Here is a 57,754-nt window from a genome sequence, read left to right on the forward strand (position 1 = left end):
ACCTTTCGCTGCAATAACAGCTTTAAGTCTTTTGGGGTAAGTATGTACCAGCTTTGCACACAGTGTCGGAGTGATTTTGGCCCATTCTTCTTGGCAGATTTGCTCCAGGTTGTTCAGGTTGGTTGGACGACGCTTGTGGACCGCAATTTTCAAATAGTGCCACAGATTCTCAATGGGATTGAGATCAGGACTTTGACTGGGCCACTGTAGGACATTCACCTTTTTGTTCTTGAGCCATTCCAATGTTGCTTTGGCCTTGTGCTTGGGATCATTGTCCTGCTGAAAGGTGAATTTCCTCCCAAGCTTCAGTTTTTTAGCGGACTGAAGCAGATTCTCTTGCAGTATTTTCCTGTATTTTGCTCCATCCATTCTTCCTTCAATTGTAACAAGATGCCCAGTCCCTGCTGATGAGAAGTATCCCCACAGCATGATGCTGCCACCACCATACTTCACTGTAGGGATGGTGTGTCTTGAAGCATGGGCAGTGTTAGGTTTGCGCCACACATAGCACTTTGAGTTTTGGCCAAAAAGCTCTATCTTGGTCTCATCTGACCACAAAACCTTTTCCCACATCGCAGCTGGGTCACTCTCATGCTTTCTGGCAAACTCCAGACGTGCTTTCAGATGGTACTTTTTGAGTAACGGCTTCTTTCTTGCCACCCTCCCATACAGGCCAGTGTTATGCAGAGCTCTTGATATGATTGACTGTTGCACCATCACTCCACTCCCAGCCACTGAACTCTGTAGCTCCTTCAAAGTGATTGTTGGCCTCTCTGTGGCTTCTCTCACAAGTCTCCTTCTTGTTTAAGTGATGAGTTTTGAGTGACGGCCTTTTCTTGGCAGCCTGGGTGGTGTGATGCAGCTTCCACTTCCTGATTATTGGTCCAACTGTGCTCACTGGGATATCCAAACACTTGGATATTATTTTGTACCCTTTCCCTAATCTATGCATTTGTATTACTTTATCTCTAACTTCTGCAGAATGCTCTTTGGTCTTCATTTTCCTTCAGATTCACAGCCTTACCAATGATCCTTCAACAGTGGGGTTTTTATCCAGAAAATGTGACAACTTTAATGGTTCACAGGTGGAGGCCAATGGTAAGGTAATTGTGTCCTCATTTGGGCAATTTCTTTCATCTGTGCAAATTGGGAGCTTCCACAGCACAGGGGTTGAATACTTATCCAAGCAAGATATTTCCGTTTTTTTATTTTTCTTAAAAATATTTCCCCACATAAAACCAGTGTCACCTTACAATAATTGATTCTTAGTTTCAGTGTTTAAAAATTATACATAACACACAACTTACTTAAATGTGCTGTCAATTCTTTGTGGTTATAAATTTTTATTAAGCAGTTGCAGCGATACTTGGCCACCACTAGGGTACCAGCAAAGGTAGCCCTAGTGCAGGAGTATATATACAAAACAGTTGTAAAGACTGATGGATATATTATTTGTTAGCAACAACCCCCTCCCCCCAATTTAGAACAGGACTTTTAATTGATATGCATGTGGGAAACAACTGGGTAATTGCCACAGAGGCAGGGGGAGCACTGTTGAATTGCCGGGTGATCGCTGCTAGGTGACCGGGACGATGCCGAGCTGGTTTTGAAGTAAGGTTGCTGTATGCAGAAGCTAGACACAGGCTCCTGGAACTCCATAGACGGACGTTCTCACACGCCCTCCAACAAACTATATTTATTTTATAAACCACCACGAAATAAACATTAATTTACAGAGGAAGGCCTCAGCCCTGCCACAGCCATACTGTAGATTGAACTCCAGCTTAAATGAAAAAGCAGAAATTCAGTGTAATTGTATTCCAGGAAACCATTTATGGCAGACTCATATCAACCAATAAAAATATTAATGCATGAATGAATGAACAAAAGAATGAAAAACTCAAAGAGCATTAACAGTAGTTGACTGCATTAAGAAGAAGCAGGTAGCTGATAAGGCCAACTACCAAGGTGTGTATCTAAACATAATGCAGTCATCTACCATGTGGTAGTGCCCTGCAAAAGACTACTTAAATTGGACCCTTCCATCTCCTAAATTGAAATGTCCAAGTGGAGTCTTAAGCCTGGGACAGACATGCACGGCCCACAAGGCATTTTGCCGGCTGTATCGCTGCCATTGCTTTCATATGGTGTTGGACAGATCAGCGTGGGAAGATACCGCTAGTCCCTCAGTGACGCTGAGCGGTACCGCTCAAATCTAATCCAGAGCAACTTTTTATATTCAAGTATATAGCCTATGGTGTGGTACTGACAACTACTGTACTCTACCATTCAATTTTTCTATATTGAAGTCATTCGCGTAGTGTCTGGGTGCAGACTAGCGGTATCACACCGTGAAAATGTCCAGCAGTTCCGCGCCGCGCCTGTCTGTCTGACTGTCTCTGGCTTTACTAAGACATCAGCAGCACACAATTTCCAAGAACAGCCTTCAATCATGCAACCAATTATGAAACTCTATATAGTATATGTAATTTAGTAATACATATCTGTGGGAAGTTTAATTAAATACATACTAGTGATATCTACAGTATGTATAGTTCTATAGTGATTATAAAAACAATTGTACATATTAAAAAAAAAAATATATATATATATATATATATATATATATATATATATATATATATATATATATATATATATATATATATATATATATATATATATATATATATTGTGGCATTATATTGTGGCAACAACAAATAAAACTAATTATATAAATGTGCTTAAAAATAAATGTTCATTATAATACACACATATTCTAATCACCCAACAACTTTGTCATTTTCAGCATGTAATAGAAAGAAGAAATACACCACTCAGGCTACAAATTAAAGGAAAAGTGGCTTTTTTTTTAAAAATCATATTCGCAATCATACTCTGATATTAAGTTGTATTAATTTCAAGGGGAAGTGCTTTGATCAGTTTTGAAAAGCCCAGGTCTTTTACAAAGTAGCTGAAACTTATCATTTATCTTGCACTTCCTAGACTATCTCCATGGTTATCGCTTTAGTCCATCATAAGAAATGAAATTAAAAAATCTACATGTGGTATAATCCTATGATGGACTAAAAGTTACTTTGTAAATATCAACTGCAATGTACAAAAATAACTGCCCTGGCCTAATTTTTTACAGGCAAACTGCAACCAATGTTTATGACCAGGTACCTCAATCCCAGTGCCACAGGGGCCCATTCTTACAGGTCAGGGAATAAAGCACAGCTTGTTAAAACCAGAAATGTCCATTACTCTCTAAGCATGCAACAAAGTGTATGCATCCAATCACAGCGAACTGCTAGGTTCCCATAACAATCACCCATGTAAGCACTACAACACAGAAATATGGCAGAGAAGACATTATGTTTTCTTTTTTTATTTCAAAAAGCTTCAAAATGTGTGTGGGAGGGAGGGGAATGCAAACTGTAAACTCTTAGCTCTCTACCACAGTAGCAGTGGCAAAACAGAAGGATGCCCTGGATAGGCACATGTGTCCCCTAATGTGCCAGCATGAACTGTTTAAAGGGGACCAGGGAACATGAGGTGAATGCTGCCCTCTGTCCCTCACTGAAAGCGGGCATACACACTCCTCTGGGGTGGTTGCTGTGGGGCTACTTGTTGAGAAGGCTGCTGCTGCTGCTGCTGCTGCTGCTGTTGTTGGTGACGCAGCTGCTGGGAGTAGGGGTCCTCCAAGGATTTGATGGCAATGGTCGATTTGGGGCCCGTCTTCCACACAATACCATTAGAGTCGGCCACAGAGGCTTCAACAGTCACGCTGTGGCTGCCGAGGACGGCAAAGTTCAGCAGGAATTGTGTGCTGAAGTAATCATTGTGGGGCTCCACTCTCTGCTCCATTTCGTTGGTCATGTTGTCTAGAGGGACCTAAGAAATTAAAACAGGAGGCAGCATTCCATTAAAGCTGGCCGTTACAAGCACTAGATTCTGTTTTGTTTAATATTTTTCTTTCAACGCAGCAGATCTGTATACCAAATTACAAAACAAACAGCTGTGATAAAAATAACTAATAGTTTGGGGAATTTTATAGAAGTAATGAATGATTAAACAACTGCACAATGTTTTTTGTTATTTGTAGGAGCCTATAAGGATATGTACATTTGTATGCATGGAAAACAAACCTAGATCTACATCCTTCATTATTACCTTAAAATCTTGTCCAGTTTTGTTCTGCAGGGTGGAGCTGACACTGAGGCAGACGGTTTGGATCGTACGGAATAGGCCTGGATTGGTGCCATGCTGGACCACTCCCTCCACCTTCAGAGCCAGCTGTTGGTTATTCTGAACCGTGATTGGTTCAGTGGGGTTCCGGGGGGAGGGAGAAAGGGCAAGCTAGACAACACAGTGAGAGATGGAAATATTTCAACAGAGTGCAATCCGTAGTGAGCAAGAAAACATTTTCTGCACGTTTTGTATAGTTTACTTTCTCAACCCATTCCATTTGTTGAAATTAGTACTGCAATGCAAAGCACTGAATACCAATCTTCCAGAAAGTTTATACAGTACATCACAGGTGTAGGATTGTGACAGCGAGTGAATGAATCCGAGTCAACAATCTCCCTCCCAACCTGTGAGGGCGCTGTGTAACAGGAACAGCATGCCCCAGACTGGATGGTTTGACAGTTTATTCCAGGGCGAGTTGGAAGTCGGCTATCCAGGAAGGGGGCGGAGCCACAATACCAAAAGTCATCGCCCTAATACGGTAAGCAATGTGTCAGTCATGGATTGGAGGAGACACGATTGCACTTGCTACCGAAGGGCCAGGACTTAAGGTATATTAGGGGAGTGGCCGAGTGATCTGTTTGTGTTATGGTTACGCAAAGACCTATGAAGAAAAACCTGTGTATTAACCACTGAGTGTTTTGTTTGTTTGGTCCTGTCTAGTAATTGTTGTATTTGTCATGTTAGATGGCTAAACTATCCACGAGCTGTTGCTAAGGGGCCAGTTTCCAACCTGGACTTCACATCCCTCCTGTGCACATTACCTGTCTTTCACCACCTACACTAAGAGCACTCACTGCAGACTTCTTGTGCTTGTGTGTGCGATTCATATCGTGTCGTATTATTTTGGGACTGAACCCATGGTTTTGCATGGCACTATACACATTGTTGTGTCGAGCCTGTGCTTATTATTTAAGTGTTGCCAGTATGCCAAATAAAGAGCTGTTTCACCGTGAACTGTCTTGTGTTTATTGTTCTTGAGCACCGCATCACCACTACACCTGCACACTGCAAACCACTTTGTCACAAGGACATATTCATTTTGAACACTTGCTGAGCTAATAATTATAATTATAGCTGTTTCACTTATGTATATTATGTTTCACAATTAGGGCTGTTTGTTGATATGTTAATCTGGCCTTATTTTTTCATACTGTCATACCTTTAAAAAATGCACACTGTACCTCCATTGTCACAAAAAAGTGAACACAAAATACAAAAAAACAAGTATTCTCTGCTGTTCTTTCTAGGTTTATAGGATCAAACCCTGTTATTTGTATTTTAAATTGGGGGTGGGGTTGTGTGATCACTATTTTAAAACATACAATCAAAACCTTTACTTATAATGCATAATTTACCATTTAAAAAGTACCATATTACTTACTTTGATGCTTGTGGACTGCAGTTTCTGGAAGAAATACCTTTGAAATGACAGGGGCACCTTCAGCAAGGCAATGACTGCATCACAGAGACAGCCAGTGTGCTAAAATTAAAATACAAACATAATCTTTACTACAAAATAAGAAACACTTTTGAAATTAACATTTATTTTTTTAATATTTGTACAAGTATACACAAAAAAAGCCCAAGGATTGCTGCAGGAACCTATTTATTTGATTATATTTGCCCAGTCAAGGGAAGACTCCCTGTCATTGTCCGTCATTATTTTTCAGGGTAGCAGAATATTCTACTTGTTTCCTACCAAAAGACCATGCAACACTTTTTCTGGCAACTTTCCATGCAACTCGTAGGTAACATTTCCAAGCAATTTTTCTAAGTAGACAGATAACCCCTAGGTAACAAACACTGGTGTGGTTTTCTTACCAGGTAAGAGACCGGGGGGTGCTTCCTGCTGAGAGATTCAACCTCCTCCAGGACATGATTGAAAACAGACATCATCCTCCTTTCATACTCGCTCTCTGCCTGCACTGTTCCAGAGACGCTGTACTCCTGAAAGCTAGAGAAGCAACAAGCTGCTTTTACATCACGCCCCAACCATTATGTAATTTGTGTAAACCTAAAGAAACCTGCTCATTTTAGCAAGGGCAAATAACTATTCCTCAACAGTGTGTGCTTTTATTTCGGACAGAAATTAAATATTTGTTTTAAACACACACTGGTTTTCCAGTGTGCTTAACACTGCCTTAAAGGCAGACTCACTTCTGGTTTCTAAGACCATGATTATGACCAAAATGAAATACCAAATAAAAATAAAGGTATGGCTGAAAACCTAAGAACACGGCCGTTGGTCCTTCACTGCTGAGATGTTTTGTCTGACTCCAGTGGTTCAATATATTTGACATGCAAGTACACTACAGTTACAAAACAAAGGGAGCTGCTACTCCGTTTACTATTGAAGAAAACTTTTAAACCTTACCTGGCTGAGTCTGGGTCCAGTATGAGAGCTTCAATGACATGCGAAATCAGCAAGCAACTTTGCTGTTGTCTGAATGGTACAAGGTTAAAGAGAAATGAAAGCATGCTGCATTGTGAGCATTCAGCATTGGTGCAGATATTACACTTTTTCCCTTTTCCTTTATTTGTATATGCTTGTATGACCAGAGGCAGTGGTGCATGCTTCTTTAGCAGATGCACTGCATTTTACTGAAATCCATCAGTGTTGGAGGAGTTTACTTTACAAGGATACAGCTCTACATTTCTCAATGTAGCCGAATCCACATCGAAGGAGGATTGGTATAGATCAGCATAACAAGTTGCCAGGGTTCTGAATTCATCCATTGACACCTTCATCTATTAAGAAGAAAAAAAAGAAATATTAATTCAATACACCATGGTCTAAACAAGAAAGAAGTAAAAACATAGAACATTTACTGTAATTAGTCTGTAAACTTTGTGTACTTTAAGAGCACACAAAGTGGGCAGGACAGAGGGTACCTGGGTGGAGATGCGGCCACAGCGCTGCAGTTCGTTTCCAGAGGCAAGGGCGATGGTGGTGGCAATGGCTGGGGGCGGGCTGGTCTTCAGGCTGTTACAGATGCAGATGAGCTGGGAGAGGGCCTGGAGTGTGTTGATACGCAGCTTCACAAACTCACACTGGAAACTCAGCGGGTTTAGGGGGGTGCTCGCTGCCTGCCAGGGGGGGAGCAGAAAATACTGTTAACATTGCTTTAATTTTAACTTTAATTATATTTACAATTTTGATTGATTAACATGCACTGAGCTGGACACCAAGATAGCAACAGACAGGGCATTCCAAAACTTTGGCAAACAGCCTTACCAACCTATGTCCCTTTCACAGGGATATATATATATACACACACACACACACACACACTAACCTGTATTACGAGACCACTCAAGGGACTGTCTAATAGTGGTCTCAACACAGGTGGTCTCTTAAAAGAGGGCCCATAACTTAAATTTTCTATTTGTCTCTGGCATGCTTTCCTGTAATTATGTATACCTTACATACACTGTAAAAGCCAGAAGATGTAATGTGAACAAAAGGAAGTATGTAATTTAATAACATTCATTTAGATCATGCATTTACAAAACAAGTCATTTTGTTAAAGAAATGAATGCTTGCCTGTCTCAGGTCACACAAAGTGTTTTAAATCCTTTGCATATTTCATTGCCTGTGTCTGCCTTGCAGATAAGTGTTGATTCATTGCATCCTGAAACCAACGCCAGCATTGGTTTAAGATCTTTTTTGATTACCGCGCACATTGTTTCATACTCTTAAGTATGGTTTGAATTTTTCTGTGTTTTATTTTCCTTTTAATGGTTTGCCTTTAAGTCTTAAGCCGATACATCCAAATTATGAGAACAGTCTGTTAAATTAGCGGGAAAGAACAACGCAACACGAAACTGACACATTGGAAGTTACCTAGTTCCCAGGCAAGTGTGAGAATGAAATAAAGTAGCATCTGGGGGAAGTGATTAATGTCATTGCTTGCTCTTGTGTTCAAATAATGAAGAAGGTGAAACAGAATCAGCAAGTCAGTCAGGCCATCAGGGTAAAAAGAAGCAACTTTGTGTAATAACAGCTTAATTAAGACATTGAATTGGATCAAAAACCGGTCATGTGAACAAAAATAAAAACCTAAAAACTTCAAGCCCTAGTTCTTTCCGTTTCAAAATGCTGTATCTGCGTCGTTCTAATGATACATTTTTCAGCAGTTTTTCTGGCACTTACAAGTTAATTAACTTTAATTCTGTCACCTAGGGAGGATCTTTTGTTTTTTCACGTTTTCTCTCTTCTTTTACAAGCTGTTTTATTGATTACAGATAAGAGACTGCTAAAATGGTTACCGTATTCCTTTAAATTTAGGACGTGCCATTTAAAACCATATTTGTCTCATAACAATAGCCTGGTGTAAGGGTGCTTAACACAGGTTTGATGCCGTTACTGGGTAAGAGGATTGTTGTCGCTGGTAGCGTTAGACAGGTAGTATTTAATACAGTTAAATAAACGCACAAATATCATTGCGAGGAATTTAAAGTGGTTACTAAATAAAGGTGGTCACATGATCAGGTATACAGACAAACACACTGTAAAATGAACATTCTGCTACAAGCTGATCCTAAAGTACTGACTGTAAGTGAAGCGATTCCCTTCTGGTATGATTTCAAGGCTTCTGCGATGGCAGTCATGGCTGCGCTGTAATCCGAGTCCTGCAGGCCACTGAGACACTGCTCTGCCTGGGAGAACTCCTTCAGACTGTTAAGCCAGAAGTAAAAGTGCTCCGAGGCCACCCGAGTCCGCAGGCTCTGGTACAGTTCACTGGCCATCTCGTGACTACCCTGAAAAAGAGAAAAGATAGAAATGTAACCTTGAATAGAACCAGCTTAATATTTACTCTATGTCGTTATTGTGCTTTTACAAGGAATGGAGCAGCTGGTTGTCTGCAATCGACGTAGGTAATGTAGGTTAGATCTGCTTACATTTGTTATTTGAGTCACTCCATGACAAATCACCCCAAAAATATTGGATTCAACACCCTACCACCTTCAATTTACAGCAAACCCAGTGCACAGGGTTGTTCAGCCTGATCGGGTCAAGGGGTCAAAAGTTATAGAGGGGTCACAATTTGGTTGATTTTGGAACCCCCAACCTTTGATCTAAATCAGGGGTTTCCAAAGTGCGGCACGCGAGGATGTTTGCTGCAAAGACTCTGATAGTTTCAAGACTCTGATAGATTCAAGACGTGAATCCAAATAACGTTAGATTACTTTATGCAGCTGAGTAGCTCGCTAGCTTCTGTAACGTTAACAGAGCGACTGCAGGAAACGTTACGCATCAGTATACAGGCACTTTTTCTGTTGTAGATTTTATTTTATTATTTTAAGATCAAAACTGTATTTAGCTTCAACTATATCGGGAAAATGCTCTGTACAGTATTGTAGTTTTGGTGTTCAACTTGGACCTTTTGTTAGGGAAAATACTACTGTAGTACAGTTTAAAATTGTTACTGTTACATGTCTTTTGTACAGTGTTTCTGAATAAGACTACAGTTAGGCTACAGTACAGTTGCTAGTAGGATGTTACGTCGCAATCGTATGTAATTGCATAAAAAGCGGCAATGTAATGGCAGATAATTTATGAATAATTAAAGCTGCACTTTAAATTGAAATGTGATTATTTTGTTGATTTCAGAAAGAAAAAATAAATAAAAACATCAGGGTAAAATACAGTAGCGTCTGCGTTTTATTTCTGCACATTTACTACGGAAATAGCTCTAAATGTCCACACCACGGGGCAATTAACAATTTGTTTAATTCGATTTTTGCCATCTCAAACTATTTGTATGGTCCCCAGAGATTTGAATTAAGCAGAGTTCACTGTACATACATTCAGCTCTCAGTGAAGTGGTTAGTTGTATAAGTCAAGATGCATTCTGCCTCACTACTGAAGAATAACCCGTAAGAGAGTTTAACTGGCATAGTTTGAATAGTACCTATTTCGGTATTATCTTATTTAATTGTTGTGACCAGGACAATGTAAGATGTCAAACCTAAGCCTGTTGTGGCACCAAGACACAGGATACAATACAAATACATTTCAAACCTGCTGGTGTTGCAGTGGTAGTAATATGCATTCCTAATTTAAATACAAAAATGTATAGGAAATAAAAAAGGTATGATTTGGGACACATTTCGGTTTCCTGAGTGGTACATTTTCTTGTGCGGGCCCCCCCATCCCATGCAACCTCCGGAAACTGGCCCTCCATCAGCAAAACTTCGGGAACCCCTGCTCTAAATAATTTAAGCTAGTGACTTTTGTTAGGTGTCTTATTAAAAATTATTTGAGGAATATAAAACGATATGAAAAAAGACTGAAAAAAAATTGATTTTTTTTTTTCCCACAGCAAACAAAAAATATGACCTGCCTTTAATTCTGTATATGTAAAGCAGAGACTTTGACCTTTCCGTGGAATTCTTTACTGATTTTGATTATTGGGGGGTTCCCAGTGCTTGAAATGGTACTCTCAAGCTCCCTGTCCAGCTCTCTCTCTGACTCCCTTTTCGCCTCTATCTCTGTCTCCTTGCCAGTGCCCAGCTCTCTGTCTCCCTTTCCACCTCTATGTCTGTCTCCCTGTACAGCGCTCTCTCTCTCTCTCAGGCATCCTGTCCAGCTGTCTTTCTTGCTCTCTCTCCCTGTCCAGCTCATCTCGTCTAATCAGTACTGCGTCTACTCGCGACTTGACCTGGACCATTCAAAATAAATTCCCCAGCTCTGTTTTGCAATACACTCTGAGAGCTGCAGTCTATGCTCTGCCGTGACGTAAACCTTGCAGCTGCTGCTGGGACAACAAAGTAACAACTAGAAAGTCACATAAATGCTACTCAAATGTTTTAAATTCAAAGTGGCGGGACTCAAACATTTGAAATTAAGAAGTGGCGGTACTCCGTACCGATGAGTACCGCCCCATTTCAAGCACTGATTTTACCCCTGATTTTCTCCACAATTTGGAAAGTCCTATTATTTTTCCCTCACCGCAGCAATACCCCATATATCTCTGAAGAACCAAAGGTTCGTGGGCTCCTCTGACCGAGCCAGTTTCCTCATTTACACCCAGGAAATCAAGAGTGGACATCAGCAAGCTACCAGCCTCTGGAGGACAAAGGGCAGCTCCGCAACTAGAACAACCTTGAGTTTGGTGTAAACCGGAGATGGTAGGGTGATTTGGGACAGCATGAGCCATTTATATGGTAAGCGCCAGCGCCATCTAGTGCACAGCTGTGTATTACCAGCAAAACTAAAGGAAAATTGTTTCCAAAATGACTAGATGGCGCCAACTCTTACTTCTATAAAAATCATTTGGCTGATCACGTCTAGGTATAGTCCCCAGTAAAAAGCGCAACATATTTTTACAAATTCTGCACCAGGGCTCCGATTTCTGCATTTCTACTCTGGAACGCTCCTGTCACTTCTTCCTCAGCAACATATGCAGAATTTGCCCCTCTCTCACAGACTACTCCACACAGCTCCTAGTTCAGGTCCTGATACTGTCCCGCCTTGACTACTGCAACTCCCTCCTGGCCAGCTTCCCTGCCTCTGCCATCCGTCCGCTCCAGCTCATCCAAAACTCTGCTGCTCGCCTTGTCTTTTCCCTTCCTCATTTCTCCCACGCTACACCGCTGCTCCGCTCTGCACTGGCTCCCTATCACTGCTTGCATCCAATTCAAAGCTCTTGCACTCGCCTGTCACTGTCTTGACCATTCTGCTCCCTCCTATCTCCAGACTATCATTTCTCCCTACACTCCCTCTCGCCCCCTACGCTCCTCCACCACTGGCAAATTAGCTGTACCCCTCTCCGCTCCCCTGCTTCCAGAGCCCGCTCATTCTCCACCCTTGCCACTCAGTAGTGGAACGACCTACCCATGGATATCAGGACTGCTCAGTCCCTGACTGCCTTCAGGCACCTCCTCAAGACACACCTGTTCAGACAGCATGTGTAAACCTCACAACTCGACTATACTGTACTATATGGCACCCAGTTGTACTAGAACTTGCATCAGCTTGTACCTGCACTGAACTGCTCCATAACTTGCCATATTCTACTACTGCTCTTAATTATAACTACTTCCTGTATCTTGTATTTTATTTTACTCTTAAAGGTATCCATATTCACGTTTTTTTTTTTTATTGCTGTTATCTGAAATCATTCTCATCCATTCATCATACTTACTGCGTGCTCATACTGGACTTTATTTGTATAAGCAAATAGTTTTATTACAAGTTAACTGCTCTTAGTCGAACCTGCTCTTACATGTAATTATTTACTGTATTCTCTATTTTTTGCTCTTATTTGAATTTGATCTATTTGCTACTGATTTTATTGTTCTTTACTACTCTTATCTGTAATATAATACTCCGTAATGTGATATTCTGTAATGTGATGTTTTGAAATGTGATGCTTTACAATGTGCTATTTTGTAACAATTCACCCTGGATATGGGCATCTGCTAAGAAGTAAATACTAATAACAATAATAATGTATTTTTTTTTTTTTTTAAAGGTTTCCAGAACCCCTTGCAGTGTTTACATGAAACTCATTACTTTATCTTTGCTGTATCCTGTGTTGTCCTTATGTCCTTATCAAATCATTTTATTTGAACATATTCTAGATTGTCTAAATATTGCAGTGCATCCAGTTCGAGTTTGCAATGTTTAAAATATAACAGACAGAGCAGGTTGAGCCAGAGACAAAGCACAGGTACTTACAAGCTAACATAATATACTTCCATTTGTTCTCCTGTAAAGTCTGTTGGCAGAATTCTGCAATGTATCAATGTTTCTGTAACCTAAGGTAGATTTTGGAATCTTCATAAAAGGTTAAGAGGAAATAATGTTTTGTTTTTTTTGTTGTTGGTTTTTTTTTTTTTTTAAATCAGTGATTTAAATGAAAAGTTATTTACTCTTACAACATAATGCAAATTCAAGGGGTATAAAATATCAATTTAAAGAGGGGTTCTATTTCAGTATTTATCACATAATTAATGATCAGCTTCACTTACCATCCTAGATGCTTGTCTGGCTATCCTGTAGACTGTCCAACCATTGGCCACATTCTCTAGCTGTTGTTTAATGACCATCTTCACCTCCAGGGACAGAGATTTCCGACTGGCCACAAAAATCACTGTAGCTAAGGAAACCTGCAGAGGTGAGAGGAACAAGATTCAGAATGATTCTTGCTTGAAATCCTGCCATGAATTTAAAACTGAATCTGCTGTGTACTGAAAGCAGGGGTGTGCAATTTGTACCGATGCCCCGGACAACAAGTTTTGTGTGAGGGACAAGTTTTGGCGTTATGCTTTCCCATTGGACAAGTAGTTTTTATGTATTTATTTTTTCCTATGTTCGTTCTGTTGCTAGAAAACACGGGTATATTATTAGAGCCACGCAAGATTCTGAACACTGAATTGCGTAAGTCTACCACCTACACATAAACATCTTTGAAAGTGTTTACATCCCACCCCTACCACTTCTGGCTAGCTGTGGGAAAAGCTGATCTTCTACTCAAGAGTATATAACTACAGGCTCAGAGTCCTTGCTCGTGCTGGCCTGTGCTAGGACACACACGGTTTAGCTGTTGTGCATTTTTATAAACACATTTACATTCATTTTTTATTACTAGCTTCAATTATATTTTCCACGAACAAGGTCTCCGAGCCTGCAGTTATACCCATCTCCTTCTATTGGTTACAAAGAAGCCCAGAAATGGCTGCCAATAGAGCCTCTGGCAATGCACAAACTAATCTTTGAAATTTAAGGTATTACTTATGTTTTTTTATAAACTAGCAAATAAGCGATTATGCCTTCTTAATGCATGAACCTGAGAATTAAATGCAGCAATATAGTAAAGAAAAAAACACCACCTAAGTCAACTTTGTGGTCTAGTGTGTACAGTACTTGTTAGGATGTTTAAAAAAAAAAAAAAAGTGAAACATGTTTATAAGCATTAACACAAACTTTTTTTTAAATTTTTTTCTTGATTTTAGTGTTGCTAACCTAGTTTGCTATTTACCATATTTTACTTTTTTTTTAGATTTAAAACGCTATAAAAAAAAAAGGTTTACTAGATTTGAACAGAAGCATGCACAATCCATCGATTTGTGAAACTAATAAAACATGAAGATTGTCAAATATTTTTATAATGATAGAAATGAAATGCTTATGTATGAGATTATCTGTACAATATGTTGTTATTTTAAAATTAAATGCAGACTGCAAATCTCATGGCAATGTGTTTATGTATTTATGAATTAATGTATGTATTTATTTTTCAGTGAGAGTACTGCAGAGAAAGAATGTTGCCCTCCCAACAAAAAAAAAAAGCCATCAGGGTGTGAGACTAGGATCACCCTGCTGCAGCTTTGTTCCAGTTAGCCATCATGGGACAAGATGTTAGATGAGGAAAAATAGCTGTAAAGTGCAGAGAAACCTGGCAGGTTATACACAAGTCCTTTAAAAATCTGGGGTTCAGCAGTTACAAAACTGAAAGATCATCAAGAAAATCTGAATTCCACAAAGCAGTAGCAATAGTGATCTGTGATGCAACAAATTAAAAAACATGTACATCAGGAGTTGAATTCAGCTTAGAGAAAGAGTGGAAAAAAAACAGGCAGAAGCTATTTCCATATTTGAATAACTCCCAAATATTCTTTCTTATAGTTGTACTCTTACTATGTTACTTCAATTTACTAGCAATTGTGTTCCAAACTGCACTGAAAGGCACATTTCCTTAAAGTATGTTATACATTTGTTGAGGTGAGGTGGGGTCACAGGGAACCTTTGTGTATCTTGAAGAATTTAGTGAACCAGTCAAGCTACAGGCAAGATCCGCCCCTGTTAATCACTAATTGATTGTGTTCACTGTTAAATAAAACCTAAATCTCACAAGTTATATTCTACTTTTTTTGTGCAATGGGGAAGGGGAAAGTAGATTTTTAAGAAGGACAAGTAGTTTTTTTCAAAAAAATTGCACACCCGTGAAAGAGAACCTTATTGCATTTCAAAGCACACCAGTGTCAAGCCCTGTTTTAATCTGCTCTTCCATTTGTTGTAGTACTCCAGTAGGGCTTTTTTTACCACTTGTTTAGTTCACAGAGAAAGTAGTAAACATTAAACTTAAGAGTCCAAAGCCTACCCAGGTCTTTAATTGTGTATTGTGTCTATTATATTATTAAGGATTTGTTTGGAACAAGGTCCTGGATTGTAATAGATTAAAACAGCCACAAGTGGTTAGTTAATTGAAAACGGATCGCTCCGTTGCCATTCTTCCTTCTTACCAGAAGCTCCTGCTGCTTGTCTGTGGCTGAGCGCCCGATCACTTTATAGAGATCCATCAGGTCCCCCAGCATGCCCTCGCCCAGGACGGGCAGCTGCATAGCGATGGCTGCCAGGGAGTGGCACATGAGAATGCGGGCAGCATCCTGCGCAGTGTGGAGCTGGCACAGCAAGAACTCTACCACCGACTGACTCAGGTGGGGGCGACATTTCACCAGCTTCACCATGCAAGTCAGGGCTCTCTGCAGGAGGAGAAAGCAGCTATCAAGCTTTTTATTATCACAAGCATTACAGGGTGGAATGGTTTATATTTTCAAATCAAAGTCACACATTTTTGGCATATTTGGGAGGAGCGTCTTGGATTCTGGGTTTTATTTACAATTGCAGTTTTTGTTTCTTCCGTGATACGACCAGTCGTATGGTTTGACTGACTGTTTTGCAGGTCATGTCCGGAGCTGATGGGAACCATCCTGAGAAAGTTTCAAGCAAGATTTGTGTATCGGGTTGCATTTAAACATTTGGAGTGAGTAATAACTATGAATTGTACATACATCGAACAGAAAAACAACTACACTACTATCACATTCCTAAGAGTATGTACTTCAGTGAACCTTTTCCAATGTTTGTGTCTATACTTCAAAAGATAGATACATTAGCATTTTCTTTAAATTTGCTTAAGATCACATTTATTTATCATTGACTCTGGGGGGAGCTTATTTATCAATCCACCAGTATACACTCTGTGTTAAAGACAACAGAACCACACAATTTCATAAAAACAACCACCCAGGGCTCCTATTAGCTGTCACAAAAAAGAAAACAAAGTTAAGGTTGAAAATGTTCGTAAAATGAAATTAAAATGAAATTAAACATAAAGGCAAAACAACGAGGAATTTGTGAAAATGTTCTTATGCTCATTGTTGGGTAAAGTCTTTGTTAATATACCTTTAATGTGTATTCATATAACAGGTGAACCAGGTCAATATCAGAGTAAGAGCTTTCTGTATTATGCCCCATTAAATAAATCAAAACAGCAATAATCTCCTGAATATTACTCTTCTTAAATAGTTACACTTTAAAAGATTAAAGCTTATGCAGCTAGTTTTCACTTGTATAAATGATTTCAGTACCTATCACGGCTAAATAAGAGACTGCCTATTTTGTTTTGTTGTTATACATATGATGCATAAGGCAGAAATGATGCTTTACTGGTGCTTAACAGATAAGCTAAACACTGAAAATGCAAGATCACTAAATGAACTGCTCCAGGTTGTTTCTTGCTAGTATTATACCACTAACATTGTTTTAGAATACCAAAAGCAATTTTGAAAATAACCTTTACCATAAAACCACAAGTATTTCTAATTCATTATTTATCTGAACTGAGTTTTTCTCTTGTCTCACTATTTACCTTTAAAGTCGCTTGAGCACCGGCACTGTCATCCAGACTGCACATAAGAAGCAAGGACTCCAAGCCACAAACTGCATCTTGTTCCACAGCTATTAACTCTACACAGGTGGAAATTATTTAAATTATTGGTTTTGAAAAGATTCCCTTTTTTTAAAAATTGAATAAAAATGAAGAATCTGTAGAGCCATACATATGCAGACTTTAGATGCAGGAAATTTTGATTTGTGGTTTTTGTTTGAAAAAACCTGAAGTCTCGTACTGTATGTGAAGTTGTGTGCAAAACATCAGTACGTAATGCAAAAGAGCATTGCTACTACAGGCAGCTTAGTCCTCAATTTTGATTAATAAATAAAGCAGAAGGGTGTTCACCTAACATGCCAATGTTATGTTTACAATGTGGACCCTGTGCAAATTATTATACTGAATGATCTTTTTAAAGGTGTTGGGGTTTTTTTTCAGTGTATCTACAATTGTGCACGTATCGTTCCCCCACCTTTATAAAGGTCTATGCACATTTTCAGTTACAATTTTCAGCCACAACCTTTCATAGAAACAAACATCCATCCATCCAAGAAAACATATACAAACAGTATGTGACTTGCAAGCTGATGCATATAAAAACAGTCTTGAGTAAAAGCATGAATTTACTGGGTCAGGGTCTAGGTGACCTGTATATTTATTTGTATATGTTAATTGAAGAACCATTAGTGTGATATGAAAGCCACTCTTGTTTAAGAGTATGAGATCATTTGAAGCTGTCTGTTTTAATCGGAGCTCTGCTCTAACAGTTTACCTTTCTCCATGCAGGAAATTGCAATGTTTGACAGAACGGTAACTCCTTGAGCAGCAACATCCCGGTTGCTATGGTAACAGCACTCTTGCGCTAACTTTACCAAATCAGTAGATCGTGATGAAGCTGCTGCATTCCCTGAGTGTGGAGATAAAAGACATCAAGATTAATATAGCCATTGATTTACAAAATGTGAACGTATAACATGTACAGAAGTCACTTCCTGAAACATTGTGTGCCATCAGTTTTATGCAACAAATGACATGGAATGACCATATAAATTCCTAAGACCTGCAGTGACAACTTATTTAAAAAAATCATTCCTTATCAGTGGAATAACAAAAAATTGCAGGCAGAAATGTTGTTCTAGCACGTGTTTTAGGTAAATCATATAGTCTTGTTTTATGTGTTATTCAAAAGGGACATATTGCATTCCTCTTTTATAATCTTTTTAAAACTGTAAGCAGGCAACAGGCACAAGGTTGTAGGAACATAACAGGTTAATAGCATACAGCACATAGGTCTGGAGAAAGCTGCCATACTCTGCTATGACAACCAGAAAGATACAGTGTAGACTTATTCTTTGTGTTTTAAATTTATTTTTAATTGTACTGAAGCTGAAAAATTGTAATAAGAGGTAAAAGGGAGTAAGCCTAGCTCGGTAACCATAGCTACACTGGTAAGAGAGGCCCACAGGCAATGACCAAGTTTGACTCCCTAGAATTGCCAGATGCAATAATGAGAGATAGTATAAGTTTGGAAATCAAGGGCAACCAAGATACTGTCTTGTTTTAGAGTGAGTTTTGTAAAGTCAGTCAGAGAAAGGAAAGAGCAGAGATAACATCTTCAACTGCAACGCTGCTATCAACATCTCGCAAGCAGTCAGAAAAAAGAAACTTGCACATTATATCTTTAACCAACAGCTCCAGACAAGAACGAGTAAGTCAGAGAAAAGGGAGACTGCTTTTAATAACTGGACTGCAAGCTCTGAATAACATCTAGAAAACACCCAATAATTAATAAACTTGAAGACCCAAAGATTTTTTAAAGGACATTAACAGACAAATAACTTCACTACCCAGGACTGTAATTTAGGAGGAGAACTAATGACTTAGATTTAATTAATGGACTGAATTTACCAACCGGGAACGGTTAATTTTACTGGAAGAACTTATGTTTTGTTAAACGAAGACCGAAAGGGGCCAGCGCTTCACAAGGCATCACGGATGCTCAACACTGCATCAATCTGCGAAACAAACTGAGTATTCCCAATTAAACTAAAGAATAGAAATGGTTATATAAACTATACCTGGGGAATTAAATGTATATTTGCAGAGAAGCTGATAGTAACTAAGAGTTACAAATTAATGAAAACCATTACACATTCATTATCTTCATTGTGTATCTAACCACCCAATCTCTCCTACAAGGTCACAGTGTGGTGTCACCAGGAGAGGAACATGACCACAGATTCAGCTAGTTGGCTTGATTGTGAAGACACAACCATTGCATATAAATTGGTGTTAAAGCGATGAAAGCTAGCAAAATAGTTAATGCATAACATCTAAAGTCGATTGCTGGTTATTAAAAAGAAAAAAGCCATCGAAGGGGCAGGGACACCGTCACCCTCCAGGTGAAATGGCCAAATCAGTGTAAAACTGAGTGACAATTTCACCCAAAGTGTAGAGCAGATACGTGTACAAGTAAAAATGCATGTTTACTGTAACATATGTTTCTTTTATATCTGCATTTTTAAGACCTATATAATGAATGTATTGTAGGAAAGGTAGGTTGCTCTGTGTTAGTGCCAAATGTATTATGTTTTCTAACACCTTCAATTACCGGTAAGAGGCTGAAAGAGCACCAGGCTTCTCTGATGTGCAGTCTGGGAAAACCCTGTGTTGGGGTGCAAGTAAGAAATATATGCACACACTTTATTGTGCGACTATGGCCAGTAACCTTCTCATTGGCCGTCCCTACCTGGTGCAACGTAGAAGTACTGCTTGATAGCAATCGTCCCTGACAGTGTTGACAGCACAGACAGCATGCCCAGTTTCATGCTGTCATAAGGAGTCTGGAGCGCACACTCACACAGTGTCTAGAGCCAGGGAGAAAGAGAATGGAGATTTTGATTTACTAACAGTTTTCTGTAGGTCCTGAGCTTTTTTTTTTTTTTCAACAAAATGTCAACCATGAGGCTATGGATGAATTGGCTTGGAGAAGAATCAGTAATTTAATTACAATTATAGTAAGCCAAAATAGTAAGATTTTTCAAGATACTAATCCTGCTTCACACTAGTGCACTTGTCAATGTGATATGAGGTACTGTTGTGCAATAGTGATGTTTTCTATTAGTGATAACGGAGTGAAAAAAATAATAATTTACAACTGCTTCACAAGAGTGACCAGCACAACAGTGTAGCCGTACTGAATATTTGTTGTGAATATTCAATAAAAAGTTCTCAGTTTACTGTCTTTTTTGTGTTTTGTGTTTCATAATTCGACTATGTGATAAGCAAAAGTGGCCTTCAACAGTGTTCCATGTGAACAATTTATATTATTGTGTTCCCTGTGGGTTGTTATGTGTCAGTACCAAATTTCAGCACTCTACATAGCCTAGATAAGATGCTGCATGCACAGATTTACCCCAAGCGTCCTTCTGCATGTATACAGGGTGACTATGAAGTCACAAATGGGATGAATATATTTATTAGTGGACGAACAAAGAAATTACAGATATTGGTCAAAAGCTGTCCAATTACTTTTGATATACACAGTATATCAATAGCAGAGCCCCACAGATAAAACAAATAGAAAAGTTTAAAATTTTTATTGTCTCAAGAATGGTTATCACTTATGTTCCTGATTTAATTAACGCAACAAGGCAGACAGGTTTCTCAGATAAGATACCTGAATGTTCTCTCTTGTCCACAGATGGGGTGCCTTGTTAGCCAGAAATTTCAGATCTTGAACAGACAGCCTCTTCACTGCTTTCCTGGGGTCGTCCTTCAAGTAATGCAGTAAAAGCTGGATCTGAAAATTAGTTCAGGAATTCACAAGTACATTAGAACATCTGATAGTGTAAGATATGATTCCCCTCTATTAACCAAAGGACCCACTGGCATGTGTCATTTACACCTGCTGGTATCAACTGAACAGTACCAAGGGACACTGATCAATGCACATTTTATTATGCATTTAAAACTGTAAAGTCACCTCATAACAAGACAAAATATATTCAGTTGGATATGAAAACCAGGTGCTAGAAAAGACAAAAGACTGCTGCATACCAGGAGGCAGTCGAAAAGAAGGTGTGCCTGGGAATGCATGCAGTTACACCTTTTACATGCCAGCTGTCAATAAGTTCACATAAAACAACAGAACAACAAAGCGAGGGTTTAATATAATTACTCCAGGTGCAAAATAACCGCCGGCAGTGCCGTCAATTTCCGCAATGCTTATCAAATAAAAATAAATAAATTTAAAAAATGTACGGCAAAAGTTGCCTGTAAGCCCGCCCGTCATTGCAGCCGGTGTCCCTCAGCACCAGCATATTTGATCTACAACCCATTCACAGACTTGCTCAGCGTCAGTTGGCCCATACGGTCACAATTCAATTTAATTCTGTCTAATCTCATCCTGCAAGAAAATCAGTCATTATCATAATGTATTATTGTTGCCACTCTCTTTACTGTGCTCCTCCCAGCACTAAGCCACAAGAAAGACATACTGTGCCATTGGTTAAGGATGGGAAAACAGATGGAGGGACACTGTTAGACTGAGCTCAATATGACCGTGCTTCCAGGAATGTTCAATCACACGTGTTCACTGCCAGTGTCACTGTGTGATTTTTCCATCTGTGAGCACCATGCAAACTCAGAAAAGTTTGAAAGAGAAGAGCTGTCTAAAGCGACAGCAAAGTGTTCTAGGGTTTACCTAGTGTTCAGGTAAGCAATGGGTGCACAACAATTTGTCCCAGACATTAAATAATAATAATAATAATAATAATAATAATAATAATAATAATAATAATAATGTTAACTTACAGTTGCAAAGTACAGTACTGCAGAAAGCATGAGATTAGACAGAATGAAAGTGATTTGTGAGAAAGCAGGCTTAAAATTACAATACTTTAAAATGCAACGGTGCAATACACATTCTAACTCCTTTCATGTCTCCAGTGTATATAAATTGTTAAATTTATACTGACATTTCAATGACCGTTGCTGTTTTGTAATTCGGTGTTATTTTCAATATGAAAGTTTGTGTTGTTTATAAATTGGATTTTTTTATACCATTTTATTTTTACAATAGAAAAGAGACCGATATCTTATTTTTGTAACAATTAATGTGGGAATACACATACTAGGCTCTGTATTTCTTTTTTGTTGTTCTATGAATAAAGTATAAAATCACCTTGGTGCCCTGGGGTTGGATTTGTATTTTGCCTTTCTGCCCCTAGAACTGCCTTGAGGCCCCTGAATCTTCACACCCAACAAAGGCAACAAGCTTTGCCCTTCATGACCTTAAATTCACGTCAATTGCTGTACCATGAAAAGCTGACATTTTTTCACATCGCTGACTTTCAAAAGCAGTTTGAAAATTTCCTAAATTGACAAATGCTGCATTTCAGTACTTTGATTTTTAATATTGCAATTTTTTTTGTAATTTCGATTGGTTTTCTTTCTATAGTGTATGTGCAGTGATTTTAGACACACTGCTGTACCTGAATGTGGTCATTTATAAATGCAGTAGACCAACTCTCTCAGATACAATATTTTCTCATATTCGATGGTCCCTTGCAATCAATCAAATTGGATATGGCAGGATGTACTGTACTTTGAATTTTCTTTGCTGTGCCAATGAAAATACAGTAGAGTAAGTTACAAATTAGGTCTTAAATCGTTAAAATGTATCTTGTTTCCCGATTTAAACGTTGATAATGTTTTTAAATTTCTTTTAGCGTTTGCATTTCATAGAATTTGTTGACACTTCTTTTCCACATTGACTCTGGCAGATGTATGACATCGTTAAGGCTTTATAGAAAGTGTCTTGCTATGGTTCCTACAGTTGCCCATTGACCGTCAGTCCTCCGGATCAATAAGTGGGTTGCAGTGGCGAGGTGACTTTCAAATTGAAAAAATGGGAGACAAAAGTCATAAAAAAAAGAGCCTTCAAACACTTGCACACTTGTAGTTAAAGTGGTCCACTATAATCACAAATGTGATACAGGAGTTGACCATCCCTGGAAGAGTGATGTGTGTGTGGCCTCACCTGGTTGGGGATGTCGATGAGGGAGGAGGCAGCCAGCTGAGTGAAGGTGTGCAGAGTGACAATCACCATCTTGGTGGAGGGATAGGAGGTGACAAGCTGCTGGAGGAGCTGCCTGGTGCTGCAGGCCAAGCTGGCATCGTGGTGCATGTGCTGCAACGTGGGGATCAGCTTCAGCTTCAGGTCCACCGGCGTCGCCAGGCCTCAATAAGAAAAGCAAAGACAAATGTGGTCATGGCTTTATGATCACATTGGTATAGGTTCTTTCTGATAACATACGGGTGTCGAGGATTCAGTCCTGTGTAGTTTGTCTTTTTTAAAATTATTTGAACCTTCTAGGGCTGTGTTCAGAGGTTTGATGGTTTGACGGTTCTTTCGCTAGCCAGAAACTCGAAGGTAGTTCTGAACCTTCGAAGGCTCGTCAAGCAGCATTCAAGCACTGTCAGATGTTTTTTTTCTCTGTTAACAGAAACCGTTTGACAATGCATGAATATTATAAATCACATATTAAATGTCAATCACATGCAAAATTCCATCTTTTGTTTTGTATAATGGCTATTACTTAAACAAAAGTTGCTGTATTAAAATCCACTATCAAATTGTTACGCGTAGCACGCCGCCGCCATGCATTGGAGCAGGGTACTATGTAAGAGTACCTATAGCGACGGTATTGCTTCAATAAAATATGCACTGAATATCTAGTGTACAAGACGGGAGAGAAGTTTTATGGTTGAATAAGTATGAAACATAAAATATTAAATATACGCATACACTAACCATTTGTTTTTCAAAAATTGAGCACTGAATAGGCTAAAGCACTGCACCTTTAAAAAAAAAAAAAAAAAACAGAGTTGAAAGGTCACAGCACAGAGGCAATCACCTCTACAGGGTCCAAGAAACGGGTTTCAAAAAAAAAGACAGAAAAAAAATAAGAAAAAATAGAAACATCGCATTTTACCGTTTGCAAAAAGATGTTCACCCAGTCTGAAGTATTTTGTTGACCTATGTTTCATTTTGGAGAAAATTTGCATTTATTTTCAACAGATAGGGTAGGACCAGGGGAATAGATGTTATAAAGATACATTGTACACTGCATTGTGCAAAAAAAGTTGCGAGTAATAAAGTATTAATTAATCTTTATTAATTAACAACCCAAAAAGTTGTAATCCTACTTTTTGGGTTCAACAATAAATTAGCAAGAGCTGTTTTGAAGACCCCAACCGAGAGTTACAGTAACACACGATCTGTGTCTGAAATGTGAAACTGTTCAACAGCTGAGATTTTTTAATCACAGTTTAGAACTTATATGAACTGAAAAGCATGTTTTCAAACAATGTTTTATTTTTGATTTTGTAAAGGAGTTAGCAACACCAAGACACATTACAAGAAATTATATATATATATATATTTTATTTATTAGGCCTATAATCATGATAATTTACAGCTGATACTCTAACAGAAAATTGCATTATCGTCCAATACTACTGTACATGTATGACTATCGCAAGCAGCATGCATTAGGTGTACTTAAACAACGTGGATATTTATTTAAATTATAAAAACGTGATTAATTACTGTTCTATAGAACATATTTAACATGTGAATGTGTTATTCAATTTACATGAATGACCTGTAAGATAACAGGATTTTCAATAATCAAATATAAGCTAGTAGCTATGGTGATGTCACTAATAAATTACGCAAACTTGTACCATTGAAGGTTCGAACCTTTGTTCAGTAATGTTTTCCAAACCTTTGAAAGTCCAAATGTACCCCTCTCTAAAGCCTTACAATATTTTCAGTGCCAATAACAAGGTTCTGTGGGCCCTGCTTGTAAATGACAAGATCACTGAACATGTCTTATATTACGACAAATTACAGGCGCAAATCAGCTTGAAAAATGTCCTTTTTCAAGAGTCAAACAAGTGTTTACACTTCCAAAAAAAATCAAAAAATCAAATAAAACTGAAAACATGCATGTGCACATTGTTATATATATAGTAATATAATATATGGATTGAGAAAACATTATTAAAAAGCAAAAAGTAATAAAAATGTACATTCAGGTCTAGGATTAAAAATAATAGCATTGTCAAGGTAACCAGCATCCTGTTTTGATCTCACTGTCGTGTAGGTGAACATACCTTGAATCATTTCACCAATTTTGTTACAAATCCCAGCTGCAAAATCCCTGTTGGAAAATAAATTAAAACAAAATTACAAAACTCAATACAGTGTGATCCGTTAGTGCACAATTAAATAATTCTACATGCACTACTTTACTGTGCCTAAAGTAAACTAACAAGCACTGTCATGCCATCTTAAAAATCATACCTGTGGGGACTCTGGAAACTGTCAATTTCAAGTTGTTGTTATCTAATTCTAATTACTGGCTTATTTCTCATAAACTATTATGCTTCTTGGATTCTTACCCGCAACTGCAAATAGGGTTACATACCATTTCAAGGATTTCCTTCTCCTGAGTTCTTGGTACACAATATTTTCTTCTAACAATACCCTACTGTTGTGGACTCTTATCTGCATTCACTCATTTAAGAAATGCATGTGACTTTTCAACTTTATTGGCTCCACCTATTCTATACTCACTAGCTTTCTGCCAGTAAATGTTTGACCACAAAGACTCTACTGAGGTGAAATGACTTTGGAAGTGTACGTGTGACAGATTTCCTAAGAGTAAGAAACTGAGAATATTCCTAAACTATCGAAGTACTAGTTGTCATGTTTTCAAATGAAAATGCAGGTTTGTTAAAACATGTGTTTCATTCAAAACTACACCCCTGAGCCCAGTGTAGCTAATGGAAGTGTAAAACAGGTCATATATATATGGCAGTATTATTTTGTTAGCTACAATCACTTGAAGGCATCTCACGTCTTACTTGGAGTGAGCAGAGAAGCTGGCAGCAGCATAGATAGCAGCTTCGACCTCCACGTTATCGTGAGAGTCCAGGCTCTGGCGAATACTGTGGTGGGCGTTCTTCCTCTCTGGAATGATGGAGGCCATGCTACCCAGCATTCTGTAAAATAAGACAGACTCAGATAGGTAAGAAAAGCCAAAGTGGAATATTAAAACGAGCAATTATTCGCATCTATCCCCCGATATACTCACTGTGTAATGAATGTAAACTCATATTTTATGTGTACAAACTGCTACAAAAGTGACATTACAAGCAGTTTGTATATTCACATGCTGTACATCTGACAGACTCCCGTACCTGAGAGTGATTGCTCTAGCCACTGGATCATTGCTGTGAATGACAGAGAAGATCCTCTTCACAAACTCGTCCACATTCAGGATTTTCTCCAGGTGCTTCTCGCTTTGTTGAGTCACCTTCAGCACGCAAAGACGCAAAAAGTTGTTTCTAAAAAAAGAAACAGGTATGGTATTAATGTAATCCACTGTTACCCAGCACTAAAACACTTACCTCACATTATGAAGAATAAAAATGGTTGCACAAGACGACCTAATTCTAGGTTAACTGTCTAGCACCTTGTTTTAATGTTCATTATAACCCTCATGGAATGCAAGGCTAATTGACTGAGGCACATTTATTAAGTTTGGGCTTGGAGACTCAGCTGTAATTAAACAAACATGTATTATGGATTAAAACAAAATGGATAAAACATGTTTCAGTGTTTAAGATACAAAATGAAAGCCGTAACAGTCTGAACACAAACAATAAAACCAATCCCAAACCTTTTACATTTTAAAGAGCATCTTCCAATGCCACTTGAATTATTTTTTGGCAACTCTGTTACTATTTCATAGAGCTTGCAATCATTCTGAGTGGTTCAGGGTTTTGCTGCTCCCATATATGTAGCTGTCATCATTTTCTCTGCCTTTACCTGGATCTGAGCTGTGTTGAGCCTGACTGGAGCATCTGAAATGCTTAAACTAAACAACCTTCCTTTCCGTTCAAATCATGGTACAAACTCAGTATTGAAGCAACATAAACCAGAACTTCTACAACATGTTGATATGAACGTACAATTTAAATAAATACATATCTTAAATATGTATACAACTATAAATAAATACAAAACTTAAATGAATACAACTATACATAAACAGTACAAAAAGACCCAACATAAATACAGCTGTAATAAAAAGTAAGTTTCGCTTCATTGAAATCCAGCCAGTGTCTTCTCTTTGTAAACGTACCCCAATCTGAAAATGTCTGCAAGCTTCAGGAAGGCAGAGTTGATTAGAATAGGGAAAGGGTATTTTTGAAAGAGCCTGGGGAAACGCACCACTGCTTCACACTGTTCTCCAATTTTACCCGATCGAAGCCCTGAAATAACAAGGGATTATTACTCAGATACCAATGAAATTAGGGTCCTTGCACCCTTAAAAGAGTAACAATCAAAGATTAGAAATCATTGTATTACACTATTCTTTATTTGACTTTACTGAAGTTTTCCTACGAAAAATATGGGATCTATTTTTAAGCAAATTTTCTCACAAATAAATGTGAGAAGAGAGGTTTTCTTTATTTTTTTTTTAACATTCCCTTAAGTTAAACAGTGATTTTGAAAAAGGACAATAAACCCTTCTCAAACTTAAACATTTCCCTGCATAATTTTTCCAAATGGGCTTAAAAAAACATTTTGTAACAAAAACTTCCTTAATACAGACTTTGAAGTAAAGTGAACAGGGTCTGTATTGTAGAATCGTGTAAGGTTTTGGCTTCACCAGCCTGGAAAATAATTAAAGTCTGCATAATTAGAGACAGACACTTTCTAATTGCGGATGTGGTTCATGACCGAGTACATGTTTATTGTACAGGAATATTAGTTTCAGATGTTTTGTACACTAGTTCGCTTGTGTTTTCATAACAGGCTGGTAAACGAACGCAGAATTTTTAACCTAACTATATTGTTTTCACCTTTGTATCCTTGGTATAATGTATTGTTTGAAAATACTGTACCTGTACATTTTTCATACATTTGCCGTGTTCTGCGATTGCCAGTGGATTCAAGTTTTTTTAAAATAAGTAGTGTTTATAATTGTTTTTCAATGTAATGTATTAAATGCATTACGAGCCTAGCTATTTAATTTTTTTCTAAAACACAACATTAATTTAGTATGATTGGGAACTGCAGTATCACCAGGACTGAGAGCAGAGTACAAAAACACAACATAACTACTATAATTATTTTTGTTTTAGAGTTACTTTTGACCAATTAAAAAACAACTATTGTTTGTAGTATATTTGCATACCAATTATTATAAAGCGAATTTGCTTTTGTCATAACAAATATAAAACTTACATTACAACATATATTACAGTACTTGTAGCTTAGCTAGCCCCTTCGGCCGATGCGCTTTGTTTATTGTGAAAGAGGCTGTGCTTTACTTATGTTTGGCGTGTCATGTTCATGGTGCGTTGTTTTCAGTTGTGTTGCTTCATTTTCCAAACACATGCTAAATGATATCATCAGTACCTTTATCAAGCTCCATTAGAGCAGAATTAGCATCTAATTCTTGCTCTCCGTAACCCTCCGAAAAGAAAGACCTGGCTGTAGGTAAAGTCATGACTTTTTCCCTGTGTTGTCAATCAGCAAAAAGAGAACTATGGATTCCCCCAGTAAGGCAGCGCGGCAGGAAGTGAATGCAAGGAGGCACGGAAGACAGGATGTGTCAAGTCATATGGTTTCGGCCAATCGGAGTGCGTTGCGTCACCTTCGCGGGTCGTTTGTCCTGATGCATGTTGAGCATTTTGGCTATTTAGCGGGAAAGCCCGATTATCTCATCTCTAAGTATCCAGTTGGAGCAGAGAAGATCGGGAAGAGAAAAAAAACGGTTTGGTTCAGAAAATATCTGCAAACATGCTTTTTCGTTCCATTGTTGACCGAGGAGTTTTTAGTAGAACATGCAATGGTAAATCCAGGATTATCTGATGATTGTGTCAAATTGTAAGAGATTCCTACCGCTTGATCTGCTTTTTAACAAAGTAATGGAACTGGAGGCAACAATCCGCAAACGGGTTTAGAAGTGGTTCATTATTGTTGCATGTTTAGTACGAGGTTAATGACTTTAAAGATACATTGCATTTCAGTTTTAAAAAGCTACCGATTGCTGATTAATGGAGGAAGCAGGTCTGATTTCTTTTTGTGGAACAATTTGGTATCTGTGGAAAAAAAAAAAAAGATCGATTTTGAAGTTGATCGGGGTTTATATCCAATTTTTGTTTGTCTATGCCATGTTAAATTTTAAACTGATGTTGTATCTGTGCTAGAGTAATATAATGTGTTGAGTGCAATCTAGTTCTGTTGTCCTTCATGCTGGGGGATGGAGTGCATAAGGCATGCTTTTTAAGAATGTGATGCTTGAATGCACAAGCCTTGACACGATTTTAAAGATCCATACTTTAAATAACTGTTTTATTGATTTAAACAAAAACACACTGCTCATCGCCATACCTGTTAAATATGAGCATTTTAAACGTTTACTTTAGTACTTAATGTCATAGCATTTGCCGTTTTGATCACACACGTGACCTAGTTCTACTTTCTATGCATAAAACTACTTGTCTTGAGCCCCTCGTTTTAATAGACTGACTATAAAATGCGCGTGAACACTCCGGAGTTGCATTCCTTTCACAACCTTTGAGGAATGGCATTGGCACTACATCCTTCCTGTTCATCATGGAAGTGAAAGCAAGTGGTGGAATTTTGGAACAGGGTTGCTGCATGAATATAATTACCACGTACAAATGAGGGTACAATTATTTAAGGTTGTTTCTTTTGATTTTAAGGTTATCATTTAGTTAATACTGTTTTGCCACAGAACGTCAGCAAAGGTATCCCCTCCACCAGATGTTGGACTGTTACCAGTGTACCCGACGCGATGAGCACATTTCGTATGGAGATAATGGGGTTCCAGTCCCTCCTTTTGGGTGTACATTTTCTACAGGTAAATAGCAGCAAACCGCCTACATTCCTGCTTATTTAACAGGCCTAGGTGTGTGTGTTTTTTTTTTTTTTTTTTTTTTTTTTTTTTTAAACAAATTAAGCTTCTATTCACAACATATTCTAACCTGACAGGGCTCTGCAAATTAAACAAATGTAATATCTGCTACATTGGACGACAACACAGCCCAAACTACCTTAATGTATGTTATAATAAAGCTCAAAACTGCACAAAAACGTGTGCTTATCATTGCTGTCAGTGTAACAAGCATTTTGTTGGAACAGCCCTGTTGCTATTTGTTAATTGTCTTAAGAGGCAGTGTAAAGAACATCTCGGTTTGCCAGTTTAGTACCTTGCCTTTTGTTTCCTTGAAGCTGTCGCTTGCTTGCACTGCATTCCACATGAAAATTGCCCTTCTAGTACAGCATGCTTTTACCACCCCAGCTCCTGAAATACAGCACGTTCTTGCTGTTGCCAACGAGGAAGGGATCGTCCGGCTCTACAATACAGAATCACGAAAGAATCCTATTTTTAAAGGTGTGTTGTTTTTTGTCAAGCCACACATCTACAGTTTTTGGCCACTGTTTCACAGTATTTTAAAAAGGGATTATTTTACGCATACAAAAGCTTGGGGTTTGGGGGCACTGAAGTGGCAGGTGGTGCCATGTGTAAGAGAAGTAAAACTGGATTTAATCTGTCTTTTTTTTAAAGTATATTGAAGGTCCTCTGAAAAATGTAGAGAAAGAATGCGACTCCGGTGCCAGAGTCAAATTGTTCTGTTTCCTGAGACCTTTTCCACAAATGGACTACAAAACTAACCATGTTTGTTTTATCTTTTACCTTACAGAATGGCTGGCTCATTCCAATGCTGTCTTTGACATTGCCTGGGTTCCTGGAGAGCCTCAAATTGTGAGCAGCCTTTTTAGAACTTTGCAACAAACTGGGGCTATTTTGAGCAGTGAACTAAGTTAACAATTATGTGGTCTTGAAATACTGTTACTCGTTGTTTTGCTTCCCCTTTCCTAGTTTCATTACTCTGCAGTGAATGTTTGTTTATTTCCATGTCCCAGAGTGACCAAAAAACTTTATAATCCACCTTAGTCAAATGTAATTTAAAACATTGTGTATCATTTGACAAAATTATACACAGTGTTCAATCTCAGCGGGTTCTGGGTGCAGAAGGCTTGAGTTGCTTTGATAACGCTGCTTCTTTTCCTGTAGGTAACGGCATCTGGGGATCAGACAGCTATGCTGTGGGATGTGAAGACCAGTGAGCATCTTGGCACCTTCAAAGGACACCAATGCAGTCTGAAGTCTGTGGCTTTTGGAAAACAGGAAAAAGGTAACTATTTTTTAAATGTGGTTGTCCTTGTCATCAGTGTGTGTGTGTGTGTGTGTGTGTGTATATATGTATGTGTGTATATATATATATATATATATATATATATATATATAATATATATATATATATATATATATATATATATATATATATATCTATAGATAGATATATAATCGCACACAGTACATACAATTCAATTATTCACTTAATTTAGTGAATATTTTGCTGAATCCAGTTAGTTGCTATGCTTTTATTCAATTAAACCACAGTTCTTGTAAAGCAATATTAATTAGTATTAGGGAATTCTTAAATCAACCTTTAACTTCTCTGTTTTCCTGGTTCTTGAACTCAAGGGAGAGTCATGAAATCACATGACTTCTAGTACACAGGTTACAGTAGACCCAATTATTGCTGGAAGATCCAGTAGGAATTATTCTAGGATTGGAAAGTTCATGGTCTTGATTGGTTTGTATGTTTGCCATTATTCTTGGGAATGCATTTTTCCTTTGCACACATGTGCAGTGATGTATAGGTGCAAATCTATCAACTGTCAACTTGCCAGCTGCTTTTCCTGTTGCTTTAAAAAATTAATTGTGTGTGAGTGTGGCGTTAATTTGAAGTAATACTGTGTGTGTGTGTGTGTGTGTGTGTGTGTGTGTGTGTGTGTGTCTATACTTCAAATTAACTCCTCACTCCGATTTCAGCTATTTTTTTTTCTACCCCTGCTCAAAAAATTAAGAAAGAAACTCGCAACTCTGGCTATGTGCATGTGACACCTCCGAAGAGACTGCAGGCTCAATCCACCATGTAATACAAACTAATGCACACACACCTTAGTAAGCACACTGTATTGTGGTACAGTCCCGACAGACAACCCAAGATGAACTGCTTACAGCACAGCAGTCCTTCGCATCCCTTTTTTTCCCCAGCAGAGTTCAGTGCAACACAGCAGGGGATAAAGCAAGGACTGTCTGTTTACCTCGTCCTCAGCTTGTATGGTGAAGACTTCACCTGGAACTTTGCCGGTCACTTAGTGCTATCCAAAAGCTAGCTGGGTTTAGTTGTTTTGTTTTTTACTCAATTGAAATTTCTCCATCCTGTACAATTATATAATTAAAAAAAAAAAAAAAAAAAAAAAAAAAACTAAAAAAACTTTAATTTAGTTTCAGTTTTTCTTACAGATTAACATTACAAACAAGCAGGTAAATTATAGTGAGGGGGAAAAAAAAAATAACAGAGTATGATATATTTTAGTATAGAAACAGAAATCAAAGCGATATTCAAAGGTAATATTTTTCGTTAAGAAGCAGCTGCATCATACTCAACTACTGTTCTCTCTCCTCTTCTTTTCCCGCACCATAGCAACCAAAACACACTCTTTATTCGCTGATACAGTACTCCAATGACCTTCCAACTCCCACCTAATAGGCTCTCTGACTGTCAGTAAATGTTCTGTATTCAACCCCCAAAAAAACAAGTATAGTGCTGCAGATCGGAGGCTCTCACGACGCCACTTCTAAAATGCCTTAAATCATGTAATAAAATATTGCAGCATTTGTAAAGCATGGTATTATTAAAGGCTGTCCTCGTATAATCGGTGCCCTCATTTAAGGGTCATTTTGATCAATTTAAAATAAGCGCTGCGGCGACAAATTGAAATAGTACGATATGTTGGCCACCTAGTTTTTAAAGTCCTATACAGGACTGCAATATACTCTGTAGCCCATTTAGAGTAATACAGCTGCACGCTCTTTTAACATTTGATCTTTCTGCTGTGATTCCCCTGGCTTGTGCCGCCTGGTGTCTCTCTGTTCTGGAAAGCTCACTATAAATAGACTCAGTAGTGCAGTTATCATACTGAACAAAACTAAAAACTGTGCGGACAACAACAAATGAATGCCCAGAGGTGGCTCTTGGGCACAGCACTGAACTGTAAACTTATTTAACATGGCAGATTATTCAACCCAGTTTCCCTTTTATTTATTTTTAAAGCTGTTTTTTGCACCGGTGGAAGAGACGGGAACATCATGGTTTGGGATACAAGGTGCAGTAAGAAAGGTAGGACCTTTTATTTTCAGTCCAAACCATGAATAAATAAATTCAGTAAAATATATTAAATTTTTACCTTGAACTGAAGTTTCTTTCTGTTGCTCTGTTCTTATATATATATATACACTTACCCACTGAAAATACTGTTAAACAAGTTGTTTACTTGGATTTTACTCTGATACTTCCGAGTCCTGTCCTGCTAGTCAGGACTTCAAAGCAACAGATGTCTTGGCATCTTAATAGATGTATTGACCTCAAGGTGATTACTTAAGTGTAGGTAGCACAGTGCCAAGGCAGTGCACTTCACCACAGATAGCTTGGGAATTGTTCCTTATCTGTCTCTGACTTCCTGCCTGAATGAGTGGCACAACTGGTCTAGCTGAGGTAAACAACCAAGGGTGTTTTGCATTTTGAGCTTTGACCCAAGGTCAAACTTTAGAGGTGTTTTAGATCAACCAGAACCTGAAGCTTATCCCACACAATCTCTCCCCAGAAGGGTTTTACAGACAAGTGAAACAGATCACTGGGGCTCACAATAAGTTGGACAGGCAGACTCCTTCCAAACTGAAGAAACGACAGGCAGGCAGAGGAGTTGCTCCTTCTGTGGTGAGTCTTTACATTTTCAGCCTATTTCTGCAAACCTAAAGTACAGACATTCAGGTATTCAAATCACTTTCCTAATTATTATTCGTTTCAGTACCATTTTAACTTCATATTTTCTATGAAAGGAAGAGTCACAGACCTCATCAACAGATATTTCAAAGTTAAAACTAATATTTATAATATAACTAAACCTGGAACTACACGTTTAAATAACAGGAAGCCATGGTAGGCCAGCATTGAGTTGTTTTTTTTGCTTCCCAGGATTCCCAGCAAAGTGTGACAGTGGTTCTCTTTCGTGATGAGAACACCCTCATTTCTGCAGGAGCTGTTGATGGGTAAAACTCCTTTAGCTTGGTAACATCCACCTGTGTTTCAGTGAGCAACTCTCAGAACAGTACCACAGTGGAAAAGCCCAAATTAGCCTTGCATGCTTTGTTCATAAAATGTAAAGTAAAACCAATCCGAGAGAATTTGCCTCTATACCTGGCTTGCATTATCCTTAACCTAAAATGGTAAAGAGAATCTGTATAGAGAAAATAGATTTGCTATCCCTTTACCCGTCTTATCGAAATAAAATAAGTATTTTCAATATTGGTCTTTCTAAACTAAATAAATCATGCCTTATTACAGCACGGTGAAATGTAATGCCTGCAGTTTTTCTTTGTTAAGTGTCTTTTTTTTTTTTTTTTTTTCTTCCAGTGTAATTAAGTTATGGGACCTGAGAAAAAACTACACAGTCCACTACCAGGACCCTGTCCCTCTCCAGGCTTACCCGTACCCTGGAACCAGCTCACGAAAGCTGGGTTTGTCTTTTTAAAACTGTATTTACCCTAATCCAGACTGGCTGAAATGCATGTCAACCTGCTCAATTTATAGGAAGGGGGGGGGGGGGGGGGGGTTCAGTTTTCTAAATCGGAACAAACCTAGCAGTATTTCAGATGCAACAATAAAACACATGGCATCTGAATGATAGGCCAAGTTTTGCTGTACACAGACAAGGGCACTCTACACTATCTGAACATGTTGATATTTGAATATGGTGTGCTTGTTTCTGTACAATACAGGTGGCTCAAGTATCTTTTTTTATTGCACCAATGGTCTAATTGCACCAATTTGCCTTTGTAGAAGTAAACATGAGTCTTCCTATTGATCAGTTATATTATATTAACAGCTGTTATTTGCCTTGGCTTATCTTTAATCCGCCAAACTGTGCTTTCCCCAACTAGGCTACTGCAGTCTGGCGTTGGACTCTACAGGCTCTCGCTTGTTTGCAAACTGCACTGATGAGAATATCTACATGTTCAATGTGACTGGCTTGAAAAAGGCTCCAGGTAAGGGATCAAACAACTGGAGTCTTGCTGGGCTGGGTGTCTGTTAGGAGGAGTCAGTAAGCTTTATAGTGCAATAAAAGAAGTGGAGCATGTAACATTATGCACTTTATGCCTAATTGGGCAATCCCAAATGTCCTGCTCAATTACTTTTATATAGACTGTGTCATACAGGAAGACATTGTTCTTAAGCTGATTTGAGTCTCAACTTTCAGTGTGTAAAATCATTTCATTTACCCATTCTATTGCAACAATTACTAGTGTTCCCGGGACGCTCGTCTCTTATTGAGATGTGCTTTGCTGAACAGTAGGGGTCGCAATACCTGTAGCCCTCCTGTGAAATCTGCCTTTATGATTTTCTTTCTCTTTAAGAGAATGGGCTGTCAATAATATGTATACTGTAACTGTGCATTACGTACAAGATATATATTTTTTGACTTTACTGTACAACACTTTACAACACCTGCCAATGCTTTTGCTCTGAAATGCCTTGTGTAATGCATTATTACCAGATGCTCTTCAGTAATGGCAAATATTGACACTGGCTACCCGCCCCAAAAATATGTTTTAAATGCACAATAAGAGAAAAACAGCCTGTATCATTTAAGTGGCAGCCAGTTTAGCGCTGGGATACAACACTATAATTCTCATTCACTCAGTCGGTATATAGCTTAATTACATGCCATGCGTTGTGTTCATGTTCTTAATACAATGCACAATTATTTTATGATGTGGTGCTTTTGTATTTCACCATATGTCTAATTATTTAATGTACCAGTGTTGCAGAGGTACAACTGCTCCCTGTAGTGCTGTAGGAGCCCACTATCACCAGGGGGAGCCCAAGGGCAGTCCTAGCAGCAGCTGTACAGTATCTGAATGGGCCTCTTGGAAGGCAGGCAGCAGCTGCCAAGGAAGGAAATCACCCTCCTGTCCTTTACAGAGGGGGTCTCAAAATAACCTAACCAGAGGGGATGCAGAGTAAGAGCTGTAAACAACTTCAACACCCTGCAATGGTTGGGTCCCCTGGCAATGTGTTGCTATGCAACCTAGAGGAAGGGGAAGCGTCTGTTGCAGTAGTTTCAAAGGGGGAGGGGTGAGAATATGACCTAAACTTCGACATTCAGAACTGGGTGTATATAAACCTTACTGGGATCACTAATATAGATAGATAGATGGGTACTTTAAAAAAAAAAAAAAAAAAAAAAAAAAGACATAAGGAGTTCGCAGGTGCAGGGACTAGGCCTAGTGCATGTTTCTAACCCAGTCAAGTTTTTTTTTCTTTTCATACAATTTGATTTCTAACAATATATACTGTGATTATGTAAAAATATTCACTACAGTATTTTAAGGTATAGAAATGTAGCATTTAAAACTAAGGTTTACTTTATTTATTTTTAAACATATTTACTGTATGATACCAAGTATTGACTTCAGGGGCTGAATAATGCAACTAGTAAATTTCATAGTGTTGCTGACATTTAAGCTCCTCCTCGTATACCAGTGTTCTGTTTAAACACTACAGCTTTGAATTAAAAACAAAAGTTTGTTTGAAAAACTGCATAGATTATTTGTAATTCAACAAAATGTGACATTATTGGTAGGGTGTGAATACTTCTGCAAACCACGGTATATGCTCTGTTTTTAGTACAGAGATCTCTTGTCTGAGTTATTTTGGATTGTAAGGTTATGGCCAGGGGCCAAGAGGGGGAAAACAAAATCTAAGAAGTGGCCCTTTTTCTGTTTAATTTCATTGTAACCTGATTTATCAACGACCACAGGACATAGTTTGTGTGTACAGGGTAGGTACTTGACACGTTTTCTGCTGTATTTAATTGCAACGTGACTGTCAAACCCAATAGAGCCTCATCAATTGAATATGTAGTTGTAAGGATGTACTTTTCTGGTGCGGTTGGTTTCAAGCACTGCCTAATTAATATCTGCTATTTTCTTTATTTTTTTCAGTGGGGGTATTCAACGGCCACCTCAACTCCTCATTCTATATTAAATCTAGCGTGAGCCCAGATGATCAGTTCCTAGCCAGTGGCTCTAGTGACCACAATGCATACATCTGGAAGGTGAGAATTGGCCCTCTTAGGGCACTTTCACACACAGTTCACTTGCAACTCTTTTTTTTCAGGTTTGCTTCGGTTTGAGTCACAGCAGAAAAATTCAGGTGAACTTGAGTTTTTTTTTAAGTGCATTCAAATTAGTTTGGGTTCACTTGCTGCTTCATCCTGACTAGAGTTCTATCAGGTTCACATTGCACTTTTCTCTACGCACTCTGTTCTCCTGATTTTAATAAATTGGAAGTTTTCTGTGGGGGTGGGGAAATGTTTTCCATCATGACAATCATGGAGAATACTCTACCAGTTGTGGTTGTGTTGATGTTGTCCATGTTTTGGTTTATTTGGTGCTCGCAACATAAAATCATTGCAGAAGAAATGTAACATGCCGAAAGACTGAAGTATGTGTCAGAAAAACACTGTTCTTTCAGAGAAAATGCAGTTTATAAAACAGTTATTTTTAAGCCTTTCTTTAGTAGAGGTGCTGTGAAGTCAACCATAACCCAGGAAGACTTTGTGGTGGGCATTGCGCCATTTCCCTGGCTTCATTCATTGTTTATAATTTTCCAGAACCACTCCCCCATAGTGGTTCGTGTGGAAGGAGTTTTTATCATTAGAAAAATTGTTTGGCCACAAAAAACATGTAGACATAGTGAACATCCTGAGCAAACTTCACACTTTAGTAATACTAGAAGTAACTGTAGCTTGTTTGTAATTGAGTTCTGTTGCCTTGTCATCTAGATCTCGGACCCTAAGTCTCCTCCCATGATGCTCCAGGGTCACTGCCAGGAAGTTACCTCTGTTGCTTGGTGCCCCACTGATTTCACCAAGGTTAGTAAAATTGATTGATGTGTAAGGTTATTGAGCGGTTTTCGTGCATCTTTTTTGTATGAGAAGAATTTTTGGTGAAATTTCAGAGAAATACACAGAATTTTTCTTTACATACCTGTATTTATTAAGAAACCCTTGGAATATAAGATTTACAGCCCCTATTAGCAATAATTGTTCAGGTATGGTGTCACCAGTTATTAAAGATTAACTTTATATGTCTCTGGCAGATTGCTTCTTGTTCGGATGACAACACAGTTCGGATCTGGCGTCTGAGTCGGGGGTCTGATAGTGAGGACTCTGCTGTCGGAGCTGCAGATCTGGTGGGCTGGGCCTGTCTAAAGAAAAAGCCTTCTGAGGTCAAAGCTCCAGGTAAAGAAAGGCCAACAATATGATGATGCTTCTTTTTGCAGAAGGGGTACTTGGCATTGCCCTATGCGGATACTTTTCATGGAAAGCCTCGTCTGCACTGTAAATTTATTGCTCATGACTTACATGCATGAACACCAAGTCCACCATGGCTGTCTACCCAGAAGAAATGGAGAGACCTGCATATTGCATGTTCTCCTCCCCACTCCAAGTAAAATAAGGCTACCTCATTTACAAACATGGTCATCACTTTATTCAATTTTTTAAATAACAAAATGAAGCCAGTGAAAATGCAATCTCCAATACACTTATTTTTCTCTTGTCCTTCACTGTTCATTCAGAACCTGTGACTCCATTGGAGCAAACTCCTGCCAAGACCCCCAGAATAGAAGTTTCCGCAGCACTCTCTTCACCCCAGGCTGCGGCCTGTGCTCCCAGCACTGCAGACCTGCCACTTCCTTCCAGCACACACACCTCCCTCCGAACTCTTGGTCACAAGACCCATACCTCAGCCAGCCGCACGCCCACGACTCCCAGACAGACAACTTCCTCTATAAGGAAGTGGTTGACCAAGACCTCCGATTCTCCTAGCCTTCTGACCCCCTGCTCTCCCAATCTTGGAACCCCAGGCTCTGCAGCTCTGAGGACTCCATCCCCCTTGAAAGTGCTAAGCCCCATGGGCCAGAGCCACCCACCCCCTGCCTTAGAAAGGAGGGTGAAACGCCGACTAGAGCCGAGTGTGGGCGGTACTCGGAGATGCCTTGGAGATTGTGACTGTGTGATGGAACTTGACCCTTTAGCTAAGAAGAGGCAAGGGCTTGGGGGAGTGTACTGTTTGACAGAGGAAGAGCAGCAGTATCAGCTGGGACCCAGTCCAGGCCATACAGAACATGGGGCCCAGCAGCGTCTGGAGGCAGGCCATCAGATCCCTTCACTGGGGCCCTTGGACAAGGAGAACAGCTCTCCTGGCCGGGCAGACTGGCTCTCTGCAATGGGTCAGAGACTGAAGAGAGAGCAGGGGAGTCCCACTAGCTTGAGTCCCGGTGCCAAGAAGCAGGACGGCAGGACTACAGGGTCTCCGGTAAATTGATTCCAACCAAGTCTACTGTTTTGTGTTATGTTTATTTTGAGATTGAGGACACCCATTGTGAGACTTTGAACTGGCTTTACTAGCTTTTGCTCCAATGCAAAGTTTGAGTGGAATAAAATATATTAAGTATTTATTTTTTTCAAAACTGGAAATAAGCTTTTTTTTTTTTTTTTTTTCTTTTTAAATTTTGGTTTATTAAATTGTTTGTCTACTTGATTTTATAATGGTTTGAGATCTAGACATGTAACAGTCTCTTAATGGAAATGAATGAAAAATTGTTGGGGGGGTAGGCAAAGTTACACAAATTTAAAAGTGTTTTTCATTCTTTCAGACTCCCACCACTCCAGGATCAATGAAAAAAATATCCTTGTACTTCCAGAAGAAAACACCAGAATAAACTATCCTTGTACTTCCAGAAGAAAACACCAGAATAAACTGACGACTGAGAGCAGCACTTGGCCAGGGAAAACTGCCTTAACAGCAAATGAACTACATAACCCTGATTTATACAGCATCTTAAAAAAAAAAAAAAACAGGAGGCTTAACATATACCTTTTGAGTAATACAGTTGTAAATAGAATTGGTGCCAATTCATAGTGGTTTAACACTAAATGTTTACTTATTTTACTGGTCCTTGAAACATTTGTTGTAGCTGAACATGAAAAGAGGACAATTTCAGAGACCTGCTTTAAAAATATAGTTGAATCTCCATTGTGTACTACAAGTCTTATGAGGCAAATATGACTAAAGGAAGTATTTTTGTTTTGAGACCAAAGCAATCATGCAGGTAAGGTTGGAACTTAACTGGAGCTGTGCACCACCTTGTTGAAACACCCTGTAACTTGGCCCGTATGAAGGTTGTTTTTTTTTTTTTTTTTTTTTTTAATTGGCCTTGTTCCTAACACAAGGAGAGATATGCTGGTTATATTTTCCTTTTAAGTTTTGTATCCCTGTGTATGTTTTGTGTATGTATTGGTTCACAGAGTGTGGGTTTTGTAGCACGAGTGTTATCAAAATGTATATTTGTATTTAGGTCCAGGGATTGTACACTGCATTTGCAGATTAAAGTGGGTATTAATATGGAGCACAGGGAGCACAATTTGTTCGCATGCAGATGTACCGAGATTCCAAGTGAATGACTGATTAGCAAAAAAGATGCAGTGTTTCACTCACTCTGGGTCGAGTGTACAGGGAGAGAGGAGAAAATAAGTTAAAACAAATAAATAAATAAATAATAAAAGGCAAAACAAATGCTTTTGTTTGTCTATCTTTGTTTTGGCCACCGCTCCATTTGTTTTGTTCGGTGTGTTAGTTATTTTTATTTATATATATAAAATTTATTTTAAAACAAGCAAGCACATTCACTTTTCATTTACTCACCACTGTGTGTGTGTGGGTGTTTCTGTTCTGGGTCTAACCTCACCACCAGCAAGCCTGTTCACAATCCCCTATTGGTTTTTATGTTTAAATAGCTTTACTGTAAATATTTTTATACGGCGGTGTGACAGGCTGGCGAGTGGATAGAGGCCCAGAGACAGACTGCAGTAAATAACTCTTATTATAAATCAACACAAAATAAAAGGGCACAAGGGCCAAAACAAAGGGATTTAAACACAAAAAGAAAGACAAAGAGCAAAACTTACAAAATTAAGGTTTCCAGGCTGGGCAATGCCTTCACTAGATTCAAAAATCACAAACAAAAAACCCCACCAACCTGCTTCCTCAGCTCCCTCCTCCTAATTATGTCAGGTGGCTGGGTGCTGATTGATTGTTAATTAAGCTAATCATCTAATCAACTAATCAACCCCAGCCACCTGAACACAATGAACCCAGGCAGGTAGGGGAATTTAACCCCATCCCTGCCAATTTCTAAAGGACAGAGCTGTGCTTCTAATTTTTGAATTGAAGAGGTACTGGAATAAAATTGTTCTGCAGCGGAGAACAAATACCAGGATGACGCTAGCAATTGAGTAGTGTTTTGTGTGCATTTAATATGGAAGTGTTTCTCTTTCAGAAAAAGCCTGAACATTTGTTGAACATAAGTTTGAGGAGTGAAATCGGAATGTATTTCAAAGCATGATGGCTACCTAGTGATTAAAGTAAAGGTTTTATTTTAGATATAATCAGAAATTTATGGGAGGCGTCAAAGTGGTTGTGGTACCGCAGTAATGTTAACCTTTTTTTGGCAGTTTTATTTAAATTTATTTATTTTATTTTCTAGTTTTAGCTTTTTGTGAATGAAGTGGAATGTTCCGTACATGTGAAAACGTCACTATTATTCTCTCCATATTAGGTTTTCTATGTTAATGGAAGTAATGATTGGTTAAGGATTTACCGCTCCCTTTGTTTACAATTACACAGGGTGATGATTCATTTTCTTAACTAACCCCTATCACTGCTCGTGGATTGTCTCAGGTATGTTCCCACATGATCAATAATGATAAATGGAACTGTAGCCTTCAGAGAATGTGTTTGTTTTGTTGACAAAATGAAGCTGAGCCACGTCTGCAGTGAAACTGTTGCTAGGTGAAGCCTTGCCCTAACCTTCAGAAAGGCTGAAATAAACATGTTCAGGCCGACCACATTGACAAGGTGCAGTGCCTTTCCTTACTCTTTCCTCATTGTTGAGCCTTCATCTAGAATGATTGGCTAGTATTAAAATATGAATAACATTTAAGTGAAACAAACTGCCACCAGACAAAAAAAAAAGGGGGGGGTTGAACTTGTTTTTGCAGTGTGGTGTTTTGTTTTTTTAAATACATTCCAACACCAACATGACAATTGCGTTAAATGCAAAGCATGCTATATTAAATATGAAACTAATTGTTCTTCATTTTGGACCACGTAAGAAGAGTAGGGTATGTTTTCCATTTTGGTCTTAATGTAGTATTTTTTTTCATCTATAATATGACTAGGCAGACAGTAGTATCTTTGTTTGATTTAACTTTGGCCCGCTTTGGTTTGTGGGGATTAATACCCTGTCAGTAATTCCATTTCAATAAGCAATGCTGTGCAAATGTCATATACTTTGTCACATTAGAACTACAGGTCTGTGCAGCATACAAATGGTTAAATAAGAACTTCTCATTGGAGTTGTCATCTCTAACTTCAATGCCATGGGTTAGCATATCAGCATACCTTTTATGATTATGTTTATCTGGTTCGTTCCATTGTGGTCATTCTTGATTCCAGTGTTCTTCATAGTTGATGTGTATTTGTGTTGAAACTCACCTGTTCATTCAACAAAGCTGTTTTGCTCCTGTGAATACCTTGTTTGTAGTATATTTGACAAGCTTCCTTTTATATTTAATGTTGTGTTGTATTTGTATATATAAAAAGCATGTTGAACTTGATTTGTAATGCTTCGTCACTGACTTCTGTCTAGTAGTGTTGTTTTCTTTTTATAAAGTGCAACTTATTTTAAATGTTTTTTTCTTTTTACAGTTATCACTGGTATCAAATGCAACAGCATTCCAGACCCCATTTAGCTGTCCGAGTTTGTTCCATGCTGCCATATTACATTTTATAGCCTTCAACTTCAGCCCCAGTGATAAAGCTACTGTAGCATGAACATGTCTTTAGCAATGGAAATGAGTGCTCGCATTCTTATGGAACACTATCGTAATGGCACGGTTTATTTACTATGCAATCCTGTTGAGATGGAAGTGTCAAGTTTTGAGTGCCCTGGGGAGGGGGGCATTAGTAGTGCACATTGTTGGAATGGCTGTCTCATTTTACTAAGCCTCCCAGCGCAGGGCAGTGAGGTTGGGTGGAAGCCTTGCCCTATAACTGTATTTATAAAAAATGTAGTCAGTTATTTAGCTGTCACACTTTTTGATTTACTGAAGAGAAACCAAAAGTATTTCACATGTACAAAAACAACCAAATTAGAACGAAGGGGCTAGCATCTTTAGATGTGCTCTACAAAAAATTCTCAACAATAAAACCTTGGATTTGAAGATCCCCTGCTAGCTTGTCCTGTTATGTGCCATGCTTCTCTGCTCTAATCTCTGGTATTTACATAACAGTGCTGTACTCTATTATATTTAAAGGTAAATTGGGTTGAATTATATCTTTTTAGAGGTATCTTATTTGGAAATGCATTTAAACAATTGCACAGTAAAGTGTGCAGTTATATTCAAAGTTTCAGTCTTCTGTACAAGGTGTGGATTGTTCTGCTATTTTAACCACAGGTTGAATTCTTGCAGAGTAAACCTCTTGCTCTGAACATGAATTCTGCTTTTTTTCTGTCTTTGTGTGTGTGCAACATTAGCCAAAGGCTAAAATTCCAAATGCATCCGTCTGAATAATAATTTATTATATTTTACTGGCCTGTAAAAAGATTATTGAATAACTAGCATGTTTAGAATACTTTGACCATATAAATGTAACCATTAGGCCTTTTTGAAGCAAGTGTAAGCAAAGCTTATTCTTTTAGAGCCTATATTCTCTCCAATACATTATGTATTTGCAATCTTTTATAAATCACTTGGTGTCAGAGGCCACATACAAATTTAATTAAATCATGTAGGTGCTCTAATTCTGAATACACAGCTGTTCATTCTTTGCTGCAAACACACATGGGTTAAAGCTGTGCCAACAAGTGTAGTGAATCGGACTATAAATAACAAGGCTTCTTATGAAGGTGTTTGCTGTGGCCAGCGCTGACCGAGTTACCTTCTGTTGGCTGCCGTGCAGGAAACCACAAGGAAACCAATAAAAGTTACTGAAACAGCCCAGCTGTACTATGACACCCACTGCTGTGCTTAACTGGGTGTTAATGGACCTAAAACTAATAAAGTGAGGCTGAAGAGGCTAAATAAACAAATGTGTTTCCTTCTTAATTATTGGTGCCGGTTTGCAGCACTCGCAATGTGTGTTTTTTTTTTTTTTTTTTTTAATGGATGTTTGTTTCTGTGAAAACTTGGGATTGATTGATTTTAAAACTTGTATATACTTTCATAATTGTAAATTGTTAAAACAAAGCTTTCCTCCAATACACCAACCCTACTGGCTATAAGATCTAATCACTGAACACACCGCATACTGCAAGCACCCTTTTTACAATATATATTTAAAACAGAAAACATTAGCACATCTGGACATGGATAGAAATAAACAAATATAAATATAACCCAACAAAGTCACAACATTTTGTAAAATATAAAAGAATAATTAATCGTAATGCTTTCTGCCATTTTATTCAACAATATGAATCATGCATCAATATAAGTAACGTTTGATAGATCTCTCCCTTGCTCATAATGAGGACTCTGAAATCGGAGGTAGACTGATGCCGTGTATCATAAAGGCTTTTCAAAATGTGCTGTCGTAGTTGCCAGAGAAAAAAGCAGTCTGTCATAAGTTAACTTTATATTCAAAGTGTTACAGCACAAACTAATACTGTCTTAGTTAAATATTTTGAGTTTGGGGTTCAAAAATCAAACTTTGGGATGTAGCTGGGAACCTCTTTGGGAATAATGTTCAAGACAAGTACAAATTTGTTCAGATAATGAATGTTGGTATGCTGTATGGAAAGGTGATATACCACATAATTGCACGGAACAGTCTGTTCTGGTCATGGTGCAGTGTCATTTGAATTTCAAGGTAATTTCAACGCTCACTAATTACAAAGGGAGAACCAATTGCGGCAGGGAAATGCAGAGACTATACAAAAGCATAATAACAACACGGGTCATAGCAGGCTTTCATGTCCTAGCTCCATAAGTTTTGTATTCTAGCTCCTCCCACCTGCATCTCAGTCAGGCTTTCTTGCATAATTCACATAACCTACAATTGATCAGTAGTCCCTTCATCTGTATCGTATGGCCTGCTGACACTAGCTACATTCAAATAATGTTAGAAAAATGCTTTGTTTTTTACTTTTGTTTACTCCGCTATAGTTCTGGGTTTTAAGACATGCAGTTTTAAGCTTGGACGAAGCTTGGACTTCTAGTTATTTAAAATAGATGTTTTAATAATAGATATAGACTATCCCTATGGGACACATGGTGGTAGTCTTAGATTCTTGTTTTCCATCATCTGGTGCCTCCATCTGCAAACTGAGTAATTTGTTTAAAGTGTTCAACCCCGAGGTTGCTGCAACTGGCAAAAAAGTTTGCCAGTTGTACAAGTTTCTTTTTGATAATAAATTACGCCCAAAAAACACCCACCAGATTCTAGGCCTTATCTCGCCTTTTGTTTTAGCCACTTACGCCACATTTCCACCATGGAAACAGTCTACCATCTCGTTCCAATATCAAACTGGGGCTGCTGGTAGTTCCAATTGCAGACTACGATCCAATCTGCAACCAGACACACTATACAAGAGTCAAAGGTCCCCTGTATGTATCACATGTTTGTATAATTCCTATTTATAAATTAATTAGCCAACAGTCCGTATTTTCCTGACAGTATATATATATTAACAGCCCTCATGTTCTGCAACAATGTTTTGTTTTTTTCCATACATTTAAAACCATCTGCTACAGGGGAGATCTGTGCTGACTGTCTGGTGCATGCGTGGTCCTCCAGGAAGAGGGCAGCAGCCCTGCAAGATCCGTCTGTCAGTCATGGCGATGACAAGGAGAGGTGGGGAAGAGGATGTGTTGGCTTTCCGTCTCTCCGAGTGGCTGAAAGGCGAATCTTGGGGGATTGCTTGGCCCATAAGTACTGCACTTGGCTATGTAGTCGGGTGGCCTAATGGGATGGAGCCCCGAGCTGACCGGCATAGCAGCAGTGGGGGCACTGCGTAAGCAGCAATTTTTTTAATAGTTTTATTAAAGTATGTTGTTTTCTCTTTTCATTTCACCTTTAGTTTTCATTATTATTTTGAGCACCTGTGAGTGCACCTGTGTATACCTGTGGTGGTAACCCTGTGGTCCTGATTACCATTATCGGTATACAGGCCACAGACAACGCACCCTCTGCAGGCTAAGCAATAAAAAAGAAAATAAATAAAACTGGGCACCTGTGCAGTGTTTTTCAAATAACATCTTCTGTCTCCCGTGTCAGTGAATACCCCCACCCTTCCACACCATCCTTCACATCAGATACTCATGAGGTAACTTCCACAATCAGTGCAAGTTGGAGAGATCAACTTCCATCAACTGGGGTTGAAAGAGATGCAATTGAAATTAATACGATCAGTGCCAATGGTAGATGGAAGCATGTCATAATTGAAAAACTTGGGCTGGCTCAATTTTAGTCAATTAAGCTGATGGAAAATCATAAAGGACAGCCCAGACCACTCGGCCAGATGCTGCGAAGGCACCGCAGCCTCCCCATGCCGCCAGGAAAAGCCAGTGGGTTGGCTTAGTGGAGGGACCGCCAACCCGCCTTACAGCACCCTCCAAACCAGCTATGCCCGACACCCTTCCTATGGACTAAGGGGGGGATCCTGGAAGCGTGGCACCCCACTATAGCCAGGATAAGACAGTCACTGGCCAGGTGGCACCCATCCACTGCAAACAAGTTCTATAGATCTGCCTGGGGGAGCTCCTTCTGGCCCAGGAGTTCTGGCTTGCTGATATTGGGAACCCATGTATCCTAGGTTTTGATTGCTTTCTAAGGCTAGGGCGCGGTTAGACTTGGGCGCCTCAGTCCTCCGGGTCGGCCATTACTGCCTGCCCATGGGGCCCAGAGCCAAGCCGCTGCCTGAGGTTCACAAGATGCTGGGCCTCCAACGACACAGCCCTGACGCAGACGCCACCAATCCCGCGCTCCTCCCTGAGCAAGGGGCTGCCACGGCTATGCCAACTTGGACTGAAACCTTGCCTTCCACCGGCCCCGAAATGGAACCCCTGGAGCTGGCAGGAGCGGTAGCTGAGCTGTGGAAACGCAGCTGTAATGGCCTATCTTCCGACGAGCAGAAGCCACTCCGCCACCTCTTGCATGAGTTCTGTGACTTCTTCTCTGCTAACTCCCAGGACTACAGCCGCATCGGGTTAGTTCAACACACCATTGACACCAGCTCCACATGCCCCATCCGTGAACAGCCTCGCCGCCCGTCACTGGCCAAGAAGGAGGCTGCTGAATGGATGGTGCGAGAGATGGCTGCTGCCGGAGTGATCGAGCGATCAGACAGTCCTTGGGCAGCCAGCCCTCACCCTGCTAGTAAAGAAGAAGGATGAGACCTACCAGTTCTGCGAGGACTATCGCCAGCTCAGCGCAGTCACCCGCAAGGATTCTTACCCGCTTCCCCAGATTGACGAGGCCCTAGACTGCATCGCTGGGTTTTCTTGGTTCAGCTCCTTGGACCTCCAGAGTGAGTACTGGCAAGTGGAGCTAGATGCAGCCGCACATCCCAAAATGGCTTTCTCCCTCGGACAAGGGCTGTGGCAGCTCACGGTCATGCCCTTCGGCCTGTGCAACGCTCCCACTACCTTTGAGCATTTAATGGAAATAGTCCTAATTGATGTACCTTGCCGGCTTGCGTAGTCTACCTTGATGACCTCATGGTGCATGCCACCACCTTTCAGCAAGCCATAAACAACCTACGAACAGTTCTCGCCTGCGTCCAGCAAGCGCAACTAAAGCTGCTCCCAGGCTCCCAGGCAGTACTGGCGCAACCGACGCCGGAAGGGGAGCAAGTGGTAGCCTATTTCAACAAGATGCTTGGGAAGGCAGAGCGGAACTATTGCATCACCCGGCAGGTGATCCAGGGTGAAGGCCAGCAAGCACTTTAGACCGTACCTGTACGGGTGTCGGTTCCAATTCCGGACGGACCATGCCTCTCTCCAGTGGATTCTGTCTTTCAAAGAGCCAGAAGGATAGGTAGCCCGCTGGATAGAGGCACTCCAGAGGTTTGGCTTTGCCATCTGCCACCAAGCTGGTTGCCGCCATGCAAACGCAGATGCTCTCTCACTCAGCCCCTGCGAGGAGAGCCTGTGTCAGTATTGTGCCCACCTGGAGCAGAATGAGCGCCTGCATGAACTGGAGGTGTGGGCCGTTGGCGGCGGGGACAATGATGCCACGGCACTTTTCACACCAACAGCCCTCCAACAGCTGCAGCAAGATGACCCGGAGGTAGACCCCGTCCGTCAGTGAAAGTTAGCCGGACAGTGACCTCGTAAGGAGGACCTTGTCTGGCTCTTCTATGCAGTTAAGGTGCTCTACATCCAATGGAAAAGTTTGGAACCAAAGAAGGCATCCTGAACCGACGCGGCAAGACCCTGCCAAAGACTCTCATCGCTGGCAACTCGTAGTTCCACGGAGCTTCCGAAGTCCTCAGAGCCGTGCATGGTGGCCCTGGTGTTGGCCACTTTGGCATCGCTAAGACCCTCGCCCGACTCCGGCAGCGATTCTAAACTCACTGTCGCCGGTTTAACTCCTGCACCGCCAAGAAGGGCCCCCTGGACGGTGGCCACTCAACACTGCAGCAGTACCAGATGGGGGCACCCCTCGGGTGGGGGTCGACATCCTTGGGGGGAGGGGGGGCGGGTTGAAAGGGATGAAATTACAAGTATTAACATTAGGTACGTTAAGAACATTTCTTATCGCTACCGTTTCAATACTCGTCATCGGTGTTTAGAAGAATTTGTCGTGACGTCACGCCTTATTTTCCTAAATTGCCGCACGTTTCATCCCCTTACCTTACAGTGGAGATCGGCGCCCATGTTTACAGTGCACCCCTGTGCTTTACAATGCTTTCATTATTCTTTGCTATGCTTTTACTATAGGAAACTTGTATAAGGGTAGTGAGTAACCACATACATTTAAAGAAAAGCCCATTCCATCAGAGACCAGTTACCTTTGCACTCAAAGATGGAGTTGAAGATGCAACCAGAGTACAATATTAACAACCACTAATCAACATTGTGACTAACAATGGAAATAATTTGATATTGAAAGATTTCAATTTAAACTCCCACAACCAAAAATCAAATGGATAATTTACATTAAAATAGAAAGATTTCAACCTGAGGTAGAGTGCTTTGGTAGGGCATTAAAAGCAGAACCATACTGCAATCTGTCTTTGCTTTAGGCACTTTGTTCTCAGTCCTCCGACACCATCTAATGTAATAGATAAATATGCAAGGTATTTTTTTTATTTCATGGTTTATGCTCTTAAAATAGCTCACTTGATATTCAAATAGAGCTTTGCTTAATCCCTGGTGGGTGGTTTTGTTACTTATCTCTCTCTGCTCCAAGGGAACACAGCCAAATTTGAGATTACTGTTCTCCAGCGTGACAGAATACAGTTGACATCAAAACAAATCATTCAGAGTTGAGGAACCAAGTCTTCACGGGAATATTCTGTAGTATAATATGCTGCTCAGGGAGTGCTTATAGCATGGCAACAATGAAATCTTTGTTTCTACTGAGCTTTAACATAACGAAAGTCTGCTATTTTTTTCAGGTGATATGATGCACTGGAGAGCATATAAAAGTATTTAATTGACTTCTGCCATGGAACAGCTTTTAGGAACTCTGGGAGGAATATATGCCCATGAAAGGAAACATTTTCTATAGGTTTGTATTTATTTAGAAATTGCAGTAAATATGAACTTAAATGGCTGTTTTCATAACAGTTTAACTGGCTAATACTGATGCAAATATTCAGCAGTTGTGATGACTGCTTGGTTGCATTTATATTTATTGTACTATAACAGAGCATTCATAAATCATTTAAAAATACCTTACATCTTCTACATTTTTGTAACATTTAAATTCTCAGTAATATCCAAGTATGTGTGTTCTGAATGATTCTCTGTTGTTCAGCGTGTCACTGTTTGGCATACTTGCTTATTATTTCAGCAAGAATTGTTTATGAAATAACTCCTCAAAGCTGTTTTTGGGGCAGTGAGGTACCGTAGGCAAGCATATTACTTTTAAGACTACGTGTACCAGTTGTTATTGTTTTCTTTTTTTTTTCTTTTTTTTTTAAATTTAGTCTTCGCCAATTATTATTTTTTATTATTTTCTCCTCAATTTAGTCGTGTCCAATTATATTTTTAGGCTCAGCTCACCGCTACCACCCCTGCGCTGATTTGGGAGGGGCGAAGACGAACACACATTGTTCTCCGAAGCGTGTGCCATCAACCGCCCACATATTTACACACTGCAGACTCACCATGCAGCCACCCAGAGCTACAGCGCCAGGGGACAAAGCAGCTGTGGGCTGCTTACAGGTAAGCCCTCAGGCGCCCAGCCAGACCACGGGGTCCCTGGTGTGTGGTGAGCCAAGGACACCCTGGCCGACCTAGCCCTCCCTCCCCTGCCAGTGACAATGCTGGCTCTTCCAGTAAAGGCAATGCTGTCAACAGACATGCCGACAGCAAGAAAGCAGGTTCCCCCAGTAAAGGCACTGCGGCCAATGGAAATGTTGACAGCAAACAGGCTGGTTCCCCTAGTAAAGGCCCTGCTGTCAGTGGAAATGCTGATAGTGAAAAGGCAGGTTCCTCCAGTAGCATTTTACGGTGCTGGGTCCCCAGGTGTTTTCTCTCCTGCTCTGGCCTGGGTCCGTGGAGGCATTACAATCCCACTTCTAACAACATATGGGACAGGATGGCTGTGTAATGATGGCCTCAGACCAGAAAGGTACTTGCAGGTGAAAAGAGCTGGTGCGTGCATTTATTAAACAAAAATAAAATAACAAGGTTGTACAAAAACAAAGCAAAATAACGGTTTGCACAAAAACACAAACACTGACACCAAATAAACAAGTACCATGCTCCTGCATGTGTAGCAATTGTTATTTTTCTTAAATCTCTTTCTCCTCTGCTCTCACTCACATGCCTCCTTTCAAACACCCACTTAACAAAATGTGTTTTCTCCCCTTACATCCCATGTGACTGGAGCTAAACTAATCATCAATTCTTTAATAAAGGCCCAAGCCACATTATCATTGTTTTTGGTAGGGATAGGAATTAACCCCATCCCTGCCAACTACCACCAAACCAAAACATTAAGACATTTAAATACAGCAAATCATATTAAACACCCCATTCTGACCTGCCACACTGCATGACATTAGTTTATTATATTTTACCATAGACATTATGTTTTATGGATTATATGACAAATAGGTTTGCAAATTGCAAACATTTACATCATTTAATTACATCTTATAGTATATTACAGCAGCCTTTCTTTTTATATTATTTTTAAAAGTGGGACTCATTGGCCTCACTATTTTAAGTTAAGAGTTAATTAGAAGTTAATTAATTAGAAATCAGAAGAGGACCTCAGTCACTCACATAGCAAAAGAATTGCCGTTTGGTGTGGAGTGTAAGCAATACGAGAGTGGGATCCCATAGCAAGCGTGGCATTGAGGTCCCACTGTGAGTGGGGAGAAAAGTCATCTGGGTCTAGTTCGTCTCATTGCAGATCAACTACCATTCTGGTCAGGTGACCAATGAGTCCATGCTGAAACTTCCCACAGTTGGCTAATGCTTTCAGGATTCAGTTATTTGGTAACAACTGTTACTTAGGTTTGGTGGATGAAAAGAGGTGATAGGATTGTCAGCAGAAATAGTGCTCCCCCATTGATCTTCAGTCCTCCTGAGTGGCCAGCGGCCTGCATCTGTTTAATTAGGGGGTAAAACTGAGATGGAAAGTTCAACTGCATGATGACAAGGGGAGACATGAGATAAGTGCTGAAGTTAATAAAGGGTAAGAAAGTGGAAGAGACTGGTCAAGATCTACCCTGGGTTGGATGGGAGCTGTGACAGATTTAAATACTCCAAAGCTGACCTGACTCACATATTCTAGTCTTGCCCTAAGCTTGCTGATTTCTGGTCTTTCATTTTCACAACTTAGTCAGGTACTGAAGACCCCTTTGGACCCATGCCCACTATTGGCAATTTTTGGTGTTCCATCTGAGAACCAGTCTTTACAAGGTGGACAGGCAGATGTGGTGGCATTTTACACTTCAGGGGATCTTGCTTGGCTGGACGTCTCCCTCACCCCTCTAGTTCTTGTTGGATTAAGGACATCTTGTTCTTTTTAAAATTAGAAAAAAATGAATTCCCCCTGAGGGGATCAGTTGATAAATGTAATTCTAGGTCACAACCCTTTCTCTCACACCTCTCACACTTACTAGTACTGCCCTCTGATTAGGAGATGTGGATTGTCCCTCTGATTATTATTGACTGGCGAATGCTCTCCTGGTTTTGTTTTTATTAAATACTAAGACGGTGCATATAGAAGGTGATATGGGGATGGTTTTGGGAAGGGGAAGGGGGTTAAAATTGAAAAAATAGATAGTAAAAATGTAATTTTGATTTTTGTATTACACGTATGCCTACTTGAGAATTCCTACAATGTTTGTATTACTATTAGAATGTTATTATTGTTTTACCTATTCTTCACTTAAATACAAATTCTAAAAAAAAGGAAAGAAAGAAAATGTGGCAGAGTTCTGCCTGTAAATATTGTGGTGTTTGTGGGTGTTTGTGTGTGTTTTGGTGGTGGTTGGCAGGGATGGGGTTAATTCCTGTCCCTGCAAAAACAGAATGAGAATGTGGCTGCTCCTTAGTTGAATAATTAGTGATAATTGGGAGCAGCCATGTCCTATAAAAGGAGAGCTCAGGGCTCCACTAGGATAGTCTACAAGGGATATTGCAACTAGAGAGCTGCAACCAGAGAGGAAAGGTAGTGGTTTTTGATTCACGTCTACATAATAAATGATTTTTTTTTTTTTTAATTGACAGGGAAACAGCTTAGCTATCCAGTGTCGCATAGACCTGCAACAGTTTAGTTTACACTCCTGGAGTGCTGTTCCTTTTACACAAAAGACAAGTGGAGATGGTCTTGCATGTGACAAGCTCAGCCTGGGTTTGTCAGAGTGGAATTTAAAACCTTGAAGACTATACCTTTTACGATTCTAAAATTAGCAAAACGATATTGCTTGAAGCAGTAGTGAATACATTATGCATTCATTTGATCTTATATTGAATTCAGAACATAAACTGTAAGCACATGCCAGGGAATATACTGTTATCATTCATGGTGACTCACTTTCTGCTCCAATTTTGAAGTTTCATAACCAGTTTACCCAAAAGTGTCAAAACTTGAGTCATAAATAGAATTCCATTTGATATACTGCCAATGGCTAAAATCTGAAATAAAACTAATGCATTCCTGATTTTATTGGTTGGTTTGTAATAACCATTTATTATCTGCAGGAAGCTGATAGCCAAATGCTGCACCTGATCTTTCTACCAAGTCTACATCTGAGGACAAGCTGAGTTTAAGGAGAGAGCAGAAGGTCACGCAATTAATGCCTTGCTGTAGACACTCCACAGAAGTAATGGAATTATTTGTGGTACTAGACAGTAAGCATTTGTTCACCATTTTACTACCTGTGCTTTCTTACTAAATAATAATGGTAATCCTGACCTAGATAGACATTGCTCCACATAATGTATATTAATTTAATAAGCAACCTCTAAATACCAGTGCTGAATGACTGGGGTATTTATTATTCATTTGACCCCAAAACTGAGTAGAGCAGCAAATATCAGAATATTAATACAGAAATGCATGTTGCGGTATTCTTAGTTTTACCTGATAAAGAACTTCTTCCAAGTGATGTGCTTGTTTCATGACCCTCTTGAAACCTTTCGATGACAGCAAACCCATTTGACATTCTGCCAGTAAGAAAGACCTCTGAGTGGGTAAAACTGGCAACAACTGCCCCACCTCCAAGCATCACATATTTTGTTGGTATTCGGCAGTACAGCAAATACTAAACAATGTCTAAAAATATTGAGACCGCCTCAATTTGTGTATTTTTTTGTTGTTGTGCTGATTATCAGGTGGGACCCTCTGTTTTGTACCTGAAGACACTCAACACGTCAAAGGGTTTCTGTATTAAACCTTGGTACAAGTCTTGCCAGGTGTCCAGAACATCTCTAAATAAATGTGTTCTTATATGGTGAAAATAAAATGCAGGTTTATCCTGTAGTTGCAGAGAGGCCCCTAAATAAATCATCTCTTTTAAAGAGTAATGAGGATTATGAGACAAACTATCATTGCTAAACCTCCAGTCTACTCAGTGCTTTGCAACTGTAAATTAATTACCATTAAACAAGAAAATGGGTAAATGCCTTCCTTAATTGACTTTGAGTGGTTTTATAGCAATTGTTACGTGGTGCGGGTTGTGCAAAACCCTGATGGAATCGGCCCAGATAACATCAAACCACAGTCTCTTTTTTATCTTCATTAAACATTCTGGAAAACTTAGCCGAACAGTGTTTATACTCCCAAACAGCTATATTTATTCTATTCATGTTCTCTGGCCTATTTTAATCCCAGGTGGTGGATAACTGTTGGTCTCTACTTTATTGAATTTCAGATACTGTAAAAACCTCTCAATGGAGAGGCCAGAGATTATTCTGCAGAAGAAACGTGAAAATCAAGAGGTTCACTTTAGAATTCAAAGGTGTCCCCAACGTATGTGTTTTATAACAATAAGTTTTATTTAACAAAAACTGGTTCAAACAGTTTTGTTGTGAATACCTTTATAAATCAGGCTCTTGGTGGGGTGGTCAATTTACTTTGGGAGAAAGTCACCAGTGGCCTAACCCTTAACCAGATGTTTGTTTGATTTCTAAGTAACAGAGTCCATATAGTAAAATGAGGCAGTATAGGTCGTATTTGTGAGTAGCTTAATATTATAGTGTGCATGTTATGCTCAGTATCATTTTTCACATTGTTGTAAAACCCTGTATTGGTTTCATCTGTCACTTTTACTGTTAAATAACCTGTTTGACTTTCTCAAGGGTACATTTCCTGTTCAGCACATTTTATGACATTTTTTTATCACAAAAACAAAACAATGACACAAAAAAAAATTACATAACAAATGCCCTTGATCATCTCCCACACGAATCACCTGACTGTGAGTTCTAAGTTGTTGCCTAGCAACCCATGCTGAAGTCCTGCCTGCCAAATACAACGCAGTCCACTACACCATCAATGCCACACTAAAGATTCAAAACGGGCTTGTATTCAGGATGATGTGTATCAGCACTGAGGAATTTGTTATCAAGGCAGTCAAATAGTTAATGTAGATAAAAGCATCAAGACAGTTGGGTTAAAATAAACACAATAGGTAGTACACAGGTGGCAGTAGTTGCAGTGTAAAAGTGTATGAAGTAATATCAAAACCTAATCGAAGAGACGCAATGAAGCTCTATTCTTCTAGGTCCCCGATAGTTTAATTATTGCCCAAGCCAGGAAGTCTTTCCATCCAATTGCAGTTTGTGGTCTATGTAGTATGGTCCTCTCCTCTCTCTTTCTTTGTGCTGTAGTATCCACATATTTATTATCTGGAATGTTCAAGGAATGTACGAGTGTGAAGCAAGAACTGAAATATTGCTTCTAGGAATGTGAAGTTAGGAGTTACCCATCAGCCTCTCTTGATTCACAACCAAGTCAGTGGTGCACTGGAGTTTCTATTACAATGTATTGAAGGGTATAAAGTATTTAAGAATGACAATATTTAATTCTTAATTAATAATATGGGAATATATATTTCCCCTAACTATATTATAAAGATACCCTAGGCTGAGGCCCCTCTTTTTTGTCGCTCTCTTGCTGTATCAATACCTGAGGCAACACCAACTTCCCGTTTTTCAGGGATGGGCACCATTTACTGCTATCCAACCCTGCTTTTTATTATTCTTCTCTGTCCTATCAACCCTATAAACATATACATATTTTGACCTTTGTGCTTTAAACTGTGATTTCCAAGTTTACTTTGTACAGCTTTCTTAGATAAGTAAATACAGTATACATTCCTAATTAACCAGCGAGGGAATTGAAAGGAAATCTGTAAACATATTTATTTACTTGTATGAAAGCATACTGTAGATATATCCAGAATATGTAACAGCTTATGTAAATATACAGACTTGTAGTCCGAAACGTCCTGATGTAATTGATTTTTTCAATCAATTATTCACATTTTTGTGTATTTACCTTTTTCTTTTTGATTTTGCTCCTTTTGGTACTCGGCACTTTTCCTTTTTCAAATTTATATATATATATATATATTGTGTGTGTGTGTGTGTGTGTGTGTGTGTGTTGTGTGTGTATATATATATATATATATATATATATATATTGGTTGGACATAGTTTTCAATTTTATATATAGGTTTATATATAGGTTTGTTTTATATAAATAAGTATGCAGGCACCGCCCTGTTTTGAAAACTATCTGTGGTCTGGAACACTTATTTTACACTAGAAGACAGTGTGAAAAGGTTCTGCAATTGACAGACTTACCCTGGTTTGCCACATATGGTGGAGAATACAAGCAACAAGCTAAAATTGTCTGGGTGTGAAAAAAAAAATGGAAGAGTTGTTAAGGGCCTTGAGACAGTAGACGGCGAGAGTTGCTGCAGTTGCGGGAATTGGTGTTATCAAACTAGAGTTGATTGCTGCTGGAACCAGGATTGCTATTGCCAGAGTTGCCTGCTCTGGAACCTGAGTTGATGCCGTCGGGGCAAGAGTTCCTGCCGTTGGATCAAGAACTGCAGCTACCAGGATGAGAACTGCCACTATGTGCAGAGCCCGAGTAAAAGCAGACACCAGCTACAGAGAAGGGGGAGGAGGTACAGACCATCTCCACCACAGCCCCGACCACTACCCCTACGCACCAATCCGTCTCAGGTGGGTCAGGTCCCTTGCCCCGTGCTCGTAGACACTCTGCTGCGCTGTCACCAGACATCTCTTTTGTTCCCCTTGCCTCCTGCTTTGTTCCCCCTGGTGGATCAGATGTCACTGCATCTACTCCAGAGGTCTCATCTCTGACTGCTGTCTCACCCTCCCAGACACCGGCCTACGAAGCAGTCGCCCCTGTCACCCTGTTCAGGTCCCTCCTCTCCAGTTCTTGGCTCCTTCATGGAGGCGCCGGAAGGTGGACCGACCCGCCCTCTAACCAGCCCACAAGAGGCGCGAAGAATAGACTATTTGGGAATTGTAGGGAACTGGTTGGGTTTCAAAGAGGGTGGGGGCGGGATGTTTCACTGGAATTGCCATTTTGTGCTATGGTTCAGGACTACACCCCCCCCCCCCCTTTGTCTATGTTAAGGCTAAGGCCAAAGAAGAGACCTGTGGGAAACCTTAAAGGTGTGTGTTAAATATTTGGAAAATATTGGTTTTTGGTGACTGGTAAATGGCATAACCGTCTAGTTTAAAACTTTCAAAGTTTGGTTAGTAC

At 39.4% G+C, this 57,754-nt stretch overlaps 2 protein-coding genes across 2 annotated transcripts; one reads left to right on the forward strand and one right to left on the reverse strand.

Moving 5' to 3' along the window:
* Positions 1-2,717: 2,717 nt before the first annotated feature.
* On the reverse strand, positions 2,718-28,585 carry ints7 (integrator complex subunit 7). The gene is made up of 20 exons (XM_041250592.1): positions 28,441-28,585; positions 27,158-27,287; positions 26,211-26,357; positions 25,875-26,012; positions 25,122-25,168; positions 22,981-23,180; positions 20,617-20,739; positions 19,687-19,804; positions 17,710-17,844; positions 16,917-17,014; positions 15,508-15,747; positions 13,234-13,371; positions 8,809-9,015; positions 7,147-7,341; positions 6,899-7,002; positions 6,629-6,697; positions 6,076-6,208; positions 5,636-5,734; positions 4,177-4,362; positions 2,718-3,897 (listed from the first exon to the last, which is right to left on the reverse strand). The coding sequence occupies exons 1-20, from the start codon at positions 28,529-28,531 to the stop codon at positions 3,580-3,582; spliced, it is 2,916 nt and encodes a 971-aa protein (XP_041106526.1). The 5' UTR covers positions 28,532-28,585; the 3' UTR covers positions 2,718-3,579.
* Positions 28,586-28,741: 156 nt separating this feature from the next.
* Positions 28,742-40,455, forward strand: LOC121315958 (denticleless protein homolog). The gene is made up of 15 exons (XM_041250594.1): positions 28,742-28,876; positions 29,786-29,911; positions 30,353-30,445; positions 30,756-30,817; positions 31,130-31,250; positions 33,243-33,308; positions 33,793-33,905; positions 34,164-34,237; positions 34,602-34,705; positions 35,129-35,233; positions 37,193-37,305; positions 38,035-38,124; positions 38,352-38,493; positions 38,832-39,571; positions 39,912-40,455. The coding sequence occupies exons 1-15, from the start codon at positions 28,825-28,827 to the stop codon at positions 39,975-39,977; spliced, it is 2,067 nt and encodes a 688-aa protein (XP_041106528.1). The 5' UTR covers positions 28,742-28,824; the 3' UTR covers positions 39,978-40,455.
* Positions 40,456-57,754: the final 17,299 nt, after the last annotated feature.

Source organism: Polyodon spathula, chromosome 5 (assembly GCF_017654505.1).
Source record: "Polyodon spathula isolate WHYD16114869_AA chromosome 5, ASM1765450v1, whole genome shotgun sequence".
Taxonomy (NCBI): domain Eukaryota; kingdom Metazoa; phylum Chordata; class Actinopteri; order Acipenseriformes; family Polyodontidae; genus Polyodon; species Polyodon spathula.

Coding starts and splice junctions, on each gene's coding strand:
- ints7 (XM_041250592.1), bottom strand. CDS start 28,531: ATGACTTTACCTACAGCCAGGTCTTTCTTTTCGGAGGGTTACGGAGAG. Junction 23,181..25,121: donor AATTGGTGAAATGATTCAAG/GTATGTTCACCT, acceptor TTTCTTATTGAG/GCCTGGCGACGCCGGTGGAC. Junction 6,698..6,898: donor ACATTGAGAAATGTAGAGCT/GTATCCTTGTAA, acceptor TGTACCATTCAG/ACAACAGCAAAGTTGCTTGC.
- LOC121315958 (XM_041250594.1), top strand. CDS start 28,825: ATGCTTTTTCGTTCCATTGTTGACCGAGGAGTTTTTAGTAGAACATGC. Junction 30,818..31,129: donor TTCCTGGAGAGCCTCAAATT/GTGAGCAGCCTT, acceptor CTTTTCCTGTAG/GTAACGGCATCTGGGGATCA. Junction 33,906..34,163: donor GAGGAGTTGCTCCTTCTGTG/GTGAGTCTTTAC, acceptor TTTGCTTCCCAG/GATTCCCAGCAAAGTGTGAC.